The following is a 72089-nucleotide window of genomic DNA, read 5'->3' on the forward strand; positions in this document are numbered from 1 at the left end:
CTTGAATAATAGGTAGGTCTAGGGAAAATTCAATAAAATAAAAATAAGGGAGAGTTACATTTCAACTTGTAATGCATGGTTACTGTTATGCAGTAAACATTTAAATGTAACACTGGGTCTCAGATATCAAAAATTTAGTGTATATTATTTTGTGTTCAAGGCAAGGAAGTGACTGTCAATTTCAGATAATGCAGACTCCAAACTTCTGATGTGAATTAATTGTACTTTGACTAATTAACCATTATTTCACATGAAAAACACAGAAAGAAAATATAGTTAACAATATTTACCTTTATTAAATGCTTTCTCTTTTATCTTTTTTCCTTGTGGTAATTAACTCGCTTTATGGCGAATGACTAAATGTACATGTTGGGGGAAAAAAAAAAAACCAACAACACAATTCAGACAGATAATCCTAAAACCAAAGATTTGCAACAAACTATATATATGTATATCGTTTAACCCAAAAAAAGTTTTAACCCCAAAATAAAATTTACCCAGCTGGGATTTAAGTTACTTGTGGGCAGCAGTTATAAAAGTATCAAATCCAGGAAAATAGTGAAATTCACGAAAACAATAGCAATTCCTGAGACCAGATTAAATGTGCAGCAAATCCAAACGTCCTTAACGTTCATTCGCGAAAGAAGCACTTGTCAATATCCTCGCCAATCTTCTGCTCACGAAGCAACGAGGCCTGGTGCGCAAGAAAAGCCTCGGTCTCTCTTAGCCTATCGTCCCATCTTGCGTACTGTTACTCACTCAGTCTCACTGCGCGGCCAAAACTCCACAAGAAGTTTATGTACTTCGGTGAAACAAACGTGCTGTTGATCTGTAAGTTAAACAAAACAGGTTTTGTTTTTAAAACTTGAAAAAAACAAAACGCGTGTATCGCCTCTCTTCCTTAATCATCTCCTTACATCTCCCTCCACTCCTCACATAGCTCCGCCCATTCAATTTCCAGAATTATCCTGTACACTCTTATTGGTTAAACAATCATTGCTAGTTTTTAACTTTTATGCAAAACAGTTACAAGGAATTCTAGAAAAGAACATTAATTAAGTAATAATTAGCAGAAGTTAGAGAAAATACCCGTTCATGCCGCGGTCCAAATCAATAAGCTGGTCACTGACATGATGTGAATGAGGAGCTGTTCGTAATAAAAAAAAATTGTACAACAGTTGGGCTTTTCTGCGGCATTCACTTCTGTTTCTAAGACCAAGGTATGTTAGTAATATATGTTATGTTAGTAATATAAGTATAAAGTTGCGACTGACCCTTTAAACGAGAAACACCATGTTGTGAATGAGCTGATCCACGATGTTGTCTTGTCAGCGTAGGAGCGTGACAAAATGGCGGCTCACCTGGAGGATGAGCTGCAGGAGTGGAAAATGAAGAAAAGCCTGCAGGAGAAGTACCTGAAGAACAGCACACAGCTTCTCGTCTATCAGGGACAGAAACTGAACAGCCACATCGAGGGGCAGCTGGCGGCTGAGGTATAGGTGAGTGTGTGTGTGTGTGTAAATAAATAATAATTTTAATAATAAGTAATAAATAAAAATTTTTTTTTTCTGGGACAGAAATTTCTTTCTTTACATCTTCGAAGATTTGTTTTTTTTTTGTTTGTTTGTTTTTTTACTGCAACCATAATTCATCTTTCAGACGTCAGAGATCGCATACTGCCGCTTTCACCATCAGGTGAGATCCACGATGAGAAAGATCGACATCACTAAAGCAGCAGAACCAGACAGGGTGCCAGGCCGCGGCTTTGAGAAGCTGGTTCTCCCCCACATCAAGGCCAGCATCCCTACTGTTCTGGACAGCCACCAGTTTGCCTACCGTGGGAACAGATCAACAGAGGATAAAATCTCAACTGCACTCCACACAAGCCTGTCCCACCTGGAGCATCTGCACCTACGTGGGCAGTGTTGGCTCAAGTGGTTAAGGCTCTGGGTCGTTGACTGGAAGATCGGGGGGTCAAGCCCCGGCACTGCCAAGTTGCCACTGTTGGGCCCTTGAGCAAGGCCCTTAACCCTCTCTGCTCCAGGGGCACTGTATCATGGCTGACCCTGTGCTCTGATCCCAACCGCCAAGGATGGGATATGCGAAGAAAGAATTTCACTCTGCTATAATGTATATGTGACGACATAAAGGCTATTTCCATATCAGGATGTTATTTCTTGACTTTAGTTCAGCATTTAACACAATAGTGCCCCACAAACTGGTGAACAAATTTAACAATCTGGGACTAACCATCACACTCTGCTCATGGATTCTGGAGTTTCAGACCACAGAATGTCAGGGTGAGAAACCACACATCAGCCGCTACTGATATTATTATAATCTGTGTAATACTCTCCCACTGATATTATTATAATCTGTGTAATACTCCCCCACTGATATTATTATAATCTGTGTAATACTCTCCCACTGATATTATTATAATCTGTGTAATACTCCCCCACTGATATTATTATAATCTGTGTAATACTCTCCCACTGATATTATTATAATCTGTGTAATACTCCCCCACTGATATTATTATAATCTGTGTAATACTCTCCCACTGATATTATTATAATCTGTGTAATACTCTCCCACTGATATTATTATAATCTGTGTAATACTCCCCCACTGATATTATTATAATCTGTGTAATACTCTCCCACTGATATTATTATAATCTGTGTAATACTCTCCCACTGATATTATTATAATCTGTGTAATACTCTCCCACTGATATTATTATAATCTGTGTAATACTCTCCCACTGATATTATTATAATCTGTGTAATACTCTCCCACTGATATTATTATAATCTGTGTAATACTCTCCCACTGATATTATTATAATCTGTGTAATACTCTCCCACTGATATTATTATAATCTGTGTAATACTCTCCCACTGATATTATTATAATCTGTGTAATACTCTCCCACTGATATTATTATAATCTGTGTAATACTCTCCCACTGATGATATTATAATCTGTGTAATACTCTCCCACTGATGATATTATAATCTGTGTAATACTCTCCCACTGATGATATTATAATCTGTGTAATACTCTCCCACTGATATTATAATCTGTGTAATACTCTCCCACTGATATTATAATCTGTGTAATACTCTCCCACTGATATTATAATCTGTGTAATACTCTCCCACTGATATTATAATCTGTGTAATACTCTCCCACTGATATTATAATCTGTGTAATACTCTCCCACTGATATTATAATCTGTGTAATACTCTCCCACTGATGATATTATAATCTGTGTAATACTCTCCCACTGATGATATTATAATCTGTGTAATACTCTCCCACTGATGATATTATAATCTGTGTAATACTCTCCCACTGATATTATAATCTGTGTAATACTCTCCCACTGATATTATAATCTGTGTAATACTCTCCCACTGATATTATAATCTGTGTAATACTCTCCCACTGATGATATAATCTGTGTAATACTCTCCCACTGATATTATAATCTGTGTAATACTCTCCCACTGATATTATAATCTGTGTAATACTCTCCCACTGATATTATAATCTGTGTAATACTCTCCCACTGATGATATTATAATCTGTGTAATACTCTCCCACCGATGATATTATAATCTGTGTAATACTCTCCCACCGATGATATTATAATCTGTGTAATACTCTCCCACCGATGATATTATAATCTGTGTAATACTCTCCCACCGATGATATTATAATCTGTGTAATACTCTCCCACCGATGATATTATAATCTGTGTAATACTCTCCCACCGATGATATTATAATCTGTGTAATACTCTCCCACCGATGATATTATAATCTGTGTAATACTCTCCCACCGATGATATTATAATCTGTGTAATACTCTCCCACCGATGATATAATCTGTGTAATACTCTCCCACTCTATTATTATAATCTGTGTAATACTCTCCCACTGATGATATTATAATCTGTGTAATACTCTCCCACTGATGATATTATAATCTGTGTAATACTCTCCCACTGATATTATAATCTGTGTAATACTCTCCCACTGATATTATAATCTGTGTAATACTCTCCCACTGATATTATTATAATCTGTGTAATACTCTCCCACTGATATTATAATCTGTGTAATACTCTCCCACTGATGATATTATAATCTGTGTAATACTCTCCCACTGATATTATAATCTGTGTAATACTCTCCCACTGATGATATTATAATCTGTGTAATACTCTCCCACTGATATTATAATCTGTGTAATACTCTCCCACTGATATTATAATCTGTGTAATACTCTCCCACTGATGATATTATAATCTGTGTAATACTCTCCCACTGATATTATAATCTGTGTAATACTCTCCCACTGATGATATTATAATCTGTGTAATACTCTCCCACTGATATTATAATCTGTGTAATACTCTCCCACTGATATTATAATCTGTGTAATACTCTCCCACTGATGATATTATAATCTGTGTAATACTCTCCCACTGATATTATAATCTGTGTAATACTCTCCCACTGATGATGATATAATCTGTGTAATACTCTCCCACTGATATTATAATCTGTGTAATACTCTCCCACTGATATTATAATCTGTGTAATACTCTCCCACTGATATTATAATCTGTGTAATACTCTCCCACTGATATTATAATCTGTGTAATACTCTCCCACTGATATTATAATCTGTGTAATACTCTCCCACTGATGATATTATAATCTGTGTAATACTCTCCCACTGATGATATAATCTGTGTAATACTCTCCCACTGATATTATAATCTGTGTAATACTCTCCCACTGATATTATAATCTGTGTAATACTCTCCCACCGATGATATTATAATCTGTGTAATACTCTCCCACCGATGATATTATAATTTGTGTAATACTCTCCCACCGATGATATTATAATCTGTGTAATACTCTCCCACTGATATTATAATCTGTGTAATACTCTCCCACTGATGATCTTATAATCTGTGTAATACTCTCCCACCGATGATATTATAATCTGTGTAATACTCTCCCACCAATGATATAATCTGTATAATACTCTCCCACTCTATTATTATAATCTGTGTAATACTCTCCCACTGATGATATTATAATCTGTGTAATACTCTCCCACTGATGATATTATAATCTGTGTAATACTCTCCCACTGATATTATAATCTGTGTAATACTCTCCCACTGATATTATAATCTGTGTAATACTCTCCCACTGATATTATAATATCAGAGAGTATTACACAGATTATAATAATATCAGTGGGGGAGTATTACACAGATTACACTGATGATATTATAATCTGTGTAATACTCTCCCACTGATGATATTATAATCTGTGTAATACTCTCCCACTGATGATATTATAATCTGTGTAATACTCTCCCACTGATATTATAATCTGTGTAATACTCTCCCACTGATGATATAATCTGTGTAATACTCTCCCACTGATGATGATATAATCTGTGTAATACTCTCCCACTGATATTATAATCTGTGTAATACTCTCCCACTGATGATATTATAATCTGTGTAATACTCTCCCACCGATGATATTATAATTTGTGTAATACTCTCCCACCGATGATATTATAATCTGTGTAATACTCTCCCACCGATGATATTATAATCTGTGTAATACTCTCCCACCGATGATATTATAATCTGTGTAATACTCTCCCACTGATATTATAATCTGTGTAATACTCTCCCACTGATATTATAATCTGTGTAATACTCTCCCACCGATGATATTATAATCTGTGTAATACTCTCCCACCGATGATATTATAATCTGTGTAATACTCTCCCACCGATGATATTATAATCTGTGTAATACTCTCCCACTGATATTATAATCTGTGTAATACTCTCCCACTGATATTATAATCTGTGTAATACTCTCCCACTGATGATATTATAATCTGTGTAATACTCTCCCACTGATATTATAATCTGTGTAATACTCTCCCACCGATGATATTATAATCTGTGTAATACTCTCCCACTGATGATATAATCTGTGTAATACTCTCCCACTGATGATGATATAATCTGTGTAATACTCTCCCACCGATGATATTATAATCTGTGTAATACTCTCCCACTGATGATATTATAATCTGTGTAATACTCTCCCACTGATATTATAATCTGTGTAATACTCTCCCACTGATGATGATATAATCTGTGTAATACTCTCCCACTGATGATGATATAATCTGTGTAATACTCTCCCACTGATGATGATATAATCTGTGTAATACTCTCCCACTGATGATATTATAATCTGTGTAATACTCTCCCACTGATATTATAATCTGTGTAATACTCTCCCACTGATGATATTATAATCTGTGTAATACTCTCCCACTGATGATATTATAATCTGTGTAATACTCTCCCACTGATATTATAATCTGTGTAATACTCTCCCACTGATATTATAATCTGTGTAATACTCTCCCACTGATGATATTATAATCTGTGTAATACTCTCCCACTGATATTATTATAATCTGTGTAATACTCTCCCACTGATGATGATATAATCTGTGTAATACTCTCCCACTGATATTATAATCTGTGTAATACTCTCCCACTGATGATATTATAATCTGTGTAATACTCTCCCACTCTATTATTATAATCTGTGTAATACTCTCCCACCGATGATATTATAATCTGTGTAATACTCTCCCACCGATGATATTATAATCTGTGTAATACTCTCCCACCGATGATATTATAATCTGTGTAATACTCTCCCACCGATGATATTATAATCTGTGTAATACTCTCCCACTGATGATATTATAATCTGTGTAATACTCTCCCACTGATATTATAATCTGTGTAATACTCTCCCACTGATATTATAATCTGTGTAATACTCTCCCACCGATGATATTATAATCTGTGTAATACTCTCCCACCGATGATATTATAATCTGTGTAATACTCTCCCACTGATGATATTATAATCTGTGTAATACTCTCCCACTGATATTATAATCTGTGTAATACTCTCCCACCGATGATATTATAATCTGTATAATACTCTCCCACCGATGATATTATAATCTGTGTAATACTCTCCCACTGATGATATTATAATCTGTGTAATACTCTCCCACTGATATTATAATCTGTGTAATACTCTCCCACGGATATTATAATCTGTGTAATGCTCTCCCACCGATGATATTATAATCTGTGTAATACTCTCCCACTGATATTATAATCTGTGTAATACTCTCCCACCGATGATATTATAATCTGTGTAATACTCTCCCACCGATGATATTATAATCTGTGTAATACTCTCCCACTGATATTATAATCTGTGTAATACTCTCCCACCGATGATATTATAATCTGTGTAATACTCTCCCACTGATATTATAATCTGTGTAATACTCCCCCACTGATATTATAATCTGTGTAATACTCTCCCACTCTCTTTAATACCTGTTTGCACTGCCACTGTTCTTTGCACTCCGATTCATGTCGCACTGCATACATCACCCTGTATATACTGTTATATTTTATATTCTAGTTATTTATCTTCTTTATTTTCTCTGTAGATGTTTTTGTATTTTTACATTGTATATTTTTTATATTGTAGATTTTATACTTCCTTGTGCTGCTGGTCTCTGAGACCTACCAGACAAATTTCGTTGTATCACTACAATGACAAAGACTCTTTATCTTTTAAATAAAATATTACTAAAGTCATCTTGCAGACATCAAAGATCGCATACTGCCGCTTTAAATAAAATATTACTAATCATCTTACAGGCATCACAGATCACATACTGCAACTTTAAATCATCTCCAGACTTCAGAGATTGCATTCTGCAGCTTTAAATAAAATATCACTAATCACCTTACAGACTCAAGAGTCTGGAAAAAAAGCTGGACTACTGGATGGAGCGCTACCATAAAGACACAGAGGAAAACTGGTTAGTTTAGGTAACAATTCTTTAACTTTTATTTATGTTTTTTTTAAAGGTCCATCACAAACTAATTGTATCTGCCTTATCTGGAAAAATAAATATTGGCACCCCTGGAGATGATGAGCTGTAAAAGATTTTACACACAATGTGAAATTAGAAACATTTCAAGAAATAACTTTGCATATATATATATATATATATATATATATATATATATATATATATATATATATATATATATATATATATATATATACACTATATTGCCAAAAGTATTCGCTCACCTGCCTTGACTCGCATATGAACTTAAGTGACATCCCATTCCTAATCCATAGGGTTCAATATGATGTCGGTCCACCCTTTGCACCTATAACAGCTTCAACTCTTCTGGGAAGGCTGTCCACAAGGTTTAGGAGTGTGTTTATGGGAATTTTTGACCATTCTTCCAGAAGCGCATTTGTGAGGTCACACTGATGTTGGACGAGAAGGCCTGGCTCTCAGTCTCCGCTCTAATTCATCCCATCGGGTTGAGGTCAGGACTCTGCGCAGGCCAGTCAAGTTCATCCACACCAGACTCTGTCATCCATGTCTTTATGGACCTTGCTTTGTGCACTGGTGCACAGTCATGTTGGAAGAGGAAGGGGCCAGCTCCAAACTGTTCCCACAAAGTTGGGAGCATGGAATTGTCCAAAATGTCTTGGTATGTTGAAGCATTCAGAGTTCCTTTCACTGGAACTAAGGGGCCTGCATCCGACGCTTTGCATTGCACTTGGTGATGTATGGCTTGGATGCAGCTGCTCGGCCATGGAAACCCATTCCATGAAGCTCTCTGCGCACTGTTCTTGAGCTAATCTGAAGGCCACATGAAGTTTGGAGGTCTGTAGCGATTGACTCTGCAGAAAGTTGGCGACCTCTTCGCACTATGCGCCTCAGCATCCGCTGACCCCGCTCCGTCAGTTTACGTGGCCTACCACTTCGTGGCTGAGTTGCTGTCGTTCCCAAACACTTCCACGTTCTTATAATACAGCTGACAGTTGACTGTGGAATATTTAGGAGCGAGGAAATTTCACGACTGGATTTGTTGCACAGGTGGCATCCTATCACAGTTCCACGCTGGAATTCACTGAGCTCCTGAGAGCGACCCATTCTTTCACAAATGTTTGTAAAAACAGTCTGCATGCCTGCTTGATTTTATACACCTGTGGCCATGGAAGTGATTGGAACACCTGATTCTGATTATTTGGATGGGTGAGCGAATACTTTTTGCAATATAGTGTATATATATATATAATTTTATAACTGAACAATTCTAGGTATTTCTAGAGAGTTATGCACTGGATAAAATGCACAGATTATTAGACAGATTATTTGCATAATCCGGTCATCATGCTGGAAATTTATCGGAAATCATTATCAGAAATTTGAGACAAATTAGAATACTGAGATGTCAAATGAACATCAGAAATTGGAGATAATAACAGAATTTTATTTAACAAATTTCCACTACCTTCCTTAACCTGGCTTCCATTACTCTTTCCCATAGCTTCATTCTATCCATAGCTTCATTGTATGTTAAAATAACCTTTTAAATCACATAAAATGAATTATGAAGTCCTAAAGATGGCTGCTGTGTCAAATCGCATCATTGCCAGAGAGCCACAGATGGGATCTTGAGCAAGGGCCTTAATGATAAACTTGCATATTTACCTAATCTGTAAGGTGTGTTGTGTATAAGCGTCTGCCGAATGTTCAATATGAATTACTCACTCTTATTGTCCCGGTCTTCCTGTAGTCCTTCTCCTTAGTCTCCTCATAGACACAAACTAACCCCAGTCCAGATGAACAGGCGAAGCCTTTAGAATGGCGCACGATGGCACTAACAAACGTCAGCGGGGGCAGAAAGGAAGATGAGTCCAACATCTCTTCGTTTCTGTCAAGGGGAAGAGAATGCAGAACATGACGATTTGGGGGAAAAAAACACAATAAAAATTGTATTAAATCTTATTATACAGAGTAGGATGACACGAGCATTAAAAGATAAAACAGATGACCTCTCATACCCCTCATATGGATTATCCAGCTGGTGCAGGCATCCAGACTTCAACATCAGCAGTTGTCCCGCCTCGGTTCCTGCAACAATGGAGTCCCCAGACATCCAAGTGTGGCACAGGACATCATCCATCTTAAAGGAGTGCTTCTGTGTCAGGGAGTGCTCCTTCAATTCGAAGATTTTGAAGACTCCCTTTCCGCTCACGCAGACCTGTTTGTCATCCTCAGGGTTGAAGCTGACCTGGGATTGAGAAAAGAGGACACTCAGGACACGCTTGTAAAGCACAGGCATAAAAAAACAATGCAATGATCACACTAGCGATGAGCTCCTTTTCCTGCCACTGCCAGTAGAAGAGGCTCCATGTGGGTCCTCCAGCCTGGCCTAGCAGGTACTTTGAGCCGGTAGAACATACACTACTCAGTAAGGAAAAAGAGATGATGAGAGGAGATAATCTCTAACTTTGGAGCACAGTAAATCTTTATCCCCGGACAGAAAAACTGAGTTTTATAGCGGTGCTAACTGCTAAACTTTTGCACCCCGTGTCTTGTGCTCACGCGCACATGAGGTATCACGTGATTAATACGGGTTATAAATAATCATAACAATTATAACAAATAACCATAAAACCAGAACAATCCTAACAAATAACCATAATAAAATAGTATAAACTATTATCTTGGTGTGAAATCAAACATGAATGTGCACGTTTAGGTCTAATTGACATTTGGAGACTCAATAATCTAGATAAAAGGATGTCTTCATGGTGTACCAAAGATTATTCCAAACTATCACGCATAGATTTTTTCCTAATATCGTATACACTAGAGGAATATGTCCAGTTCATTTGTATAGAGCCGTCAGTTTTAACTGACCACAAGGGTATATCAATCTCTATTAATATAAATGGTCATGCTGAATCTACATTAAAAAGGGCCTATTGGAAATTGAATAAAATTATTGGACGATGGTCATTTTAAAATGATGGTAATAAAGTTGACTTATCATCACTACAAATACAGCTGGACAAAATGCACGAAGAAGCAGAGGGTGCGTTTATTAGATCAAGGTATAAATGGTTAGAACAATTTTTAATTTAGAAAAAAGAAATGGTGAATTTACCTCTTTAAGTAAATTGTTAATCAATAATATAATGACAGAGAACACAAAAGTTATTTCACAGTTTGTTACTCGTTTTTATAATGCTCTGTATACTTCAGATTTTGTATCTACTGAACTGGAGGAGTTTCTGACAAAGCCAGGGTTATTATTGATGATTTTACATTGCTTTGTGATCAAGATTTAAAACTGGAAGAAATAAAAGAATGTATTGGGAACCTTACAGATAATCGATCACCAGGTAATGATGGGCTTGTTAAAGAGTTTTATAATCCACTTGTGAGCACAAGTCCTTCACCGAGAGTTTGAAGGCACCTTCCAAAAGGCGGAGTTGTTGAAGGAAACCCTCATTTTCTGCAGCTCCAGCCAGGAGCAGCGAACGTACTTTCTTCAGCTAATGAAAAGAAAAACCCTTTGAGACTTAACATCAGAATGCTTACAGTCTCTATTAGAGGCAACAAAGAGACTTGAGACTCATCTACAGCAGCCACTCTGTGCTCCCAGTCATGTTTGTCATCTGACAAGACCTCACGTATCTTCGTCATGGAGTCTTCCAGTTCTCTACTGGAATAGATCTGTCAGGAGGATATTAGTTATGGTCTCATGGACAGTCCGAAGAAAATAAAAATAATACTTTCTTTTCATTTTATTTTTTTTTTTATGAGGACTGAAAATTATTTTCTTGCTAATTTAGTCTTGGTGAATTCCTATTCCTGAACAACTGAAGTCTGCGGCAAGGGGTCAGCGTCCTGGATGATGTCGTCCATGTAATGGTACTCCGAGTACTCTTTCTCCATCATTTCATTCTTTAGCTCCAGCACGCGCCCCATCACGCCATCCAGCACGCCGCGGATCAGCCTCCTCTTCTGCGATCCGATCGTACGCCTCCTCCAGCTGCCTGAAGATTCGGATGTAGCGCACGTACATGGTGGTGAGGCGCTGGAAGAACACCACGCGGTCTCGCTCGGGCCGTGAGGGCTCGGTGGGAAGCTCCTCGCTCGGAAGATCACCGAGTTCCTCATGAGCCTCAGTCCAGAGTTTGTTATATGTGCTGTGAGACATGGCGCGGAGTAATATCCTCACATCGCTCGCTTGCAGTTTTTATAATATTTCAAGATTCTTTAAACAATAATAAAACACTACACTTCCCTAACTCACAAACAGGTTTCATTTTTTAGAGAATTACGCAAAATCCTAACAACAAGGCGAACGGGAAAACTTGCTCTTTTCCAGGGGTCAACTCTGTGTCCACGGCAACAAGACGCCGCTGTCATTTCTGCGCCATTTTGTTGAAGCACAAATTTCCCGCGCGAAGCGATGAGGGGCGCGAAGCCAGCTTCCGCAGCTTGCAACCTGATAGCCTCACTCTGACACCAAATGTAGCGTTTACTACTAATCAACCAGTCGGTCTGTAGCTATACAGCTCCATACACAACAAACTGTGATGTGTGTGTATTCTGACACCTTTCTATCAGAACCAGAATTAACTTCTTCAGCAGTTTGAACAGTAACTCGTCTGTTGGATCAGATCACACGGGCCAGCCTTCGTTCCCCACGTGCATCAATGAGCCTTGGCCGCCCATGACCCAGTCCCCGGTTCACCACTGTTCCTTCCTAGACCACTGTAGACCGAGAACACCCCAGAGCTGCAGTTTTGGAGATGCTCTGGTCCAGTGGTCTAACCATCACAATCTTCGTCAAACTCGCTCAAATCCTTACGCTTGTCCATTTTTCCTGCTTCTAACACATCAACTTTGAGGACAAAATGTTCACTTGCTGCCTCTAATATATCCCACCCACTAACAGGTGCCATGATGAGACCATCAGTCTTATTCACTTCACCTGTCACTGGTCATAATGTTATGCCTGATCAGTGTATATTCATTGTAGTCCACCATATCTAGTATCAATCTGACATTATTACTAATGTGTCTTAATTTGGATAAATCCAGTTTGTTCGGCGCTACAGTATTGATCTCACACCCGAAATCCAGATGATGGCCAACATGTGGGGCTGGAGAAGGACCTTCATGTATTATAAAAGTATAAAATAAAGATAATGAAAATGTAATACTTTAAGACTTCTTAGTCTGACCGCTTTCTGGAGTTGAGTGACTTTAATGGTTACTGTTGTGTGTTTACAGTTAATGTGATTATTGGTGTAAGTAATAATGTAAAACCAGCGTTTTTCTCCTAAAACTTATATTTTTTCTCCATAAACAGTGCATATAGCAAGTTTCTTATTCAACCCCCCACATAGCACATTTTGTGTGTGTGTGTGTAAGTGTGTGTGTGTGTGTGTGTGAGAGAGAGAGTGAGTGTGTGAGAGAGTGTGTTTTGGTCATGTGACAGTGAGCTCTGTTTTTTTTAAAGGGCCTCAAAGCCTTTAAGCTTATAGCTGCAGTTAATAATATAAATGGAGATACGAATTTTAAAACTTATAGAGAGAAATGGGAATATTTAAAGTATAAAGTATGTCAGATCTCTGTATCTTACGATAAATTATTAAGCAGAAACAGTAAAGGAAAAGAATTGGAAATTATCAAACAGTATTTGCATTAAGTCCTCCTTAACTGAACATGATAAGCAGAAATTACTTCTCCTTCAATCCTCGTTAGACAATATTTATGGAGCATATATAAGATCGAGAGCAAAGTGGATAGAGGAGGGGGAAAGGAGTTCAGTATATTTTTGTAGACTGGAAAAAAGAGACAAGAACGTAAGTGTTTAAGCATTACTGATTAATGATCAAGAATGTGCAGATCCTGAAAAAATTTCTAAGGAAATTTATTGTTTCTACAGTAATTTATACTCCTCCTCTTATTCACATACAGATGCTGATGCTTTCTTTGATCACATAAAGGATTGGATCCCAACAGTAAATGAGAGTTTTAAAAATGTTTGTGATACAGATATTAGTATGGAGGAGGTGGAAAAGGCAGTGAATTGTTTATCATTAGACAAATCGCCTGGTTCAGATGCAGTGGCGGGCCGTGCATTTCACACCTAGGCCTTCACTGGTGTCCTTCCTGAATTAATCCACCTCTATACCATCATGATGATGCCACCATGGGTGTCGCTAGGCCATTGTCTACTCAGCCCTCCTAAAATTCTGCGATTCTCCATAAACTGTACACAAATTCGTGATCGCCTCAGTCCCCTTTAAATTTCATATGAAAACGGCGGCAGACTTCGGCTCCTCCCCGTCTTTCAGTGCATTCTTCAATCTGCAGAGCGAGGTGTGTGTGTGATCAGGAAGACTTGTATGTGGCTTGTTCAGTACTCAAATCTTATACACATCTATGCAAGACACTGGAATGCTGCAATAAGTTTACCATCCTACCCTGTTAGTTAAATCTTTATTTTATTTATTTATTTTGTACTATTATACCCTCATTGGGGCTGAACCTCCCATAAAATGAAAATTCTAGAATCGCCCCTGGACACCACGACAATAAATGCTAATCAACCGTTAAATAACAAAGTAAAAAAGAAATTAGTCTACAGTATTTCACACCTCACAAGGAATAGTCCATTTTATTACAGTTACTTTTCTCAAAAAGACATTCTTGATGCCGTATGCAACAAACTGCAATCTCCGGAGGACGCAGCATCCGAAATGAGACGCAGAGAATATAGAAACAATGTATATGGGCGGGTCGCTGCCTCTGACTACTCCAATTATCCAATCAAAGGACGGGAAATTGCTGACGTAATCGTATGCCTGCTAGATGGTCTCAGTGACGCCAACTCGAAATCTGATTGGTTAAGGTAACAATTTCATTGCCACTTATTTTAAGCTCTGGGCGCCTGCACTATTGATTCTGAAGGCTTTGGGGCAGGTTTTCACCCTGGCAACACATGATGTCAGCCACTGGCTGAAATATGATTGGATAAATACTCTTATCATAAATATACACTACTGGAAGAAAATCTATGAAATGTAGAGAATAGAGTATTGGGAATAATTTAATAACATTCATGGAAAATATATTAAAATGCAAGTCAGTGATTCAGATCACTGCTGTTTAGGCCAGCAGAGAAGGCCTTGCTGGCCCTGACAGTCCGCCAACTGCTGAAAATAAGAGTCTAAATCTTCATTAAAGTACAACAGCACACATTTTGGTCTCTAATAACTGTGTTTGTCCTTGTATCTCCCTCCCATTCACGATACAAGTTTTCTCTAATGATCGAAATTGACCCAGTCTGTTTTGATCGCTTATAAAAAATGAGGTATGTATGATCATTTTTTTTGTTTCACCTTTTTAGGTCAGCTTGTTTCCAACACATTAACATATATTTTGCACTTTTCTAAAAAAAAAATATTTGGTATGATAAACCTCATTTATATAAAATGATACCACATTTTTTAATAAAAAAAAAAGCAGAAATTCTGAATTATTTTCACTATGGTAATGATCAGAGCGACATAAGTAGATGGAATATCACAGACTGGTATATGTCAAAGTGTAGTCAGGATATTGTCTTGAAACCATTTTTTTTTTAATGGCAGCAAATAGTCACACCTGTGGTCCTCCCGGGTCAAATTGACCCGGTCTGATTGCTTATAAATTATAAAGTCTATAATGCTAAATAAAACATTCACTTGTGATACCCCTTTTGCTCAGCAGGGGGCAGCATCTGACCTACGAACATGCGGCTACACACACACACACACACACACACACACACACACACACACCAGTGGAAAAATGTTCAAAAAATGTTTGTTTTGACTGCTTATAAAGCATAAAGTGTATAATGATTACACCATTCTGTGTGATCAGCTACACATTTTTTGAACATTTTACACTTGTGATACCCCTTTTGCATCTGATCTGTCAACATGGTACTACACACACACACCACTCAAAAACATGGCATAATTTCATGTAAATAAAACTTCTTTTACACCTCTTATGCTTTTTATTATACTTAATTTGTGCTGGTTTTCGTGTCATCTGTGCAGAATTTGCACCTCCTCCTTTTGTGTTATGGTCGAGGAGAAGCAGCTCCACAGCACGAAGGAGTTGTATGCAGACACATCAAGGATGTTATAAAACACCGCCAGGGGCCAGCGGGCTGTCATTTGTTTGCAGCTGTAAACACTGGTGACCTGCAACAAAAGTAACAAACAAGAAATCAGTCAAAATTAATTTATATTTTCTTACACAAGAATGCAATGCATTGAGCTGAATGAATAAATATTACATGAAAAAGTGCAATACCTTGTCGAGGTTGTCAACTCCCCCTTTGTTTTTGTTGTAGTCCAGAATGATGAGGGCCTTTTTGTCCTCTGCTGTGCTAATTGCAGTGTCACGATGCAAAGTGCTCATTAAAAGTACATTCTTCTTCTTTTTAGTAGGAGACAAGAGCATGCGTGTCCGTGAAAGCAAACTGGGAGGAGAATTTGGCCCTGTCTTTTGTCGCCAGCAGTGCAGGGGGAAGCTCTGGTTTATTTTTCCTTACAGTTCCCACCATGGCCAGCTTCCTCTTTAGCAGCTCCTGGCCCAGGACATAGGAAGTGAAAAAATTATCAAAGGTGATGATGTGTCCCTGAAGACCCTCTGTCACCTCGAGAACCACATGCTGGGCCTGATTTTTCTCTGGCTGGCCATCTGCAGGTTTGCTGCTGTACACCTGCATGTTCCAGGCATAGCTTGTCTGGGCATCGCAGGCTACCCAGATTTTTAATCCGTACTTGGCAGGTTTACTTGGCATATATTGCTTAAACCCACAATGCCCTCTGAACGGGACCAGGCGCTCGTCCACGGTCACATTAGTGCCTGGATTGTACATCAGCTGCAGGCGTTGCACCCACTTATCCCAGACCTGTGGGATGGCAGTCAGTTTGTCTCTGGCACGGCTCGCTTGTCTGGTGCTGCGATCATCAAATCTAATAGTGCTTGAAATGAGTTGTAATTTCTTCAGTGGCGTGGTGGCACAAAAAATTGCCCTCCTCGTGTGAGAATGCCACAGGCTGGACGTAGCCTCTTTACTGGAGCGGTAGACCCCAGCAAGAATCAACAGACCCAGATATCCCTGTAGATCTATTTCATTTAATTTTTTCCAGCTGTCACCGTACACTCGACACCCCTCCTTGTTGGTCATGTCTAGCACTGTCTTTTGAATGTCCTGATAGAAACAACTCGAAAGTTGACTTTACAGTAGAAGCACGAGAAACAGCATACCTTGTTGGCCCTTGGGGGCTCCTCCCCCCAACATGTGGCAACATGTGGAACGGAGGACCAGGCTATATTTCCATCTTTTGATTTGAAAATTTCTGCAGTTTCAGGAGGCTCCTCATCATCCGATTCCTCGTCAGATGGAAGAAAATCTTCATCATTTTGATGAATCACTGTGATGTTTTCTTCCTCTGACACTTCCTCCTCTGCCATTTCGGCCTCATCTCTCCTCCTCCACAGCGTCAAAAAGCAAGTCAAGGGCCTGTAATGCTGTGTAGGTCCTCTTCATTTTGGTGTCTGGGTATGTGAAATGTGAAATGCCCCAAGGATGCTATAAATTCAGGGTTTATTTTGTTTACTGTTATCTTGTCCCCAATTGGGCAAAGGCATATCTCATAGCTTTTGTTTTGTTTGGTGGCCCAATGAAATGCAGTGCCCAATAATTTGAACAGTGTTTGTGTGTGTGTGTATAGCCCCATGGAGGTAGATCAGACGTTGCATATGAAATGTTTACAAATGTGTAGCTTTTGTTTTGTCTGGACGCCCAGTGAAATGCAATGCCCAATACTTTGAAGAGTGTGTGTGTGCGTGAGTGTGGTATGTGGGTGTGTGTGTATGTGTTAATGTTCTGGAAAGCTCAAAAGTGAGACCCATTGCACTACTAAATGTGGCCGGGTCAAATTGACCCGGGAAGGCAACAGGTGTTATAAAAATTATTCACACACGCATCATCTGTCAAAAAATTTTAATATTTAATATTAATTTTCAAAGAGTATAGTATGAACCATCCATGTCATTTTCATGCAAGTATATGAAAGAAAACCCAAGTTATGACATTTTAAACGTTTTCACCGGGTCAAATTGACCTGAAAGACTACAGGAGGGTTCTTAGCATACACACTATCCTTGTCTAATTCCAATCATCACCAGTAACTGCACATCAAAATCAGTGGCTGTTCGAAGGTGAGGTCCTAATCATTTATGGTTATTTAATACAATAGACTGCTTCAGAATTCAATGATCATTCTGTTTATTTCTAATCTCCTTGCCTCTATATTAAAAAAAGTTCTTGAAACCTTTGTTTTCCCTTTTAGATGGTGTTATGAATTTCTCGACCTGTTGTTGCAGGAATGGCAGACCCATACACTAGAGAGGTGAGTGCAAAACTGGAAAAAATAATGACTGTCATAATGCAGACCATGAAAAAAAAAACAAAATGTCACAAAAAAAAAAAAAAATCTCCTTTGCTATCTACGTTTATATGAAGTGTGTGCATTTACTCAAGTTCACCACTTTAGCTCCTCAGCCCCAGTGCTGGGGGCATTTAACTTCAGACAGTCTGTCTTATTTGTCTCATCTTGGTTGAACAGATGAGAAATGAGTCTTTCCATGAGTCTTAAATGATGAGCCAGGAGTGAGCAGTAACCATGCGTCCCTGTGGTTTCCATGGAAATATTCCCCGGAGCCCTTTTATAAAGAGGGTTGGGTTCCCACTCTCCCTTCTTTCTCTTTGGGCTCCTTTTGTTGTGAATTGGGAGTTGGAAAAGGACTGGTCCCAAGTCCAAGACATTTCTAAAGATACAGACTGCTTGTCTTTACACACGTTTTCTAGTAAAGAGAGCAGACACTACTGTGAGCTGTTTGCGCTTGCTTTGGTGTGCGTTTTAATTATGTCTCCATATTATCCTAGGCATGTTGCAGTTCTTACTCAGACCATCAAGAACGGAATTCATGATGCTGATTCAGAGGCTAGATCTATAGCCAGAAAGTAAGTCTACCTTTTTGTCTGAACATTTCATTTGGCGCTGCATTTCATTGTGTTCCAGACTGGATGGTTGATGATTTTTTGTTATATAGATGTTACTGGGGTCGACCTATCAGAAGGCCATCCAATCTAGCCTGAAGAGTTCTGACAGTATAGAGTCACTGCCTCAGTCTGACCGTTCCTCCTCCAGCTTTCCGGAGAGCCTCAAGTGAGATATTCTAAAAAAAAAAAAAAAAAAGTGTTTATTTATTGAATGTGCTGCAAAAAAGCTTTAATATAAAGAGGCACTAGTGTTTTTCCTTTGACAAACAGTTTCAATATTTAAAAGAAAGGTTTTTTACTTTACAGTGTGTGCTACTGTTGTAGCCAATCCTGTCATCAGTTCTAATATTTATTTGCTCTTCTAATATTGCACAGCCAAGGCAGACTGGGCATGTCCCGTGATTGATTGGTGTGCTGTTAGCTTAGTGATAAATGTGGAATGATGATCTCATTCTCTTTAAACAGACAACCAAACAGATGAGATGAACAAGATTACACAGCGGAGAGGCAAAGCCCTCTTTCACGGGTCCCCCTTATATAGAACTTTTAGGTGCATCCTAAACCAAATGTATACGTGACCAACGGCACGAAACTCTTGTAGAATGGTACATCCCCCTTCCATTAAAAGAGCTATAGCATATAGAAAGACAAGATATACGATGTTTCTGCATTTCACGAGTAGAGTCGCTCCTGGTACTGACAGCCACCTGGTTAACATCTTCCTTTCCACACACAAACACCCCACAAAGTTCAACAAAGTGTCATCCGTTCATACATGTTACCTGTTAAAATTTCCACTACATTTCCCTCCTTTTTGTCCTTAAGGACAAACTAAATATACGAAATTTTAATATATTTACTCTAAGCATTTCACAGGCAGCTTTAGACCAACATCAGACATCATCTTTTCCCTTGGCTTTCCAATGATGTCTTCAACTAAAACTTAAAAAAAATAGTTACTCTGCTTTTTCTTGAGAGAGGAGAAACCCCTCTAAATTTTCCTTTTTTGCAAGTCAGGGAATCAGAATCAGCATAAAAGAAAAGCATAACACAAAACATATCAAGATAAAAAAACAAAACACACTCATTCTAAGCTAAATTAATTTTTATCATTTGTCAACTCGGGATCATAGTCTGCTTGTATCAGGTCTGGGGGAAAATCAATGTCTCGAAACTGCTCTCTCCATTCATCAAATCTGTCCTCCGTTTGTTCTAAGAGTTGACACTCGACTTTCCTGTTGAGGCATCTAATTGTTGTAGAGTGGTAGACACCAACTGACAGATGCAGGGAAAACACATCAGAGCTAGAAGTCCCATCACTATTATGGGCAGCAGTGTATGAACGAACCAGTATCCCCAGCCTCCCCAAAAGGCCATGAACCAACTGAACCATGAATTGTCCGCTTGTGGTGGGGGTCTAATCGCATTCCTCATGTGGTTAAGCACCTCTGTTACATTAGCAGACATATCTGGTATGTTAAAACAACACGAGATGTCAAGCATTTTGCACACTCCTCCATTCTCTGAGGAAATGGGTTTATACACGCTGGACCACTTGGTGTGTCCAAACCATGTGCGCAGGAGTGTTGTCTTTTTGAGTTTCACCTTTTCGTGTCTCAGTAGCAGGATTCTTAGAATGTCTCTCAGATGATTCCTATGAACACCACCAAACCTTAAGTGAACCTTCACCTTTCTTGACGTATATTGGTGCTCAGAGTGCAGGCTCTGCCCTTACGCACTCGTCCCACCTCACCGAGGCTCTGGAACACTATCCGTTAGGGTTGTCTTCCTAAGTGCGGGTGTTAGAGATTTTTTCTAGATTTCATCTAGAAACCAACAATTGTACTGTACGGGGTGGTCTCGGTGAACCTTTACTCACCCCCTAGTTCCTGATCCGGCACTGGTACCCGCTTCTTAAAATATATATAGTAACAAAAGTAAACCCTATGTGTCAATAGCTAAACGTCAAAAACATACAAACAAATGTCTCATACCCAAGAGTGATGCAGGCCTCCCGAACCACTTGTGAGCACAAGCCCTTCACCGAGAGTTTGAAGGCACCTTCCAAAAGGCGGAGTTGTTGAAGGAAACCCTTGTTTTCTGCAGCTCCAGCCAGGAGCAGCGAGCGTACTTTCTTCAGCTAATGAAAAGAAAAACCTTTTGAGACTTATCACGACGAGACTTGAGAATCATCTACAGCAGCCACTCTGTGCTCCCAGTCATGTTTATCACCTGACAAGACCTCACGTATCTTCGTCATGGAGTCTTCCAGTTCTCTACTGGAATAGATCTGTCAGGAGGATATTAGTTATGGTCTCATGGACAGTCCGAAGAAAATAAAAATACATTTCTTTTCATTTTATTTTTTATAAGAACTGAAAATTAATTTCTTGCTAATTTAGTCTTGGTGAATTCCTATTCACCAATTAGCTCTCCCATCATATGACTAGCAACCTTGGAGGGTGAAAGCTAGTACTTTTTTTTTTTTTTTTTTTTAAATGCTCCTCCTGCTGCAGTACACACTTGGAGAAAAAGACTATCTGGATAGTGTTAGTGTGATTTATAGAGGAGAAAGAGTATGCCTCCCAAGTTGAGAGCAAACAATGTTTTGCTTTTTTCTCAGAAAACCTTTGGTTGTCTGTTGTTACGATTAAAAACAATAACATTAGAATTAGGACAATAAATAACCCAGTAATTTGCCTTGCAGTTGCCACTACTGTCTGCACCATGCTGACACTTAATGACTTGACATATGGTAATTAATATATAAGCACAGCTACTGTGTTAAAGCTTTGCATGTGTAGTCCTAAAACATGCCAACCCATACATGTCCACTGATGTCATATCATTTAAAAATGAATGGTCAAAATTGTACACTTAACTCTATTGTAATTGAAGTTAGACCAAGGATAAATCATATAACACATCAAACTCAGAGCCCACAAAAACATTAACCATGTATGAACATTACGTCAAAGTTCTATGCGAGTTACCTGCAGCTATAGGTGCTGAGGCAGAACTGGGTCATCTCATTGAGCCCACGCTTCCTCCTCGCCTGCTGCTGGAGAAACCTTTAGACAAAGAGGAGGACCTGCCTCCATCAACAGGGTCCTCATCAGCAAAGTTCTTATCTGCACAAGAGAGGTGCAACATTGAGCCACGTTATCACAACTTCACCATTTACAAACAATCTGCATTTTCAGGAGAGGTATTCAGATGACAAGCTGAAGAATTTCATACATGACCTGATACATTTTGTCAAGAATGACTAAAAACAAGTGTAAATAACAAACGAGGCAAAATGTTTTAAATTTGCCACACTATTTTTTTTTTCCAAGCTCTGGTTATTGATTTGAGTCACTCAAACAGAGAAAGAAATTCTTCAGGTGAATGCAACACCAAAAATCAGTAGTCCATGCAAAGTGAGAACAAAACAGGACAGGACATCCGTATACAGCTGAAGCCAAAATTATTAGCCCCCTATAAAATCTTATTATTTTTCAAATAATTCCCAAGTGCTGTTTAAAGGAGAGAAGATTTTTTCAACACATCATTTTTAAACATAATAGTTTATTTAGGAAGCTTGGAGTGTTTGTAATACAAACAGAAACAAAGTTATAACCAAGAATAAAAAAAAGTCTACAGGTCAAAATTATTAGCCCTCTGATGTTAGTAGTCAATAGAGGAGTGGCAGCCCATTCCTCCTTAGCCAATCTCTCAAGCTCCTCCAGATTTGCTGGTCTTCTGGCATGAACTCTGGACTTTAGTGTGCCCCACAGATTTTCTATTGGATTTAAGTCAGGGCTTTGTGCAGGCCAGTCAAGGACGTTCACTTTGCTCCTTTGTAGGTAGTTCATACCTCAGAAGTGAGGTATGTTTTGGGTCGTTATCATGCTGGAAGACAAAACATCGACTCAGACCAAGTTTTGTTGCAGACTGTCTGAGGTTGTCTCTCAAAATCTTCTCGTAGTCTTCCTTTATCATGGTTCCTTCAACCCTGACGAGATTCCCAGTTTCAAACGCACTGAAACATCCCCATTCAGTCTAGCTTGTAGGTGTCTCTTCTTCAGAAGTGGAGTCTTTCTTGGTCAGAAACCTCGCAGTCCATTCCTGTGCAAGGCTCTAGTGACTGTCTTCATTGATGCATCAATCCCAGACTTTGCTAAGTCATTCACTAGTGTCCTGGCAGTTGTTCTTGGGTCTTTGCTGAAAGAAGTGATACATGCAGCTTGAGAGCCTCTTCTCAATATTATTAACTCCTCGTTACATCTAGGTCATGTCCCAAAATCTCTCAAGTTAGCAGTTATTAAGCCTCTTCTTAAGAAACCGAAACTAGACCCTGATGAAATATCAAATTACAGACCGATTTCAAACCTTCCGTTTATATCAAAAATATTTGAAAAGGTGTCAGCTCAATTATGCTCCTTCCTACTGGAAAACAATATCCTTGAAGAATTTCAGTCAGGTTTTAGGCCCCATCATAGTACAGAAACTGCACTAGTTGAAATCACAAATGACTTGCTTTTTAACTTCTGCTAGAAGCTCAATGGCCATGACAAAGAGAAAGGGAGAAAGTGGGCAAGCTTCATTCATAATTGTATAGAAACTGAAGATACAGATCTCTACATCTCAGAAGGTGGCTCTCTGTAATGATAAGCAACTCATCTTCACATGATCACTCAATGATACAGTCATCAAATAAAACAGGGATTAAAACAGACTGTTATTGGGGCAGTGAGCCAAGAGATCTGATTCACTGGAAAGACACAGAATTCCAGTCACATTTTGAAGTTTGGTTAAATCCTAAATGGCTTCCTAGTAGGCGTGTCATGCAAGTGTAAAAGACATCATTTTCTCACAGCGTATAAAGTTCACTAATGTAGGGATTTGGCCTCCCCGACTTCCTGTAAAGTCTGAGGCAAGACTTTACCTGCAAGTGAGTCCTCGAACTTCATAAGTAATTGATCTAGTAAGAAACCATGAAACTCCATATTTTTAAACCATTTAACACTTCCTCTCTTGTGATGGGAGCATTGAGAAGAGACCTTTGTACATCTCTGATTATTAACAGATCAATACGAGAAAAAAAATGACTCATCACCCGTGACGCATCTTCAGTTTACTCTGAGGTGTAAAGGTTGATGTAGAATTCTTGAGTACTCACTGTTCCTCTTATGATCATACAGCTGATTTCCATCACAGTCCATAATATATTGCAAAACATCTCTTCTTAATAAGATACTTTCAGGTTTATTTTCATGCTCATAACACACCGATCCAGCATAACATTATGACCACCTGCCTAATATTGTGTCTGCCCCGTTTTTGCTGCAAAAACAGCCCTGATCTGTCGAGGCATGGACTCCACTACATCCCTGAAGGTGTGCTGTGGTATCTGTGATATCACTTATCTGGGGAACACATTGCTTTAATTTTGGCATAAAGACTAAAAGGTGTCAGAATACTCACACATCACAGTTTGTTGTGTATGGAGCTGTATAGCTGCAGACCAGTCAGGGTGCCCATACTGACCCCTGTGCACCACCAAAAGTGCCAACAATGGGCAGGTGAGCATCAGAACTGGACCACGGAGCAATGGAAGAAGGTGGCCTGGTCTGATGAATCACGTTTTCTTTTACATCACGTGGATGGTGTTTGTTCGCTTACCAGGGGAACACATGACACCAGGATGCACTATGGGAAGAAGGCGAGCCGGCAGAGGCAGTGTCATGCTTTGGGCACAACAACCAAATTCCCCAGATCTCAATCCAATCCAGCATCTGTGGGATATGCTGATCCATGGAGGCCCCATCTCGCAAATTACAGGACTTGAATGATCTGCTGCTAACATCTTGGTTCCAGATCCCACAGCACACCTTCAGGGATCTAGTGGAGTCCATGCCTCGACGGGTCAGGGCTGTTTTGGCAGCAACACAATATTAGGCAGGTGGTCATAAAGTTATGGCTGAACGGTGTATATTATATGATCTTATTTATTGATTTCTAGGAATCTGATACCACAGAACACAAAAAAATGGCGGCTAACCTTACACAGCCACAAAATACACAAGGAAAGCATAAAATAAACAAAAATGTGTTCAAAGTCAGGAAACAAAAACCTCTACACATTACTATCAACACATATAACCATATTTTAATCCTCACACACACTTCAGTGATTATAATTGTTGAACGCTTCTCTCCACCCCCCCACCCCCCCACCCCCAGAAAAGTTATTAACATTAGTTTAGCGGTTTAAAAGATTTCAAAACAAAGTGCCCGATGCTTGAGACCACAGATAATAAAGATAACTAATAAAAATATCTCTAGAAAATATTCATTTATCCGCTTATTCCGCTCCACATCCACGTCCTTCAGCCTTCAACAGATGAAGTGATCTCCCTCCCGCCTCAGTCACTGTGTCTGGAAGAAACTGTATCCTTACGCCATGGCGGGATTTCTTCTACTTCGAATATTTAACATCTTCACAGTTGTCATTTTAAATTTCCGCTTATTTTCAAGTAAGGTCACATGATACATGATATTATGATATAATGTTATAAGAAGAAATTCGTAAGGAAACATTCAAAGCAGTAGGACTACTTTGTCAAGCGGAAGGTGTTGTCAGTGAGTGAGTAGGTCTTATTGAACAGGTAGGTCCAGTGAGACCCATTTAAATGTCTTCCTTTCTGATTTCCCCTCATTCCCAATTAAATACATTTTGATGAATGCACAGGCAAGTGAACACTGTAATGCTGAACATTCAAACAAAGAAACAAAATAAAATAAAATAAAGGAAATATACAATGGAACACAATGGAAAATAATGCATTTTAATTTAAAAAGTAGCTATATCAAAAATCTGTGATATTCGTTCTTTTAAAGTGATTAGTAACCAAAGTTAATTATTTCAAAACGATTAAAGGTATAAAGATGTATTTTAGGTGTGAAATCATTTTGCCCACTTAGATCCTATGAAGGATCTAATATACCTCCCATATTATCATACCCATGTGTGACCCACATTGTGAAACCCACATGGGACCCACATAAATTGCCCATTTTCAGCCCATGCCCACTTGGAGCCCATGCTGCCTGGATACAGCCCATATGGGGCCCACATATACATGATGACTGGGATAACTACCAGAAAGTTAAACACTGTGCAAAATGCACATGAGAAATGATCTCGTTCCCGCTCGTGTGACAGGACACACAAGCACACACAAACACACACAAACACACACACAAACACACACAAACACACACACAAACACACACACAAACACACACACAAACACACACACACAAACACACATACAAACACACAAACAGACACAAACACACACACAAACACACACACAAACACACACACAAACACACACAAACACACACACAAACACACACACAAACACACACAAACACACACACAAACACACACACAAACACACACAAACACACACACAAACACACACACAAACACACACACAAACACACACAAACACACACACAAACACACACAAGCACACACAAACACACACAAACACACACACAAACACACAGACAAACACACACAAATACACACACAAACACACACACAAACACAACACACAAACACAATCTCAACACCCCACACAAACACAATCTCAACACCCCACACAAACACACAAACACAATCTCAACACCCCACACATACACATACAAACACAATCTCAACACCCCACACAAACACAACACACAAACACAATCTCAACACCCCACACAAACACAACACACAAACACAATCTCAACACCCCACACAAACACAACACACAAACACAATCTCAACACCCCACACATACACATACAAACACAATCTCAACACCCCACACAAGCACACACAAACACAACACACAAACACAATCTCAACACCCCACACAAACACAACACACAAACACAATCTCAACACCCCACACAAACACACACACAAACACAATCTCAACACCCCACACATACACATACAAACACAATCTCAACACCCCACACAAACACAACACACAAACACAATCTCAACACCCCACACAAACACAACACACAAACACAATCTCAACACCCCACACAAACACACACACAAACACAATCTCAACACCCCACACAAACACAACACACAAACACAATCTCAACACCCCACACAAACACAACACACAAACACAATCTCAACACCCCACACAAACACAACACACAAACACAATCTCAACACCCCACACAAACACAACACACAAACACAATCTCAACACCCCACACAAACACAACACACAAACACAATCTCAACACCCCACACAAACACAACACACAAACACAATCTCAACACCCCACACAAACACACACACAAACACAATCTCAACACCCCACACAAACACACACACAAACAAAATCTCAACACCCCACACAAACACACATACAAACACAATCTCAACACCCCACACAAACACAACACACAAACACAATCTCAACACCCCACACAAACACAACACACAAACACAATCTCAACACCCCACACAAACACAACACACAAACACAATCTCAACACCCCACACAAACACACACACAAACACAATCTCAACACCCCACACAAACACACACACAAACAAAATCTCAACACCCCACACAAACACACACACAAACACAATCTCAACACCCCACACAAACACACACACAAACACAATCTCAACACCCCACACAAGCACACACAAACACAACACACAAACACAATCTCAACACCCCACACAAGCACACACAAACACAACACACAAACACAATCTCAACACCCCACACAAGCACACACAAACACAACACACAAACACAATCTCAACACCCCACACAAACACAACACACAAACACAATCTCAACACTCCACACAAACACAACACACAAACACAATCTCAACACCCCACACAAACACAATCTCAACACCCCACACAAACACAACACACAAACACAATCTCAACACCCCACACAAACACACACACAAACACAATCTCAACACCCCACACAAACACAACACACAAACACAATTTCAACACCCCACACAAACACAATCTCAACACCCCACACAAACACAACACACAAACACAATCTCAACACCCCACACAAACACACACACAAACACAATCTCAACACCCCACACAAACACACACACAAACACAATCTCAACACCCCACACAAACACAACACACAAACACAATCTCAACACCCCACACAAACACAACACACAAACACAATCTCAACACCCCACACAAACACACACACAAACACAATCTCAACACCCCACACAAACACAACACACAAACACAATTTCAACACCCCACACAAACACAATCTCAACACCCCACACAAACACAACACACAAACACAATCTCAACACCCCACACAAACACACACACAAACACAATCTCAACACCCCACACAAACACACACACAAACACAATCTCAACACCCCACACAAACACAACACACAAACACAATCTCAACACCCCACACAAACACAACACACAAACACAATCTCAACACCCCACACAAACACAACACACAAACACAATCTCAACACCCCACACAAACACAACACACAAACACAATCTCAACACCCCACACAAACACACAGACAAACACAATCTCAACACCCCACACAAACACACAGACAAACACAATCTCAACACCCCACACAAACACACACACAAACACAATCTCAACACCCCACACAAACACAACACACAAACACAATCTCAACACCCCACACAAACACAACACACAAACACAATCTAAACACCCCACACAAACACAACACACAAACACAATCTCAACACCCCACACAAACACACAGACAAACACAATCTCAACACCCCACACAAACACACACACAAACACAATCTCAACACCCCACACAAACACAACACACAAACACAATCTCAACACCCCACACAAACACACACACAAACACAATCTCAACACCCCACACAAACACACACACAAACACAATCTCAACACCCCACACAAACACACACACAAACACAATCTCAACACCCCACACAAACACACACACAAACACAATCTCAACACCCCACACAAACACACACACAAACACAATCTCAACACCCCACTCAAACACACACACAAACAAAATCTCAACACCCCACACAAACACACACACAAACACAATCTCAACACCCCACACAAGCACACACACAAACACAATTTCAACACCCCACACAAACACACACAAACACAATCTCAACACCCCACACATACACACACAAACACAATCTCAACACCCCACACAAGCACACACAAACACAACACACAAACACAATCTCAACACCCCACACAAACACAACACACAAACACAATCTCAACACCCCACACAAACACACACACAAACACAATCTCAACACCCCACACATACACATACAAACACAATCTCAACACGCCACACAAACACAACACACAAACACAATCTCAACACCCCACACAAACACACACACAAACACAATCTCAACACCCCACACAAACACAACACACAAACACAATCTCAACACCCCACACAAACACAACACACAAACACAATCTCAACACCCCACACAAACACACACACAAACACAATCTCAACACCCCACACAAACACACACACAAACAAAATCTCAACACCCCACACAAACACAACACACAAACACAATCTCAACACCCCACACAAACACACACACAAACACAATCTCAACACCCCACACAAGCACACACAAACACAACATACAAACACAATCTCAACACCCCACACAAGCACACACAAACACAACACACAAACACAATCTCAACACCCCACACAAGCACACACAAACACAACACACAAACACAATCTCAACACCCCACACAAACACAACACACAAACACAATCTCAACACTCCACACAAACACAACACACAAACACAATCTCAACACCCCACACAAACACAATCTCAACACCCCACACAAACACAACACACAAACACAATCTCAACACCCCACACAAACACACACACAAACACAATCTCAACACCCCACACAAACACAACACACAAACACAATTTCAACACCCCACACAAACACAATCTCAACACCCCACACAAACACAACACACAAACACAATCTCAACACCCCACACAAACACACACACAAACACAATCTCAACACCCCACACAAACACACACACAAACACAATCTCAACACCCCACACAAACACAACACACAAACACAATCTCAACACCCCACACAAACACAACACACAAACACAATCTCAACACCCCACACAAACACAACAAACAAACACAATCTCAACACCCACACAAACACAACACACAAACACAATCTCAACACCCACACAAACACACAGACAAACACAATCTCAACACCCCACACAAACACAACACACAAACACAATCTCAACACCCCACACAAACACACAGACAAACACAATCTCAACACCCCACACAAACACAACACACAAACACAATCTCAACACCCCACACAAACACACACACAAACACAATCTCAACACCCCACACAAACACAACACACAAACACAATCTAAACACCCCACACAAACACACAGACAAACACAATCTCAACACCCCACACAAACACACACACAAACACAATCTCAACACCCCACACAAACACACAGACAAACACAATCTCAACACCCCACACAAACACAACACACAAACACAATCTCAACACCCCACACAAACACACACACAAACACAATCTCAACACCCCACACAAACACAACACACAAACACAATCTAAACACCCCACACAAACACAACACACAAACACAATCTCAACACCCCACACAAACACACACACAAACAGAATCTCAACACCCCACACAAACACAACACACAAACACAATTCTCAACACCCCACACAAACACACAGACAACACACACATCTCATCTCAACACACACAAACACAACACACAAACACAATCTCAACACCCACACAAACACACACACAACACACAATCTCAACACCCACACAAACACACACACAAACACAATCTCAACACCCCACACAAACACAACACACAAACACAATCTCAACACCCCACACAAACACACACACACAAACACAATCTCAACACCCCACACAAACACACACACAAACACAATCTCAACACCCACACAACACACACACAAACACAATCTCAACACCCACACAACACACACAAACACAATCTCAACACCCACACACAAACACACACACACACACACACACAATCTCAACACCCACACAAAACACACACACAAACACAATCTCAACACCCACACAAACACACACACAAACACAATCTCAACACCCCACACAAACACACACACAAACACAACACACAAACACACACACAAACACAATCTCAACACCCCCACAAACACACACACAAACACAATCTCAACACCCACACACACACAAACACAATCTCAACACCCCACACACACACACACACTCAACACACACAACACACAATCTCAACACCCCACACAAACACAACACACAAACACAATCTCAACACCCCACACAAACACAACACACAAACACAATCTCAACACCCCACACAAACACACACACAAACACAATCTCAACACCCCACACACAAACACAACACACAAACACAATCTCAACACCCACACAAACACAACACACAAACACAATCTCAACACCCCACACAAACACACACACAAACACAATCTCAACACACACAAACACAACACAAACACAATCTCAACACCCCACACAAACACAACACACAAACACAATCTCAACACCCCACACAAACACACACACAAACACAATCTCAACACCCCTACACAAACACACACACAAACACAATCTCAACACCCCACACAAACACAACACACAAACACAATCTCAACACCCCACACAAACACACACACAAACACAATCTCAACACCCCACACAAGCACACACAACACAACACACAAACACAATCTCAACACCCCACACAAGCACACACAAACACAACACACAAACACAATCTCAACACCCACACAAGCACACACAAACACAACACACAAACACAATCTCAACACCCCACACAAACACAACACACAAACACAATCTCAACACTCCACACAAACACAACACACAAACACAATCTCAACACACACACAAACACAATCTCAACACCCCACACAAACACAACACACAAACACAATCTCAACACCCCCACACAAACACACACACAAACACAATCTCAACACCCCACACAAACACAACACACAAACACAATTTCAACACCCACACAAACACAATCTCAACACTTACACAAACACAACACACACACAAACACAATCTCAACACCCCACACAAACACACACACAAACACAATCTCAACACCCACACAAACACACACACAAACACAATCTCAACACCCCACACTAACACAACACACAAACACAATCTCAACACCCCACACAATCACAACACACAAACACAATCTCAACACCCCACACAAACACAACACACAAACACAAACTCAACACCCCACACAAACACAACACACAAACACAATCTCAACACCCTACACAAACACACAGACAAACACAATCTCAACACCCCACACAAACACAACACACAAACACAATCTCAACACCCACACAAACACACAGACAAACACAATCTCAACACCCCACACAAACACAACACACAAACACAATCTCAACACCCCACACAAACACAACACACAAACACAATCTCAACACCCCACACAAACACAACACACAAACACAATCTAAACACCCCACACAAACACACAGACAAACACAATCTCAACACCCCACACAAACACAACACACAAACACAATCTCAACACCCCACACAAACACACAGACAAACACAATCTCAACACCCCACACAAACACAACACACAAACACAATCTCAACACCCCACACAAACACACACACAAACACAATCTCAACACCCCACACAAACACAACACACAAACACAATCTAAACACCCCACACAAACACAACACACAAACACAATCTCAACACCCCACACAAACACAACACACAAACACAATCTCAACACCCCACACAAACACAACACACAAACACAATCTCAACACCCCACACAAACACACAGACAAACACAATCTCAACACCCCACACAAACACAACACACAAACACAATCTCAACACCCCACACAAACACAACACACAAACACAATCTCAACACCCCACACAAACACAACACACAAACACAATCTCAACACCCCACACAAACACACAGACAAACACAATCTCAACACCCCACACAAACACAACACACAAACACAATCTCAACACCCACACAAACACACAGACAAACACAATCTCAACACCCCACACAAACACAACACACAAACACAATCTCAACACCCCACACAAGCACACACACAAACACAATCTCAACACCCCACATAAACACACAGACAAACACAATCTCAACACCCCACACAAACACAACACACAAACACAATCTCAACACCCCACACAAACACAACACACAAACACAATCTCAACACCCCACACAAACACACACACAAACACAATCTCAACACCCCACACAAACACACACACAAACACAATCTCAACACCCCACACAAACACAACACACAAACACAATCTCAACACCCCACACAAACACAATCTCAACACCCCACACAAACACAACACACAAACACAATCTCAACACCCCACACAAGCACACACACAAACACAATCTCAACACCCCACACAAACACACACACAAACACAATCTCAACACCCCACACAAACACACACACAAACACAATCTCAACACCCCACACAAACACAACACACAAACACAATTTCAACACCCACACAAACACAATCTCAACACACACAAACACAATCTCAACACCCCACACAAACACAACACACAAACACAATCTCAACACCCCACACAAGCACACACACACAAACACAATCTCAACACCCCACACAAACACACACACAAACACAATCTCAACACCCACACAAACACAACACACAAACACAATCTCAACACCCCACACAAACACAACACACAAACACAATCTCAACACCCCACACAAACATAACACACAAACACAATCTCAACACCCACACAAACACAACACACAAACACAATCTCAACACCCCACACAAGCACACACACAAACACAATCTCAACACCCCACACAAACACACACACACAAACACAATCTCAACACCCCACACAAACACAACACACAAACACAATCTCAACACCCCACACAAACACAACACACAAACACAATCTCAACACCCCACACAAACACAACACACAAACACAATCTCAACACCCCACACAAACACACACACAAACACAATCTCAACACCCCACACAAACACACACACAAACACAATCTCAACACCCCACACAAACACACACACAAACACAATCTCAACACCCCACACAAACACACACACAAACACAATCTCAACACCCCACACAAACACACACACAAAGACAATCTCAACACCCCACACAAGCACACACAAACACACACACAAACACAATCTCAACACCCCACACAAGCACACACAAACACAACACACAAACACAATCTCAACACCCCACACAAGCACACACAAACACAACACACAAACACAATCTCAACACCCCACACAAACACAACACACAAACACAATCTCAACACTCCACACAAACACAACACACAAACACAATCTCAACACCCCACACAAACACAACACACAAACACAATCTCAACACCCACACAAACACACACACAAACACAATCTCAACACCCCACACAAACACACACACAAACACAATCTCAACACCCCACACAAACACACACACAAACACAATCTCAACACCCACACAAACACAACACACAAACACAATTTCAACACACACACAAACACAATCTCAACACCCCACACAAACACAACACACAAACACAATCTCAACACCCCACACAAACACACACACAAACACAATCTCAACACCCCACACAAACACACACACAAACACAATCTCAACACCCCACACAAACACAACACACAAACACAATCTCAACACCCCACACAAACACAACACACAAACACAATCTCAACACCCCACACAAACACAACACACAAACACAATCTCAACACCCCACACAAACACACAGACAAACACAATCTCAACACCCCACACAAACACAACACACAAACACAATCTCAACACCCCACACAAACACACACACAAACACAATCTCAACACCCCACACAAACACAACACACAAACACAATCTAAACACCCCACACAAACACACAGACAAACACAATCTCAACACCCCACACAAACACAACACACAAACACAATCTCAACACCCCACACACACACAACACACAAACACAATCTCAACACCCCACACAAACACAACACACAAACACAATCTCAACACCCACACAAACACACACACAAACACAATCTCAACACCCCACACAAACACACACACAAACACAATCTCAACACCCCACACAAACACACACACAAACACAATCACAACACCCCACACAAACACAACACACAAACACAATTTCAACACCCCACACAAACACAATCTCAACACCCCACACAAACACAACACACAAACACAATCTCAACACCCCACACAAACACACACACAAACACAATCTCAACACCCCACACAAACACACACACAAACACAATCTCAACACCCCACACAAACACAACACACAAACACAATCTCAACACCCCACACAAACACAACACACAAACACAATCTCAACACCCCACACAAACACAACACACAAACACAATCTCAACACCCCACACAAACACACAGACAAACACAATCTCAACACCCCACACAAACACAACACACAAACACAATCTCAACACCCCACACAAACACACACACAAACACAATCTCAACACCCCACACAAACACAACACACAAACACAATCTAAACACCCCACACAAACACACAGACAAACACAATCTCAACACCCCACACAAACACAACACACAAACACAATCTCAACACCCCACACAAACACAACACACAAACACAATCTCAACACCCCACACAAACACAACACACAAACACAATCTCAACACCCCACACAAACACACACACAAACACAATCTCAACACCCCACACAAACACACACACAAACACAATCTCAACACCCCACACAAACACAACACACAAACACAATCTCAACACCCCACACAAACACAATCTCAACACCCCACACAAACACAACACACAAACACAATCTCAACACCCCACACAAGCACACACACAAACACAATCTCAACACCCCACACAAACACAACACACAAACACAATCTCAACACCCCACACAAGCACACACACAAACACAATCTCAACACCCCACACAAACACACACACAAACACAATCTCAACACCCCACACAAACACACACACAAACACAATCTCAACACCCACACAAACACAACACACAAACACAATTTCAACACCCCACACAAACACACACACAAACACAATCTCAACACCCACACAAACACACAGACAAACACAATCTCAACACCCACACAAACACAACACACAAACACAATCTCAACACCCCACACAAACACACACACAAACACAATCTCAACACCCCACACAAACACAACACACAAACACAATCTAAACACCCCACACAAACACACAGACAAACACAATCTCAACACCCCACACAAACACAACACACAAACACAATCTCAACACCCCACACAAACACAACACACAAACACAATCTCACCACCCCACACAAACACAACACACAAACACAATCTCAACACCCCACACAAACACACACACAAACACAATCTCAACACCCCACACAAACACACACACAAACACAATCTCAACACCCCACACACAAACACAACACACAAACACAATCTCAACACCCCACACAAACACAATCTCAACACCCCACACAAACACAACACACAAACACAATCTCAACACCCCACACAAGCACACACACAAACACAATCTCAACACCCCACACAAACACAACACACAAACACAATCTCAACACCCCACACAAGCACACACACAAACACAATCTCAACACCCCACACAAACACACACACAAACACAATCTCAACACCCCACACAAACACACACACAAACACAATCTCAACACCCCACACAAACACAACACACAAACACAATTTCAACACCCCACACAAACACAATCTCAACACCCCACACAAACACAATCTCAACACCCCACACAAACACAACACACAAACACAATCTCAACACCCCACACAAGCACACACACAAACACAATCTCAACACCCCACACAAACACACACACAAACACAATCTCAACACCCCACACAAACACAACACACAAACACAATCTCAACACCCCACACAAACACAACACACAAACACAATCTCAACACCCCACACAAACACAACACACAAACACAATCTCAACACCCCACACAAACACAACACACAAACACAATCTCAACACCCCACACAAACACAACACACAAACACAATCTCAACACCCCACACAAACACACAGACAAACACAATCTCACCACCCCACACAAACACAACACACAAACACAATCTCAACACCCCACACAAACACACACACAAACACAATCTCAACACCCCACACAAACACAACACACAAACACAATCTCAACACCCCACACAAGCACACACACAAACACAATCTCAACACCCCACACAAACACACACACAAACACAATCTCAACACCCACACAAACACAACACACAAACACAATCTCAACACCCCACACAAACACAACACACAAACACAATCTCAACACCCCACACAAACACAACACACAAACACAATCTCAACACCCCACACAAACACACACACAAACACAATCTCAACACCCCACACAAGCACACACACAAACACACAAAAAATGAACTGATTGTCGTTAGTTATTCTCCACAAATAACATGATCTGAACCCTAAACACGTTTTTTTCAAAAAGGCGGTATTGTCCACTTTCAAGGCATCATGAGTTCACGTTTTACTGCAGAAGCTGACAAGCGCCCATGTTGTTCAGAATGACTGTAGCTGGTTGGGAAGCACAAATATTTTGGGCTGAATTTGGGAACAAATTTCTCAGCGTAGGGTGGTCATATGTAAGTAAAGTTTGCCACTATAGAAACTGTATTCATCCGCGCATTTCATGAACGTCACCTCATGAATATTCAATATGGTTGCTACTTAAAATAACAAAAATATGAGTGGTTAAAATCAGTGATTATTTTCCAGACTTAAAAAAGACTGAAAGAATAAAGCAATTAATGAGTGAAGGGTGCTTCGAAGATAAGGAAGTGTACCGCTTAAAAATTGTGATAAACATAAACAACCTACTGAACAACATATCTAAATAAAACTGTTTTGTGCAAACCTTTTTAATTTTAAAATGAAGTAAATCTAACAAAACATTTTTTCAGTGTATGTGAATGTTTTTCATCACAAAACAAGAGGGTGGGTAACAGTAGCAGAGTGTAAAGCCAAGGAGGACTGAAAGAATTACTCCATTTCATCAGATCTATTTTTTATGTTGACTGTACTTGATGTTTTTGAGTAATATCAAATTCATTATTTTAAGCAGTTGTTGTTGTAGTTGTGTTTTCTTAGTATTTCTAACTAAGCTGTTAACATACTAAAATACTTTGTGTACTTCATACAAAATGTGTTATTGTTGATTCAGAACAATTAAAATGTATATTTATTTTAATTTAAATTAAAACTAATAATATATTTAACCCTTTGATGCATGGAATATGAACGCCTGAGTCATGATCCCCCCCCCAAAATATGATTTTGTTCAGAAAGTTGCAGAAATGTCCAATCCAGTGGACTACATGAGCCTGAGCACTCAACATAAAACTGTATTCTGTAGGCCTATCATTTAGTTTACCTGTCAGCTCTGCTTGTAGCCTATACAATAGCTAAAGGCCAGAAAAACACAAGTACTGTCAGAATACTAAGTTTTAGATATGTAAATAAAACAGCACAGCTGTACATAAATGATAATAATGTGCACCATCAGTTTTATTTAGTATTTGCGGCAAAGCACACCATCACAGAATGTGAGCTGGATTAGAATAATAACAATAATATTTGTGACTCACAAAACTGTATATTTTTAAATGAATACCAAATAAACATAGCAAATATACCAAAACAGTCACAAGAAAAGGTGAAGTAATTACATGACTTGTGTTGGAAAAATACTTGATGACACATGATGTCTACTTCATTGGATACATGGTTAATCATAATCATTACTACTTATATGAAATTAAATTTTCAAAAATAAAAGAATAATATTATGACATAGATATTACTGTATATCATCATATATATATATATATATATATATATATATATATATATATATATATATATATATATATATATATATATATATATATATAATGATGATTAGGGTTCTTCTAATTAGGAATAAGTGGGTATAGACAATGGATGGATGGATGGGTTCTTCTGGAATAGAAAGATTGACAGAATATGCCAGCAGTAGTCAACAAGTGTGGCTGTCTGCCATCTTAGATTCAGAGGAAATTTACTTGCAGTTACACCGACTGACCACTGAATAAACCTCAATGGAGTGGAGCAGCAGAGAGCACTGAAGAGGTTGATAAACAGGTCCACTATAGAAAGCACTGCATTTAAGAGGAAAAGTTTTGTAATTAGCTGTCCACTGCAGTGACCGCTATGTGTCAGAGGGTTAATTGTCTCAACAAATGCCTGTTTTGAGAAAGTCGTTTGTTAAATTACAGACAATATCTTTTACAGTTTTTTTTTATATCATATCCAAATTACAGTGCACTGAAAACAATGCACATCTCTCTAGAAATTCATACTACAGAAGCTGATGACTTTGTGCATTTGTCTTTCCTAGGTGTTTTGTCCATGGTTTTCTCCTGTGTGAATGCGCTGATGTTTTTTGAGTGCCCCTGATCTGGTAAAAGACTTCTCGCACTGTGAGCAGTGACAGGGCTTTTCTCCTGTGTGCATGCGCTGATGTTGTTTGAGTGTGCCTAAATGGGTAAAAGACTTCTCACACTGTGAGCAGTGATAGGGCCTTTCTCCTGTGTGAATGCGCTGATGTATATTGAGATCGTTTAATTGAGAAAAAAACTTGGAACACAGTGAACAGTTATATGGCTTTTGTCCTGTGTGAATGTACTGATGATGTTTGAGATGACTCAGCTCCCTAAAACTCATCCCGCACTGTGAGCAGTGATAAGGCTTCTCTCCGGTGTGAATTCGGTGGTGTCGTTTGAGATAACTCAGCTGCCTAAAACTCATCCCGCACTGTGAGCAGTGATGAGGCTTCTCTCCAGTATGAATTCGGTGGTGTCGTTTGAGATGACTCAGCTCCCTAAAACTCATCCCGCACTGTGAGCAGTGATAAGGCTTCTCTCCGGTGTGAATTCGGTGGTGTCGTTTGAGATGACTCGGCTGCCTAAAACTCATCCCGCACTGTGAGCAGTGATAAGGCTTCTCTCCGGTGTGAATTCGGTGGTGTTGTTTGAGATGACTCGGCTGCCTAAAACTCATCCCGCACTGTGAGCAGTGATGAGGCTTCTCTCCGGTGTGAATTCGGTGGTGTTGTTTGTTTGTTTTGACTTGACTCTGTTGGGTAAAGCAGCATGACATTTTAATATGTAAAGCTTGTTCCTTAATTTGTGAAAGTAAAACTGGTCTCTGTCTACTGGCTTTTAGAAAGAAGTAAATCAATACAGAAATGTCATATTTCACACACCAGGTATCCAGTGATTTTCCTTAAAAAAAAAATATTACGTTCATTTTTTCAGCTTCTTTGGGGGCATCTAAACTTTATGGAATCTGACAAACTGCTAGAGACCATGTATACCAAAAATTAATGAAAGCATTTTCAAAAGATACACCATATCACTTAATATTCACTTTTGTTTCCCAAAAATATGATTTTGTTCAGAAAGTTACAAAGAAATTAATGAAAAATTAATTAAATTGTGTTTTATGGTGAATCCATGAACAATTATTTCATTTCATGCTTTGAAAAACACTTGAACATATTGCAACACATTTTAACGCTGTATAGGTCTATTGTTTAGTTTACCTGTCAACTCCAGCTGTAGTCTATACAATAACTAAAGGCCAGAAAAACTCAAGTACTGTCAGAATTTTACTATAAGTTTTATTATACTAAGTTTGAAATATGTTGGTATTTCAGCATTGTCCATTTAAGCCTAACATTTTCTTAAAAAAATATGCTAACAAAGATGTAAAATTAATAGGTAATGATTCCCACTGGAAATGACTGATCATAACCTGTACCCTAAAGATCACCATTTACGGTTATATCAATAAAACCACAATTATTAAAAATTAAAAAAAAAAAACAACCTCAGGAGAGAAGGGACTTGTGCTAGTCTCTCCTTCATTAAACACTCCCAGGCCTGCATCAGGAGTACCAGGATTCGAAACGTCTGGCCCTGGCTGTCCGGCTGAGCTATCAGGAATGATGACACCTGGAGATGACTCCATCTTGGGTCTGTTGATGAAGACGTATCCACAAGAGAGACTGTCTGAAATGAGAGGACATAACATGGAGAAAATAACTAATAAATGCTGATAAATATAATGTACAGCTATGAAAAAGCCTACTTCTGAATGCTACTTTTGTATTCGTTTTCTTTTGGCTATTTTTATTTTGACTGCTGCAGTTAATTAAAGGCTAACAAGGCGTGTCTTCGCCCATTACTAATATGATTCATATGAATGATTTTATCATTCAAAATGATGGATTTATTATTTATATTTATTATTTATTTATACTTAAATAGAGTGTTGAGTCTATTATCCCTTCTCCATAACCTTTCCAAGGTATGACAAACTGATAGATTTTATGGCTTCAAAAGCTAAAAAATGTCTACAGAAATGCAGACTTTGATTGATTGATTTTAAAGTACAATGGTGAGGAGTCAGTCTGATACTGATCTTTGTTTGCTGTACTATCCATCTTATTATTACACCAAGAATATCAGTTTAACACAGTGTTTCCCATACTGTGGAGCGGGACTCGCATGTGGCGACACGGGCATCATTTTTTGGAGTGTAAGGCCAATTTTATTATATGGCAGCGAAATCTGGGCTCCCAAATATCAACTCAATTATGATTCCTGGGAAAAAAGCCCATCTGAAATCTTCCACAGTGAATTCTGCAAAAATATCCTGGGAATCCACAGAAACATCCCGAATCTGGGCTGCAGGGTGAAGCTCGCTCAGGTTCCCTCTACTAGCTGATATTCAGAAAAGAACGGCTAAATTCTGGTTCCAGCTGTCAGACTCACCCCCTGGGCACTACCACCACTGGGCCTTTACACACAGAGCATGACACCCAGAGAGTGACCTTTTATCTTATATAGCAGAGAAACACCACTTAAACCCATCTGTCCAGCTCAGACAGGCCAAATTAAAACAAACAAACACACTGCACACAGTGAGCGGTAGAGGACGAACTGCACTTCCTTACTGAGTGCAGCAAATACACTATGCAATAGACATACACTATATTGCGAAAAGTATTCGCTCACCTGCCTTGACTCGCATATGAACTTAAGTGACATCCCATTCCTAATCCATAGGGTTCAATATGACGTCGGTCCACCCTTTGCAGCTATAACAGCTTCAACTCTTCTGGGAAGGCGGTCCACAAGGTTTAGGAGTGTGTTTATGGGAATTTTTGGCCATTCTTCCAGAAGCGCATTTGTGAGGTCACACACTGATGTTGGACGAGAAGGCCTGGCTCTCAGTCTCCGCTCTAATTCATCCCAAAGGTGTTCTATCAGGTTGAGGTCAGGACTCTGTGCAGGCCAGTCAAGTTCCTCCACACCAGACTCTGTCATCCATGTCTTTATGGACCTTGCTTTGGTCACTGGTGCACAGTCATGTTGGAAGAGGAAGGGGCCAGCTCCAAACTGTTCCCACAAAGTTGGGGGCATGGAATTGTCCAAAATGTCTTGGTATGCTGAAGCATTCAGAGTTCCTTTCACTGGAACTAAGGGGCCAAGCCCAGCTCCTGAAAAACAACCCCACACCATAATCTCCCCTCCACCAGACTTTACACTTGGCACAATGCAGTCAGACAAGTACCGTTCTCCTGGCAACCGCCAAACCCAGACTCGTCCATCAGATTGCCAGATGGAGAAGCACGATTTGTCACTCCAGAGAACGCGTCTCCACTGCTCTAGAGTCCAGTGGCGGCGTGCTTTACACCACTGCATCCGACGCTTTGCATTGCACTTGGTGATGTATGGCTTGGATGCAGCTGCTCGGCCATGGAAACCCATTCCATGAAGCTCTCTGCGCACTGTTCTTGAGCTAATCTGAAGGCCACATGAAGTTTGGAGGTCTGTAGCGATTGACTCTGCAGAAAGTTGGCGACCTCTTCGCACTATGCGCCTCAGCATCCGCTGACCCCGCTCCGTCAGTTTACGTGGCCTACCACTTCGTGGCTGAGTTGCTGTTGTTCCCAAACACTTCCACGTTCTTATAATACAGCTGACAGTTGACTGTGGAATATTTAGGAGCGAGGAAATTTCACGACTGGATTTGTTGCACAGGTGGCATCCTATCACAGTTCCACGCTGGAATTCACTGAGCTCCTGAGAGCGACCCATTCTTTCACAAATGTTTGTAAAAACAGTCTGCATGCCTAGGTGCTTGATTTTATACACCTGTGGCCATGGAAGTGATTGGAACACCTGATTCTGTTTATTTGGATGGGTGAGCGAATACTTTTGGCAATATAGTGTATATATCTCTCACACAGGGCAAATTCTACCTGAATTCTACCTGAATGTGTTCACAAACTCTTCTTCTAATGTGACAAAATATATACTTCTTTGAATTTTTTTTTTTTCATTATTATTATTTTTATTATTATTATTATTTTATTATTTTTTCTCTCTACTTCCCACTTTAAATGTGATTTAAAAATGAACTGAATGTATAATTGTCAATGCTTTGGCAACACTGTCCTATAACAGTCATGTCAATAAAGCTCATTTGAATTTGAATTTGAGATGAGAGATGAGAGAGAGAGAGAGAGAGAGATGATGATGATGATGATGATGAAAGAGAGAGAGAGATGAGAAATAGGGAGAGAGAGAGAGAGAGAGAGAGAGAGAGAGAGAGAGAGAGAGATGAGAAAGAGGGAGAGAGAGATGATGATGAAAGAGAGAGAGAGAGAGAGAGAGAGAGAGAGAGAGAGAGATATGATGAAAGAGAGAGAGAGATGATGATGAGAGAGAGAGAGAGATGATGATGAAAGAGAGAGAGATGAGAAAGAGAGAGAGAGAGAGAGAGAGAGAGAGAGTGATGATGAAAGAGAGAGAGAGATGAGAAAGAGGGAGAGAGAGAGAGAGAGAGATGATGAAAGAGAGAGAGAGATGATGATGATGAGAGAGAGAGAGGGAGAGAGAGAGAGAGAGAGATGATGATGAAAGAGAGAGAGATGAGAAAGAGGGAGAGAGAGAGAGAGAGAGAGAGATGATGAAAGAGAGAGAGAGAGATGATGATGATGAGAGAGAGAGAGGGAGAGAGAGAGAGAGAGAGAGAGAGATGAGAAAGAGGGAGAGGGAGAGAGATGATGAAAGAGAGAGAGAGAGATGAGAGAGAGAGAGAGAGAGAGAGAGATGATGATGAAAGAGAGACAGAGATGATGATGAAAGAGAGAGATGAGAAAGAGGGAGAGAGAGAGAGAGAGAGATCATGAGAGAGAGAGAGAGAGAGAGAGAGAGATGATGATGAAAGAGAGAGAGAGATGATGATGAGAGAGAGAGAGAGAGAGAGAGAGAGAGAGAGAGAGAGATGATGATGAAAGAGAGAGAGGAGAGGAGTCATGTTTCTCTGAAGCTCCAAATATTTGTACAAATAAGATAGTTGTAAGAGGAGATAAACCAATGTAAAACAGCAAAAATACAGCAATAATATAAGAATATAAACAGAGGATTATCTTTTTGGACACCAACTTTTATTTCCAGAAGAAAAGTGAAATATTTTAAATTTGACCATTGGCTAACTGAAGAGGAGCGGGTGGAGCCAGAGTGAGAGGTCAGACAAAACAGAGAAAATAAAACAAGTGACTGAATACTTTAGAGACACTTTCTGTTCATATCTTCTACAGAAGTCAGAAGATATGGACAGAAAGCAAACTAAACAAATTTGGATTTTTCCATATATTATATTTTGCTTCTTCTCTGCTACACCGCTAACTAAGCTAACAACAAAGTGTGAGCCATGGCTGATGCAACACTAAGTAAGCTCCGCCCCCTCGCCATATCCTACCCAAATGACTTAAAAAATGCACAGGCTAAAAAAACCTACAAACACAAAATCCTAAAAGAAACCCCAGAATCACTTACAGCTGATTTTATTCAATCAGGAGCCAAAATCACCATTACAAATCTCCTGCTCTACACTGACCACACGGAGGTGTGGCACAAGGCTCTCTGTGCCCACTACATACACCATAAAAAGAGAGGAATATGTAATGGCCGGCAGATTATTATACAGGAAAAGGACAGACTTGCAAGTCACTGAATGACCTAATAAAATACAAAACCAAGTTTTAGGTGGATTCTTTCTGGTTATTCTTTTCTCCTGATTATACACAAAACATCTCTCAATAGGTCAATAGTCAATTTTGGCTTTGTATGAGGCTCACAAGAGATGTTTCCAAACGATGGATTTCTCAAACTGTACATACACACAGCTCTCTCCCACGATTGTTCTGGGCAAAAATCCTCTCCTCCTTAGGGAGTTCTTCACACTCACACACACATCGTGGCACACACACACACTTCTCCAGCAGCCTGGAAAGCACCCAATTTTCCCCACACACTCCTCAGTCTAATTCTTTGTTATCACTTGTGGGTCAACTGCCAAATTCGCTACAATGAAACGTCTCCACAGCCTGCGATCCCGTCCCAACTGCCACACACTAATCCAAGCTTCTATATATTGGGGATCTCTTGGAGTTGTGGGCCACGCTAAGTTAACCCTTACCAGACGTTTTCTTTGTTCCTTTCTCAATAATTCTAGGGTTGCTTCTGCAAACTGTCGCTCAAATCTATTTGGAAACTTGTATCCAATTCGCTGGAAGGGCTGTGGACTACAGTGATGTAATCTCAACCCACGTGTCTCTGCTTTTTCAGTAATGATGTTTGGGATTTCCTCACCTAGCTCTTCTGGAATGGTAAAGTAAGCACTCGCACGATGCCTTCCCGTACATGCAGATACAAACACCTCCACCATTCAGAAACAGTAACGTTCTAAAAATAGATAATATCTACATATGGACCCCATGGATGTCAAACCACACGTTTTCTAAGCAAAAAGCACTATCATACAAGCACAAATATACATATAGCAGGTACACGTATTTTTCAAGTAGTTTAACACACAGTAATTTTAAATGTATGCTCGCACCAGGCACTGGTCTTTTTCTTCTGTATGTGGATGGCCGTTTCAATACAAGATTTATTCTAATTATAAGCTGGACCCATGCTAAGGTTACTCTTGGTTTGTCTTCATCATTTCCACTTCATCATTACACTCAAAATCACACAGTTTTTCCATTCATTCCCACAAACAACAAAGAGAGACAACAGTGACAAACAACAGACAGTAAGGACAGACAACAGGGCCCTCTTTTCTCTTTTTATACACTTACTCTTCCCCTTTTTACTAACACCTGGATCCAGGAATTTTTCTACTCAGCGCTTATTTCTTCATCACTTTTCTCTTTATTTCTCACACCTGGACCCGGGAATTTTACTATGTTTTCTCTTTTATCTCTTATTCTCTTGTTTCTCTTTAATTCCTTTCACTAACACCCGGATCCAGGAATTTTTACTTGTCTTTTTTCCACACCTGTTACTTAACCTTGTTCTTCTTCGTCCAGTGACAGGGATCTCATTCACAGAATTCACTTTCTGCTACTGACCGCTCTGTTTGCTTCCAAATAAGGGATTTTTCACAGGAATTTCTCTCATACCACCTGGAACTCATCAGGACTTTCGATCATACAGGCCTTTACTCATTCACACATCTGACATCATCCAGTCTTTATCATGCATTTTATCATATAATTTTATATAACTTCAACTTACTCTTACTCTATCTAGACAAGACAGAGCTCCTCCGTTCCTGGCCCTGGCACCTCCACCTCCCCCGGACCACGCACAACTAATGCAGAATTTTGATTACACAGGCTTCTGCCTTACCTTTGCCCTAGATGGATCCAGTGTCTGGTCCGTGGGTGGTGGCCGTAACCACAGTCCCAGGTCCGGGGCTCCGCTGTTCTTTGCTCAAATCACGTATATGCCAATCACGTCGGGGTCACCAAAACAATTCTTGGTCCACACGAAAAACTCACTATCTGACACTTACTTTGTAATTATCTGACTCCAATTCCACATTGACCCAACAGCTCAGTTTGAGCAAGACTCTAACTAAAGAAGGCGAATCATGCAGACTGGATGAATGCAGCTACAAGGTTTTATTTGCAATCAGCTGGTTACAAGAATTGAGATGCTCACGCATGAACGTCCCAACAACCTCTCTCCTGGCATCTCCAAACACCGTCTTTTTATTCATTTTTCCTTATCTCTGCAAATGTAACACGTCACCAGCTTTCTGCTGAGAAAGTCCCACCTATTTTCTTTTTGGAGCATTAGGTTCTTTTTTGACACCATTATCCTTGGATTTATAACTTTTCGAATACCATTATAATTAAACTTCTGAGAATCATTATATTAAAAATGTGGGCGTCTCCGCCCCCACCAGTGGGATTTTCTTCAGCTCCACTTCCTCAGGTGATTTATTCAACCACAGTGGACAGCATGGGTAAGTTCTCAGCTTTACAGGGGTCTACTCCCAACTTTCTTCCTTATTACTGCGTTTTACATTTCACTGCTTTTTTCATCTATCTTTCTTTCCTGCATGTTTTATCTAGACATTTCACCTGGTACTACCATTGCTGTTCAACATGCTCTGCGTTTGCTCCATGATGAGATCATTGCCTCTCAAGGTATCAGCATGGTGAAGAATGGTCGTGATGACCTGGAGTACAGCTCCAATATTGACTGGTCCAAATTTGGCATGCCTGCTACCGCTGGGAAAGCCAGCCAGACTGACATCACCGATACGGCTGCTCATTCTCTAAAGCCCTTGCAGACTACATGCAAGGCCAGCGACCGAGCCACATCTCGCGTTAAACCCTATATTGTTCTTAGAATCTTAAGAAGTTCTTAGAAACGACCTAATGAATAAACTTTACCTGATAACTTAATCATGCTGTCCCCTGGTTATTTTATACGACACCAAACAAGAATTCCACACATATACACTCCAAACTATAAAATTATTTCCCACACTACCTACCCCGGACCCAATACAGGACAAAATAAAAATATATATATATTTAACATATTTTTTGTACTTTAATTGGAAGATAATCAGGTTATTTTATTTTTCAATGTTAAGAGAGAGGCAGGGAGAGAGAGAGAGAGAGAGGCAGGGAGAGAGATATGAGAGAGATGAGAAAGAGAAGGAGAGAGAGAGGCAGGGAGAGAGATATGAGAGAGATGAGAAAGAGAAGGAGAGAGAGAGAGGCAGAGAGAGAGAGAGTCAGACAGTTATGTACTTTAAGTCACCTTTTTTGGGTAAAAGAGTGAGGACTGCTCTTCTACAACTTAACGGCAGCAGTCCTTTAACAAACAAACAAACAAACAAACAAACAAACAAAGCATCCAATTATACAGTACTTAGAGAACCAAAGAAAACCAAAGAAAAAAGAAAAGAAGCAATTTGCGATCAAAAAGTTTGACTCGTTGCCAAAAAACTCAGTCCATCTGCTGGCTGGAACTCCCATCAAGGACTGTGCATGAAACACCTCCACACAGAGAGTGTAGGGAGCTTTCCTCCCAGCCATCTCAAAGGTGCTCAATACTGGAGATAAGAGTAACCTCTCCTCCTCTCTCCACTCCTCCACAGCAGCCCTGAAGCGTAGAAGTCATAACAGCCTCCCTCTCTCCACTGAACCATGGCCTATGCTCCATCCAGGAACTCTTGATGCTCTGGAGGAAGTGACCTTATCTCTGCTCTTAGTTGGCCCAGAAGAGGGTTGTTGAACAAAGAAGCCACCAGAAGCCACATTCCAGCAACATTTATCACTGCTCTTAGATGTAAATTATCAAATCATTTAGTTTATCTGTTCAACTTGTTTATGAACTATGTGTGGTTGTAAAATATTAAAATGACATGCGATATGCAAAAACAGTAACTGAATGTTAAATGTAGATCTACTGATTGCTAATTATGTGAAGATGTTTTTGTAGTTTTAGTTTTAATAATAATAATAATAATAATAATAATAATAATGTCATATTTGTTTAAAATATTCACCGTAATAGACTGCCAAACATAATAGTATAATATTATAATACAAATATTATATACAATACAAAATTGTTGGTACCCTTTCATTAAAGACAGAAACACCCACAATGGCCACAGCTGTGTGTACATATATGTGTATTTTGATGTGAGCATTTTATTTGTTTTTGGATAAAATGATCTGCTTTGGATAAAGGTGTCTGTAAATGCAGTGCAATTGTAAATAATTACTGAAAGCTTAAATACATGTGTAGTATATAATATAGAACTATATTTATTACCATCTTTCTCCTTCAGTTCTAATTTTTGGTCAAATTGTTGAAGAACTCTTCAAGAGTTCCCATTTTCTGAAATGTCCTCCTCTGCCTCTCCACCTGGCACAGCCACAGCAGCCAGTATTCTGTGCTGCATACAGAGGAGGTCTTGCTGGGTCTCGATATATTTGTGCGATATAGAGCCTATAGAAACAAATGAAACATGGATTCAGTTCCTTAAACATGTATGCGTCATTGTGTCAAAGAGCTGCTGTTGTAGCTTACTCTTGGTGGCTTCCTCTGATGAGGTCTGTGCCTGCGGTTCATTCAAGAGGAACATCCAACACTGCTGTGGATAAAAATATAATAAAAATACTTATGTTTCAAAATATTACACACATTTTATTGAATATAACAATGAAACTATGTTACAGACATTGATGGGGGGGGTGCACATTTGTCACTGAAGAGTCTAGTAATGAGTGCGAAAAAAAAAGATATAACGAGGTAGGTATAAATAAACATTAAAAATGCTTATTACATTATTAATAATATGGTCATTCAGTAGTGTATTCGATGAGGATTTAGACCGATGGCCATCCAGAAGAAAGAAATCTTGGTGTGAAATCAAACATGAATGTGCACGTTTAGGTCTAATTGACATTTGGAGACTCAATAATCTAGATAAAAGGATGTATTCATGGTGTAACAAAGATTATTCCAAACTATCACGCATAGATTTTTTCCTAATATCGTATACACTAGAGGAATATGTCCAGTTCATTTGTATAGAGCCGTCAGTTTTAACTGACCACAAGGGTATATCAGTCTCTATTAATATAAATGGTCATGATGAATCTACATTAAAAAGGGGGCTATTGGAAATTGAATAAAATTATTGGATGATGATCATTTTAAAATAATGGTAATAAAGTTGACTTATCATCACTACAAATACAGCTGGACAATGTTGGGCTTGCTAAAGAGTTTTATAAGACTCTTCGAGACAAGTTAGCTCCCTTTTTTGTCATTCCTTTATTACCGGGGGCAAACGAAAACATTATATATTTAGAGAACTGGAGACACATCAATCTATTAAATAATCATGCCAAATTATTTGCTTTAATTTTGGCATAAAGACTAAAAGGTGTCAGAATACTCACACATCACAGTTTGTTGTGTATGGAGCTGTATAGCTGCAGACCAGTCAGGGTGCCCATACTGACCCCTGTGCACCACCAAAAGTGCCAACAATGGGCAGGTGAGCATCAGAACTGGACCACAGAGCAATGGAAGAAGGTGGCCTGGTCTGATGAATCACGTTTTCTTTTACATCACGTGGATGGTGTTTGTTCGCTTACCAGGGGAACACATGGCACCAGGAGGCACTATGGGAAGAAGGCGAGCCGACGGAGGCAGTGTCATGCTTTGGACAATGTTCTGCTGGGAAACCTTGGGTCCTGCCGTCCATGTGGATGTTACTTTGACCTGTACCACCTACCTAAGCATTGTTCCAGACCATCTACACCCTTTCATGGAAACAGTATTCCCTGATGGCTGTGGCCTCTTTCAGAAGGATAAGGCGCCGTGCAACAAAGCAAAAAAGTTTCAGGAATGGTTTGATGAGTACAACAATGAGTTTGAGGTGTTGACTTGGTCTCCAAATTCCCCAGATCTCAGTCCAATCCAGCATCTGTGGGATGTCCTGGACAAACAAGTCTGATCCATGGAGGCCTCACCCCACCAAATTACAGGACTTGAATGATCTGCTGCTAACATCTTGGTTCCAGATCCCACAGCACACCTTCAGTGGAGTCCATGCCTCGACGGGTCAGGGCTGTTTTGGCAGCAAAAGGGGGAGCGGCACAATATTAGGCAGGTGGTCATAATGTTATGGCTGAACGGTGTATATTATATGATCTTATTTGTTGATTTCTAGGAATTTGATACCACAGAACACAAGTTTTTTATTTAAAGCTATTGAAGTTTTTGGGTTTGACAGGTATTTTCTAAAAGCTGGTAAAACTCAAAGGTTGCACTAGTTGGATTTACAATACAGAGAGGGAACAGACAAGGTGCTTCATGTTAAAAATGACATTTTAAGGGCATTACTGCCTTAGGTAAAGAGTTTAAATTAAATCAGTTTACAGATGACACTACATTATTTGTGAAAGACAGGAATGAAATCATTAAAGCAGTAAATTGTGTAAAAGAATTTCCAGATGTTTCAGGGCTAAGAATGAATAAGAATAAATCAGTTCTGTTTCCTCTTAAAGAATGTTATTTAACCAGTTTGTGGAATATTCCAGTCAAAAACCAAGTCACATATCTTGGAGTAGTCATATGTAAAGATGAATATCTGCGTCATGACTTACATTTCAGCTCAGTTATTGACAAGTTTAATATGTGCTTGCAAAGAGATTCAGGGCAGCTTTACAAAACATGAGAAACAGAGAAAGGAGAGAATTATTAAATTAAATTATTAAACTATTTCATCCCTATTGAGCAGGGCTGAGGTGACGGTGGCGAGGAAAAACTCCCTGAGATGATATGAGGAAGAAACCTTGAGAGGAACCAGGCTCAGAAGGGAACCTCGTCCTCATTTGGGTGACACTGGACAGTAAATAATGTAACTGTAACTGATTAATGTCCTTTCTACAACAGCAATCAAGGGCCCATGAGGAACTGTTAGGTCAGTGTAGATTCTGAGTTCATTATAGGCACTAATTCCTTGCTGTCACAACCTGGACCTGTCCTGTACTGGTTTGGGTCTTGCACAACTGTTTGCAAGGACAGCTTACTTTCTTTTGGTCCTTAGCTCTGTGTCGTTTTATTGTTTTATGAAGCACCAGGGTCCTGGAGAAACGCTGTCTGATCTCACTGTGTACTGCGTCAGCTGTACATGATTGATATGACAATAATGACTTGACTTCCAGAGAGTTAAGAGTTAAGGTTTTGTGTCACACCATATTAAATAATACTCCCAAACTGTTTAGAGTTTTCATAATGCACTTATAAATGCTTTATATACATTTGAGATATATTTTATTTAGATAAATACAGTAACATTGGATTTAGGATTTAATCTTCTTCTTCTTCGTTCATCCATAATGAGACACACTCCGGTCCAGTAGGTGGCGCAAAACGCCCCTTTGTCATCCTCCATTAAAAGCAAAGAAGAAGAAGAAGACGCTTCCTAAAAAACGAAGTAGGAGGCGTTGGTGTTTTTGTTAGCAGTCATGGCGTCGTATTTGGGAATATCTGTATTAATTATCGCGTCTCTTTTGGTCTGTGCTTCGACAGAGACGCGACATTTTGGCACGGTAAGTGTTTGGGAACGGTTGAAACCGCCTGCGCGAGACAACCGTGCTTTCTGGATCAGCTCGCGAGCGTTGCTAGGTGTTTATTAGCATCACGGGTTGAACAGGATTCACGTCGCGAGCGCGCTAGCTAAATATGTCAGTGGTCAATGGGGAGTTTTTATAAGAAACATTTACATGTTTCATTTCAGTAAGAGTGACTGTGTTAGTTATAAGAGCTGGCTCACTTTGTATGTTTTTATTGAATGCCACACCCACATTTCGACAAGTCCCGCCTCCTTGTGTTGTGATTGGCTGGTTGCTGTACACAGCTCATGCATATGCAATTGAACAACAATGCAATTCAATTTGCGATTGCAATTATTTTGCTGTTAACAATGGACATTGGTCTCAGAGCAGCTTTACAGAAACATATAACATTACTGTTTATGCCTAATCATCAGGCCTGTGGCAAGGGAATAACTCCTTGAGATGATGTGAGGAAGAATCCTTGAGGCTCAGAAGGGGTCCTCGTTTGGGTGACACTGGACAGTACCTAACGTCCTTTCATCCACAGTTTATGGTCCTGCATCTAAGAGCTCCATGAGGGTCTAATAGGTCCGTGTAGATTCTGAGGCTTGTGTGAAACTTTCCTGAATCTGTAAGCTCACATTATAAAGGAAACTGCTTCCTTTTCGTATGACCAACTGAACCGGACAAATAGAAGATGCAGAACATGTTAATGTTAAATATTAATTTCTGCTTTCTGATTTGGTGCAGAATCATATTGGGTGTCATATCAGGAGTCTTACTGGGAATTGTGTTAGGAAACTATTTTAGGAGTTGTATCGGGTTTCCTACCGGGAATCCTATTCAGAATGAGTCCTGGATGTCGTATCAAACTGGAAGTCTCATCACGACCCCTACTGGGAATCATAACAGGGATCTGCTCTGGGTTTCATAAGCAATCATACTAGGAGACGTATTACTCATACTGTAAGACTGATTCTACTGCTGTGTGTGTCTAATTCCACAGGAAAATGTGATTAACGTGACTGCGGTTAGTGAAAATGAAGAGTCCACCTACAACGTGCAGGTAAACAGCACATACGTTACATCGGAATGATTTTAGACATCCAGCTTAAAATCCACTGCAAAGTCAGTTGCCCCGGCGGGTGGGGTGATGGTTGTAATCCTGCCCACAAACATTTTGATTTTCTATGTTAAACCCTCTGTTAGACGGTTAGTAGAAAGTAAGTTAACTAGGTGAATGTTTACCAGCTTAAATGTATTTGTACGTTATCAGAGCAACATCAAATAAATAATATTTACCAATGTCAATAATCAGTTTGTGTTTTTTCTCTTGCTACACATCTATATTCCCACATTACAAGTTAGGATACAGTTAGGAAATGATGATGTTTGTGGGAATGATGGCGTCCTTTTCCATTTCAGATAAGCTTGAACGTCACCCTGGTGGACAATAAAACGACCGTCAACGGGGTTCCACTCAAGCCGTCAGAGGTGATGAGGATGCCGTGCCAGGCTCTGCTGTGTGAGTACGGCTCTGAACGGCTTAATCTGGGCAGTGTAGTGTATTTCACATTAATATGGTAGAAGAAGAAGCCTTTATTATCGCCACGTATACATTACAGCACACAGGAATTCACGCATCCCAACTGAGGAAGTTGGGGTCAGAGAGCAGGGGCAGATATGATACAGTACCCCTGGAGTAGGTTAAGGGCCTTTAACTGTCCAAAAAATTGTCTTGATATACTGAAACATAAGAGCTTCACTGGAACTAACCCCTGAAAAACAGCACCTGAAATCGGTGATTTGGAGGGGTGTCCCAAAACTTTTGGCAATCTGGTTTATTTCATGGTGGGAAAACACCACTGAACACTGTTTTTAAATCATCAGTCCACAAGAGGGCGCTAGAAATAAATACAAACCAAACTGCACTGCATTATTGTTGTTGTTTATTGCAAAGAACAAAAAAATGCATTTATTATAAAATTAAAATTACTCTCAGGCTGTTTTTTGTCTTTTAAATCTTTTTATCTTTTAAATTTTATTCACATTTTTGCCATGTCCTGTTTATTAATTTTAGTCATGTTTACTGACAGAAATGGAACTGAATATCAGTCCATGGTGTTGTAGTTGACGCAAAACCTAAAACAAATATTTGTTTTAAACAAAGCAACAAAAACATGTGAAGTCCTGAAGTTACAACATTACAGTGAAGATGCTGTTGGGAAGCAGTGATTGCTTTATGCTTTAGTCTTTTGTTAATGGTGGTTTAGTGTGTTGTTTTTTGGGATTGTGAAGAGATAATTGAGGGCAGTGAAGAGAGTATCTTATTTTTTCCAGTTTACGATACTGCGTGATCTCTTTAATCCAGTGAAGGAAAGTAGGAGTCTTTCCTTTTAAGCAGTGGCAAGTAGAGTGTGCAAAAGACCAATATTTTACAATCATAGCAATAAAAGGTGATGGGTCTATTGGCAAACCTGTTATTTCTGCATCAAAAATGCATCAGAAATCAATTTCCAGAAGTTCTATAAACATGTCCAGAACACACATAAGAAGTCACAAATAGGGTCAAGCACTGGTCGGAATTTAGATAACCTAACCTTCAACCAGTTGAGCCAGTGTACTACCTTAAATTGCACACGTCGTTGATGTACACCGATCAGGCATAACATTATGACCACCTGCTTAATATGGTGTTGCCGCCGTAACATCCCTGACCCGTCGAAGCATGGACTCCGCTAGATCCCTGAAGGTGTGCTGTGGTATCTGGCACCAAGATGTTAGCAGCAGATCCTTTATGTCCTGAAACTTACAGATAGATACTGACCACTGCAGACCGGAATCACCTCCACAAGAGCTGCAGTTTTGGAGATGCTCTGATCCAGTGGTCTAGCCATCACAATTCATCCCTTCATCAAACTCACTCAAATCCTTACACTTGCCCATTTTTCCTGCTTCTAACATCAACTTTGAGGACAAAATGTTGACTTGCTGCCTAATATATCCCACCCACTAACAGGTGCCATGATGAGGAGATCATCCGTGTTATTCACTTCACCTGGCGCTGGTCATAATGTTATGCCTGATCGGTGTAGATGTGGAATAGATCTGTTTAATCATTCCCCTGACAAATGTACAGGTTTCGCATTCACTTAAATTTGACAAATGCTCACGAAGGTCACATTTTAATTCATCAGCCCAAAGCAGACGAGTGGACAGAGGCAGAGTGAACGGAAAACATGGCCTTTTCTAAATGATGAACAGAAGAATCATTCTATAATCTAACCCTGTGTTCATGAACCATCTACAGTCGTTAATGAACTGTAAATGTATTTAAATCGCACATATATATATTTTAAATAAGAACTGTTTGAAATACGTGAGAGTTTTTTAACGTGTCTGAAGTTTAACTCTGTTGTCGGTGTTTGAATCTCTGCGGCTCTGAGTAAACTCTCTCTTCTCCCTCCACAGTAGACGACAGTAACGTGAGCCTGAGCGACGGCGCCGGGATGCTGATCAGCAGCGTGTTGAGGCTGATGCTGGATCACTCGTATCTGCAGAGCGACGCCGGGGACGAGGTGCTGCTGCTGACACTGGGTCAGGAGATGATCCAGCTGGGTGAAGAGAAGGTCTGTCCTCCTGTTTAAAACTCATAATCTACTAGAACAGTATTAACTTCCTCCACATGCCATCGATCAGACCAGACCTACTCTCCCTACACAGTGAGACTATAGACTATAAACTCCACCAGCTGTCTCTGACACCATATATTTTTTAAAAATTCCAGACTCTGAAGGGAGAATTGTAGCAGAAAGCTTGATTATTAAATGTTGCTTCATTATGAAGCTTGCTTCTTGAATTTCAATGTGATTTAAGATTTAAAACATACTAAACATTTGTATTCATTAAGTAAGGAATAAATATACTGCCATGATGTTACAGAAAATGACAGAGTTCGTCTCATCGTCCCAAATGTTTTATAACGGAGCTTCTAACAGAAACGTGGTCACCATGGTGATTGTTCACCATATCACCTATTTATCCTTTATGTGAAGCATACACCATACTCGTCCCTGTGAATGAGCCGTTACCGTTGAATCGATGAAATGAATTTTGTTGTGTGATGTGGTAACGTGCAGGTCTGGCAACCCGACGTGTGGGAAGTGAAAATGCTGCTGAACCAGACCTCCGAGGAGGTCACCCAGGAACACAACATCTACCCAGCAAGGTCCAGCAAGATCGTCGCCATGCCGCGAGAGAACGACATCATCATGACCGAGGAGTACATCGCTAAAACAGGTTGGTGTTTCCCCGTGATCCGTTTCATTTTACATATTAAGTTATCGTTTGCATCAATCACACGAATGATTGATTAATTCTGTTCCTTGAGGAGTAGTCGAGGACCAGGTTCTCCACACGACCAGTCACTACCCACTGAGGCAGGCCGAAACCACGCAGGAGGAGACGGCCGCTCCGGGGAAGCTTCCTGAGACACCACTGCGTATGGAGCCCAGCGTCCTGTACGAGGACGCACCGGAGGAGAAAGTTAATCCCGATGACCTGCTGCCGGACGTCCCTCTCCGACAGCCGCACTCGTCTTATAACGTCAGGACTTTTAGATTTTATTTCACGTTTCTTTATTGTGATTAGAGCTGATTCAGGCTGCTTACACACTTATGTTTAACCTCCAGCTCATATTTTGTGCGAAGCTCCTGGACACACACAGGGGAGTGAGAGAGAAACAAACAGAGGAATAATCTTGTAATTGAGCGAACATATGGATTTATATTAAATCCTATTAGTATTTAATAGGAAATATTTTATTCAGTGTGATGCCACTTTATCAAATTCTTGGTTTTTTTGGCTTCTGCTTGGTTGGAATCAAACCCTGCATCCACGCCCTTTAGATCAGACGACCCTGGAGGATGTGATGCTCTGAGTGATGTGTGTATTCTCTCTCTCTCGCTGCAGGTGGTGTGTCGGTGGGTGGAGGAGCTCAGGGACAAACTGAGGCGCTTCTGCTCCGAGTCTCTGCCTCTCTTCTTCCTCATCATGTGGGTGGTGGTCGTGGGCGTTGTCGGCTCTGCGGTCATCATCAAGATCCTCGACCTTTTGTTTCCCACGTGTGAACACAAGTACGTCTCCGTTACTTCCCCGAGCCGGAGTTTTGTGTGAGCCCTTATTCTACATGATGCGAAGTTTAGACAGCTGGTCTAGAGTGGAAAGTATATACAGATGTTATTCGTTTCAGATTGAAGGACAGGTCTCTCTTACAGCATCACGCCCTTAAAGTATGTAGGGATGTGATAGCTTAGTGGTTGAGAAGGTTGTGAGTTTGAATCCCAGGTCCACCAAGCTGCCGCTGATCAAGCTCCTTAATCCTCAATTGCTCAGTTGTGTAAAAAGATGAGAGAAAATATAAGTCGCTCTGGATAAAGGTGTCTGCTGAATGTCAGAAATGTAAATGTTCTTATTAAAAATTAAATCATTGCTCCTCATATGTAATTACAGCAACTATTATAACACTCACACTATATTGCCAAAAGTTTTGGGACACGCCTCCAAATCATTGAATGCAGGGGTTGGACTCGGCCCCTTAGCTCCAGTGAAAGGAACTCTTAATGCTTCAGCTTCATACCAAGACAATTTCATGAAAGTGTGTTCATCTAGTTCAATCATTTCCCTACATCAGCACACCCTCACATATCCCTTATTAAAGACGCCTCATAATGTTTGTGGTGTTTGTTTGTTTATTTATTTATCCATCCAGGGGTTTCTTCCATCTGAACCCTGAGACCCTGATGCCGGAGGAGGAGAAGCAGAGCCTGATAGAGAACGTGGAGCTGGAGGTGGAGGAACAAGAGAAGAGTCAAGTGAAGGGAGAGCAGTACTGAGTTTTCTCCTCCTCCTCCTCTTCCTCTCTTGCCCGCTTTTGGCATTCCTGTGAGTGTTTTCCTTTCCAAATGTAGCACTTTACCAGTCTCCGTTTCTTTATTCGGAAAAGAGCGAGCGATGTTTGTTTCTCACCGAGGGCGTTATCCGGATTTAATTAAATATTTACTATTTGGTTTGTATTTTTCCCCCCAAGTTGCTGTTGCATTGTGTCTATGGGAGAGAGAAAAAAGAAACAACCCTATCCTGTCGTGTATGACCATGTATTTATGCACTTAAGACGTGATGAAGTAGGGCGCGGTGTAGTTACGGGACCAAGCTCTGTATCGTCGGTCTGTGTTTCAAATTTTTGTGTGTATAGCTCGAAAGCGGTGAACGGTCACACACATTTCCGGTGAGAAGGAACGTACTGTACACTGAATGAATCCCTGTTGATTTAAGTGATTGCACCTTTTTTTTCCCCCTGGATATTATTTCTCAGTGGCGTGGAAGCAAATCCAAATGTTATCAAGAGCATGTACTGTTAACACTACTGTTAAATGATTCATGAAATTAGTTTCCTTCCTGTATATTCCCACATTCATGCGTTTAAATAATGACTACGAGGCTCGAGAACGCGACAAATCTGCAGCTCTGACGTAAACAAGAATGTGTATTTATTCCACATCCAGCTATCAATCACTGCTTTACATAAACACACACACACACGCTCTAATGCATTATCCCGGCTGTCTTCAAGAGAGAAAGTGTAACATCCTTAGTGTTGCCCAATTAGGAGTCGTGGCAATCAACTTCATGGTGTGTTTTATTCCTTATGTAAAGCTGGACTTGTGAAACACCACACACACACACACACTGTAGTCAGGATTAGAGGTGTGTGTGTTGTGTATCTAGTGGAGCACGAGCGCATGCTTCAGGACACACTGTACGTTTATTTCACTTTTATTATCATCTTCATAATCACAAAAAGAAAAGACATACAGGTAATCTGGAGGGAAATCTGTGTTTTAAGAAAACAAATGTAAAAAAAAAAATAGACACTTGTTCGTGAGGAAAAAGGGCCTCTGATTGGCTGAAATGAAATGAATCAATGCGGCACCTTGAATGAATGTCAGTGTAATGTAAAAAAAAATAAAATAAAAAGAAGTGTTCTTGTGCATTGTAAAATATTTGGTATGTGAAGACGATGACAATAAATCACAGACTGACTTTAACAGACATGCTTATTGCTCGTGTTTTGTCTCGTCTTTCCGGCGCACCTTCCTGTGTGTACGGCGTATAACGGATCCTTTCCTGTGCCAAGAGGCACACTAATCGCTACTGAAGTGTTTCCTTATCAGTGTTTTAAAGTGCTGAAATGATATAAAGGTGGTTTGTTATTCCTAGGGAAGACAAGGAGCTAGTTAGATCTGTTGCCATGCAATATCACCATGATATTGCTATGTAACAGATCTAACTAGTTTCTTTCTGGCCCAGAAATAAGCTCCGCCCCCCCACTCAGGAAGCGCTCTAACCCAGTTCAATATATGAGTTGGTGGTGGGAAAGACTGATAAATTCCCCTCGGAGGAAGCAGAAGGTGTTACAAACTGCCCCTATTAAAGGACTTTTTTTTTTTTTTTTTACACCCCGGGTGCTGGCATTAGGACCGGTCAACAGGATCCGAACTCGGCGATCCACTTCTCGTATTTCTCCAGGTCAGCGGCAGAGACAGATTTAGACACCTTCTTCAGGGCCGTCTCGAAGTCCTCCATGGTCGTGGGCATGTGCATCTCGTCTCGGGAAATGTTCCGGATCTCCTCCGGAGTCAAACCCTCGATCCGTCGCCTCATAGCCATCAGGGAAGCGTCTCTGCCGCAGATAGATTATTATTGAAAGTGTGCGAGTCTAGGCTAAGGCTGCATTCATTTCACCAGTTAGAAATGAAAATTATTTTCAGATCAGACTTGACAGAAACTTGCGTCGCAAAACAACGGATGGAGAAACAGATAGTTTGGTGAAGTATTTGATGAGTTTGCACAACACCAACTCCTGTGGTCAAGGAAAAAGGATTTAACCGTACCTGCAGACGTTAGTGATGTCAGCACCTGAATATCCCTCCATCTGCTCAGCGATCTTATCCAGCTCCACATCACTAGCCAGCTCCAGCTCCTTCAGGTTTATCTTCAGCAGGTCGGCCCGGCCCTTAGCTTCGGATCAGAACGCACAGGTTTATTTAGATTTTTCTTGTTGTAATGCTGTATAATAAACACGTGTTTTGTTCTTTTAGCATGCCTGTAGGCAGTGGAATGTAGATCCTTTTCTCTAGTCGGCGCCTCAGGGCTTCATCGATGTCCCAGGGAAAATTAGTGGCTGCCAGGACCATCACCATTTTAGAAGGGTCGTTATCAGACGGTCCTCCAACACCTGAACACAAAATCTATCATGAGCAAGGCTCTTAACCCTCAAATGCTCAGTTGTGTAAAATGAGAAGTCGCCAGAAATGTAAGCCTGACTTTAATCCCTTTTGTGTTTATAGCAAAGAGGAATAATATGATTTTTGCACTAAGCGTACCATCCATTTGCACCAGGAGTTCTGCTTTGACTCGTCTGCTGGCTTCATGCTCCTCTGAAGTTCCCCTGCGGCTGCACATGGAGTCGATCTCGTCGATGAAGATGGTTGTGGGAGCGTAGAACCTCGCCTACGCACACATACCGAACGTACCCGAGCAGAGCGTTTTGGGTGTCGTACATAATGCTTTACCGAATGAAGTGAAAAAGAAAAAGAAAAAAAACAACAGAGGAAAGCGAGCGTGTATGTAGGTGGACGATGTGTGGACTCACCATCTCGAACAGCAGGCGGACGAGTTTCTCCGACTCTCCTCTGTATTTGGAGGTGAGTGTAGAGGAGGAGACGTTGAAGAAGGTGGTCCGGCATTCTGTGGCTACAGCCTTCGCAAGCAGAGTTTTGCCTGTACCGGGAGGGCCGACCATCAGCACGCCCTGTGATGAACAGAAACAGGAAATGAGGAAAAAAATGAAACATATATTATTCTATATATTACAGATTTACGCCACGGTAAACCCTCGAGTCTAATGTCCCTTGAGGAAACTGCCACATTTTTTCAGCTTGTCTGTGTTGACAAACCCATCAGAGATCCAACAAAAGAGAACATTTCCCCTTGCTTCCCTGACCAAAGATCACTAAATGGGGGTGGGGCTTCTGATGGGGTGCTGCACAATTCAGTTCAAAACAATAATACACCAATCAGCCATAACATTATGACCACCTGCCTAGTCCCTCTCTTGCTGCTAAAACATGATAGATACTGACCACTGCAGACCGGGAACACCCCACAAGAGCTGCAGTTTTGGAGATGCTCTGATCCAGTGGTCTTGCCATCACAATTTGGCTCTTCGTCAAACTCGCTCAAATCCTTATGCTTGTCCATTTTTCCTGCTTCTAACATCAACTTAGAGGACAAAATGTTGACTTGCTGCCTAATACACTATATTGCCAAAAGTATTCGCTCACCTGCCTTGACTCGCATATGAACTTAAGTGACATCCCATTCCTAATCCATAGGGTTCAATATGACGTCGGTCCACCCTTTGCAGCTATAACAGCTTCAACTCTTCTGGGAAGGCTGTCCACAAGGTTTAGGAGTGTGTTTATGGGAATTTTGGCCTGGCTCTCAGTCTCCGCTCTAATTCATCCCAAAGGTGTTCTATCAGGTTGAGGTCAGGACTCTGTGCAGGCCAGTCAAGTTCATCCACACCAGACTCTGTCATCCATGTCTTTATGGACCTTGCTTTGGTCACTGGTGCACAGTCATGTTGGAAGAGGAAGGGGCCAGCTCCAAACTGTTCCCACAAAGTTGGGAGCATGGAATTGTCCAAAATGTCTTGGTATGCTGAAGCATTCAGAGTTCCTTTCACTGGAACTAAGGGGCCAAGCCCAGCTCCTGAAAAACAACCCCACACCATAATCCCCCCTCCACCAAACTTTACACTTGGCACAATGCAGTCAGACAAGTACCGTTCTCCTGGCAACCGCCAAACCCAGACTCGTCCATCAGATTGCCAGATGGAGAAGCGTGATTCGTCACTCCAGAGAACGTGTCTCCACTGCTCTAGAGTCCAGTGGCGGCGTGCTTTACACCACTGCATCCGACGCTTTGCATTGCACTTGGTGATGTATGGCTTGGATGCAGCTGCTCGGCCATGGAAACCCATTCCATGAAGCTCTCTGCGCACTGTTCTTGAGCTAATCTGAAGGCCACATGAAGTTTGGAGGTCTGTAGCGATTGACTCTGCAGAAAGTTGGTGACCTCTTCGCACTATGCGCCTCAGCATCCGCTGACCCCGCTCCGTCAGTTTACGTGGCCTACCACTTCGTGGCTGAGTTGCTGTCGTTCCCAAACACTTCCACGTTCTTATAATACAGCTGACAGTTGACTGTGGAATATTTAGGAGCGAGGAAATTTCACGACTGGATTTGTTGCACAGGTGGCATCCTATCACAGTTCCACGCTGGAATTCACTGAGCTCCTGAGAGCGACCCATTCTTTCACAAATGTTTGTAAAAACAGTCTGCATGCCTAGGTGCTTGATTTTATACACCTGTGGCCATGGAAGTGATTGGAACACCTGATTCTGATTATTTGGATGGGTGAGCAAATACTTTTGGCAATATAGTGTATATCCCACCCACTAACAGGTGCCATGATGAGGAGATCATCAGTGTTATTCACGTCACCTCTCAGTGGTCATAATGTTATGGCTGATCAGTGTATCTAGCTTCAAATGTCAACTTGCGACAGAAACTCAATCTTACTACAGAAAGCGTAAGCTGTACCTTCCACGGTCGCCTGATTCCTTTAAAGAACTCGGGCATCCACATGGGCAGAACCACTGCCTCCTTCAGGAGCTTCTTCGCTTCCTCCAGATCAGCAATGTCATCCCTGGGAAAGTAAGAGCTTTGTGAGCAACACGACGAGCCTGAGAAAATCTTTCCTTTAAACACTTCACTCATTGTTGACATTTGGAGAAACATATTCTAGGTAAGTTTTAAAAAAAACTTGTTTTTTGGGTGAAATATTCAGCAGGTTATTCCTCATGTACTGCAGCTGTGTTTGATCTACATTCACAGCTGTACTAATATTTTAGTTTCACTAAAACTATAATAATTGGCCACGCAGATGTTTGAAAAAGGTTAAGCTGAAGTAGGAAGTGAGTTATCTAGGAAATAGTAACATGATGCCGACATGAGACACAAACAGGATGTGGATAAAGGAGAGAGAGTGATGAACGAACCACTTCACGTTAGGGTTCTGGGAGATGATATCTCGCTCCAACGCCTCAATCAGGTCTTTATCTTCTCCTCCTCTGTCGAACCTCTTCACCTCCGGCTCAGACACCTCGGGTTTGTTCTGGAGGAATCGTTAAAGATGCGGCAGTGAGTTCAGGATGAGGACAAAAAACAAACGAAACTCGCAGATGAAAAATAAAGCAGTGATGCAGGACTGTGCTGCTATTATTACTCTATTTACTCTGACACAGAAAACCGGTATCTCAGGTTAAGTAAATACAGGCACAAGGATATCAAATACAGCGTGTCGGGTTACAGCGAGGCTCAGTGTTTAGACTGCAGAGTGAAAAGTGATCCAGCGTATTTTACCTAGCTGTCTATATATCTATGCAAAAAATAAAGAAATAAACATCACTGAAGCCTTTGTTGTTTATGTGCCACTGTTACGTACATCTGAACATTTCTGTATACACCAATCAGGCATAACATTATGCCCTCTTTCTATCTGACCCAGCAATTTGAGCAACAGTAGCTCGTCTGTTGGATCGGATCACACGGGCCAGTCTTCACTCCCCACGTGCACCAATGAGCCTTGGCCGTCCATGACCCTGTCACCGGTTCACCACTGTTCCTTCCTTGGACCATTTTTGATAGATACTGACCACTGCAGACCGGGAACACCCTACAAGAGCTGCAGTTTTGGAGATGCTCTGATCCAGTGGTCTAGCCATCACAATTTGGCCCTTCGTCAAACTCGCTCAAATTCTTACACTTGTCCATTTTTCCTGCTTCTAACACATCAACTTTGAGGACAAAATGTTGACTTGCTGCCTCTAATATATCCCACCCACTAACAGGTGCCATGATGAGGAGATCATCAGTGTTATTCACTGCTCAGAATGTTATGGCTGATCGGTGTTAAAGCGGTCATGTCATTCTGTAGTGAACAAAGAGTTATGATGAATCAAGAGGAATAAAACACTGTGGTGCGTCATCATTAAAAACAACCCACCTTGTCGTCTTTCTGCTTTGGTGGGTTTTCTTTCTTTTCTTTACCCTTCAGTGGTTTTCCTCGATCGCCGTTGGCGAGGCGTGGGGATTGTCGGTGTTGGGAGCGCGGCCCAGCGCTCAGTCTGCTGCCGTGAGCTTTGCCGTCTTTATACGGCGCCGGGGCTTTGCGTACTGCACACGGAGACGACCTGCATACGATCACGCAAAAACACACACACGCACACACTTAACCAGGGTTCTTCTATATTATACATACTATTACTATTCAACAAAATAGAAAAATTGAGCATCCTCCAGTGACCTACAGTGTGTTAGGAAGGTGAAGATAAACACAGGAGTGCACAATTCGTTTTGTCCCGTATTGTGCTCCTGAGCTGAGATACTTAATAATATACACGTTTGAGATGCACAAATTTCTAAAGCTGAATAGCTGATAACTAACAGACACATGTTGGGAATAAGTCTATTGTATCTGCTATAGTATAGTAATGTACACGCTCAGCCATAACATTATGACCACCTGTCTAATATTGTGTTGCTCCCCCTTTTTGCTGCCAAAACAGCCCTGACCCGTCGAGGCATGGACTCCACTAGATCCCTGAAGGTGTGCTGTGGGATCTGGTACCAAGATGTTAGCAGCAGATCCTTTAAGTCCTGTAAGTTGTGAGGTGAGGCCTCCATGGATCGGACTTGTTTGTCCAGCACATCCCACAGATGCTGGATTGGACTGAGATCTGGGGAATTTGGAGACCAAGTCAACACCTCAAACTCATTGTTGTACTCATCAAACCATTCCTGATCCATTTTTGCTTTGTGGCACGGCGCATTATCCTGCTGAAAGAGGCCACAGCCATCAGGGAATACTGTTTCCATGAAAGGATGTAGATGGTCTGGAACAATGCTTAGGTAGGTGGTACGTGTCAAAGTAACATCCACATGGATGGCAGGACACAAGGTTTCCCAGCAGAACATTGTCCAAAGCATGACACTGCCTCCGTCGGCTCGCCTTCTTCCCATAGTGCCTCCTGGTGCCATGTGTTCCCCTGGTAAGCGACACACACTCACCATCCATGTGATGTAAAAGAAAACATGATTCATCAGACCAGGCCACCTTCTTCCATTGCTCCGTGGTCCAGTTCTGATGCTCATGTGCCCATTGTTGGTACTTTCGGTGGTGCACAGGGGTCAGCATGAGCGCCCTGACTGGTCTTCGGCTATGCAGACCCATACGTAACAAACCGTTATTTACCGTGTATTCTGACACCTTTCTATCAGAACCAGCAGTAACTTCTTTAGTGGTCATAATGTTATGCCTGATCAGTGTAGATTACGCCATTCATTCATTAAATTCATGCAGTATATATAACCTGAAGCTGAACAAGTCAAGGTTTATATGAGTCAGTCTTCTTAGAGCATGAGTAAGATGTAAATGTAAAATCCATCCATCCATCTAGATATCTCACTCACTCTCTCTCTCTCTCATGGACCTTAAACCTGTTTACTTTTCACCGATTTGATATTCAATTCAAACCCGTTGTTCTCGTGAGGTCAAATGTCTTTATTATTCTGGTATTTGTTAATATTTAATGTAATCATTCTCAGATTTTCCATCACATCCATTAAAAAAGTCTCTTCATTGTTTTTATTACTAAAATGCAGACACATGCGTCTGTACAGAGATGAGAACATGATCACTGAAGTTACATGTGGAAATTCTGCTTCTGTTTCACTTTATTCAATTCTCTCATTGTCCATCTCACATGAGGGGAATTTAATCTCTCTCTCTCCCTCCATGTGTGTCTGTCGCTTTCTCTCACTGTCTCTCTGTCTGTCACTTTCTCTCTCTGTCTGTGCTTGTCTCAGACTCTGTCTCTGTCTGTCTCTCTCTCTCTCACACACATCTGTTTGTTTATATCCCTCTGTCTGATGCTTTCTCTCTGTCTACCTATCTATCTCTCTGTCTGTCTGTCTTTCTCTGTGTCACTTTCTCTCTCTGTCTCTCTGTCTGTTTGTCTATCTATCTCTCTGTCTGTCCGTCTCTCTCTCTCTGTCTGTCACTTTCTCTCTCTGTCTGTTTGTCTATCTATCTCTCTGTCTGTCTCTCTCTCTGTGTCTGTGTCACTTTCTCTCTCTGTCTCTCTGCCTGTCTGTGTCTCACTCTCTCTCTCTCTGTCTGTGTTTGTCTCACGCTCTGTGTCTGTCTCTCTCTCTGTCTGTCTCTCTCTGTCACTTTCTCTCTCTCTGTGTCTGTCTGTCTCCCACTCTGTGTCTGTCTCTCTCTCCCTCTCGCACCCACACACACCCAGCATACCTATGTTCGACCTGAACAGGCATGATGTCGCTCTCTTGGCTGAAACCGCCGGGCTTGGACGGGGCGTTGTCCAGCTGGAAGCTCTCCAGCGTGGTCATGATGTCCCTCACATGCTTATTCTCCTCATTTATCTCCTGCCAAACCTGTGCACAAGATTTCAGATAAACACTAAAAGGTCCTACCTCGGCCATTTTCTCACTCCAACACAACAATCTCACTCTGGATTTAAAAAGTAGACGCTGGTTACCTGCTGCCATTTCTGCTGCACGAACGAGTCTCTCACAGAGAGGAGGTACTTCTTGATCTGCTCCAGAACCCCCTGGTAGCAGACTACAGCTGAGCTGTAATTCCCCAGCAAGGCGTACTCTCTGGCCAGCTTCACGTTCTCACTGATTTCCAACAAACTCATTACTGTAAGAGGAGAAGAGACAGGACACTATGAAGAGACCTTTGTGGTACATTTCAGACCGAGTCTCCAGGGTCAGCGCTTTCTAACGCCGTCACGGTAAAGTACTGTTTCTCTGTATGACAAGTCACACCTTTTTTTTCTTATCAACTTCGAGAGAGAGAGAGAGAGAGAGAGAAAGAGAAAGAGAGAGAGGCTGATCCAACAACCTCTATATCTCTGTTCAGGAGACCCTGTAGATGCTCGAAATGTCACCTGATGAGGTCACTGATGGATAATTAGCAGATTCATGGATTCACCGTGCTCATTTGCATATCAGTTTATGACTTAGGTTACACGAAGGAACAAACAATATTTTTGTAAAAAAAAATAAAAAATAGAGAATATATAATTACATATATAGTTATAATAATGTAGTTTTTTTTAAATAGGTTTATTAATATATTTTATGGCTAAAAAGGAACTGACTTTTGTTCCCAAAGGAATGAATCTGACGGTCATAACGAGTCATAAAAGTACGGACACCTGATAATATCGGACATCGTGATTTTGGATGAAGATATCGCGATATCGATAACGTCATATCACATAGCCCTTACAGCTTACTCCTGGTGTTCTTTGGTGCCACTTATACTCAGTATTATACACACACTGAAATAAAATCCAGCTCGTTTATAGTAATATATCGGATCTACAGCTGTGGAAATTATGTTAAATAAAAGTTATAAGAATGAAGACAATGAGAGCACGAGCTAAAGTCGCCTGCTTCACGAGCCGTGTCCATTAACACACACGTTAATACCGCTGTCAACTTTGAACACAAATACGAATTATCACGACTTACTTGTCGCGTAGTTGCTGAAAACATCCAAAAATCTAAGTATTACCTCGGGTTCAGTCTGTAAAAAAATATATAAACAACTCTAATTTACTTAAATCTTAATTCCCTCCAGCTAGTCGGTCAACAACGCTGAAGTTTTCTAAAGACGTCGGAAGTCAAACGCGCATGCGTGAGGAAAATACAAAAGTGCGCATGAGCAGTACCAAGCAATGGCTGTATCCCAAATCGTTCAAGGCAGCCTATTTTGGTGCACTTATAAGTGTACAGAATAACGGTTTCTACGCCGTATATAGTGGACCCTAGGATATAAAAATGAGTCGTTTGGAATTCGGCCAAACACAGGCGAAGTAGCTAGCAGAACCGTTAACGTGGAAACGCCTTTCGAGTTTTCTTTTTCTTTTTTCTTATCCTCGTGTTGCAGAGCTGATTAGTAAATAAATAAACTAGTATTATATAAAGTATATAAATAAACCTAACCTTTATCTGATTTGAAGCATCTGATATAACTAGCTGTACTTCCTGGGGACGTGTGACGATGCATTCAATTTAGTTTAACACAATCATTATCATATAGATGATGACGTCAACGCGCTCATTTGCATATTAAATGACGCAGTAAATATAAGGTATATAAAGTACAACGAGTTCCTTAGATAACAGAGAATGAAAGAGAGAAGGGTTTTATCCGGAACAGAAAAATTAGAAAGCAGTAGAAAGTTTTTTTTATTTAAGAAAGAAACAAGAAAAGAAGTGGTTTTTGGGGTTTTTTTTTTGGTCAAACCTTTTATGAAGATATGAAGAAAACAGACCAAATGAAGCAAAAGTTTTTTTTTCTTCTGAAATAGACATTAAAGAAACTGTTACAAACTGGCTTTTTATTACTTGTAAACATGTCCAAGGAGAGATTTGGGACAAACCAGGTGATCTGTGATTGGTTGTCAGGAACAGAGGTGATCTATGATTGGGTGTCAGGAACAGAGGTGATGTGTGATTGGTTGTTGGAAACATAGGAGATCTGTGATTGGTTATCAGGAACAGAGGTGATCTGTGATTGGTTGTTAGGAACAGAGGTGATCTGTGATTGGTTGTCAGGAACAGACGAGATCTGTGATTGGTTGTCTGGGAGCAGAGGTGATCTTTGGTTGGTTGCTAGGTCCTACAGAGTGCAGGCTAAATATTGTGTCATGTTTACAAGTTTGTAATGTCTTCATTTTGGCTGACTTTAAACAATAATGTGAAATATTCCACATAAAAAATAAATATATAAAGAACTCCAAAGGTTTTATTACTTCAAACAAAATTGGTTTGACGAGGTCCTCAAAAGATGTCTTTATTGAGTATTTTGGCTAACTGTTTATTGAATAATCCCCTCAGAAGAGCTTAAGGAAGTTCTGGCTGACCTGAAAATTGTCTTCCGTGATTGTTTTTTTTGTTTTGTTTTTTTTTAGCATGATGACTGAATAAAGTTTAGTAAAAACATATAACCGTCAGCTTGTTCTGTAACACGAGATCTTCCTGTTTCGATGAAATCACAGAGAACACACTAAAATGCGTTTCTTTTCAGTCCACAATCAGAAATGAATCCTCGTTGACGTTAAAGAACCAAATCGTACGAGTTTCGGCTCGAATTCGATTCGTCTATGTGAAGAAATGTTTATTTATTTGACCAGCTTGAATGCAGAATTCACACAATAAAAGTCCTAAAAAGTATTAACGACAGTATCATGTGTTGGAATTCATGAAGTCTGCTCGGTGTGAGATCCGGCAAAGGTCCATGCATGGAGCTCAGATAAACATGTACCGTACTGTAGCCAGGATCCTAGTGTGTGTGCACGAGCGAGGAGTTTCCGGCGCGTTCTGTCCAGAGACCGACGCTGGGTTCTTCGAAAGGCACATTTCTTCGCTGGATTCCTGCAAATGTGTCATGAGAGAAAAAAAAAATCGTCCAGCATGCACTTCTGATTTCTGGGAGGTCGTTTTGGACAGTGCCATTCACAGTCGTCACGTTTCAGAACTGGGTGTGTACAAGGAAGAAAAATACTCGATTAAGTTTTTGCTCGAAATGGAAGTGAGAAATGTGGGAAAGAAATACTGTTAGAATCCAAAGCTCTTCATGTTGAAGAATACTAAGAGCAGCAGCTTCTATCAAACTACAGTTGAATAAAAGAACACCAAAAAACAAAAGAAAAGGCACATGTACAGCAGCCGGTCTGACGTTTGTGTACGTGTGTGTGTGTGTGGGGGGGTCCTTCTGTGTACATCTCCATGTCCTAGCAGCACTGGGAAGATCTGTGGTGTTGTGGCTTCCTGGCGGTTTGTTACCGGTCAGTGGCGGTGACCAGCTCAAACCACTGCCTCAGAGCATCACTCAGCGTCTCGGGCAGGGCGTTGACGTCACGCAGGATCACATAAAACGGAAACGGGAACTCGTCCATGTAGGAGCGGATCTCTGGAAGCTCACCCGGTCCTTTAAAGATGGGCACTTTGATATCCAGTATCGAGTCCTGGAACAGGGACATGTGAGAATGATGAGTATTTATTAAAAATCAATCTATAAATAAATAAATAAAATTTCTAATTTTATATGAGAGGGAGTGAAGTGAAAGCCTCATTTTTTCATTATTTAATTTATCCTTTTTTAAAATGTTCTACTATTTACATTTTTCTGCTTTCTAATTTTGTTTTGGAAAAAAAAAAAGATTTAAGATATCTAGTATTAATTTAAATTATTTATTTATTTAAAAAAAGAATCAGGTTAAAATAATTCGGGTATTAAAAATTCAAGTTTATAAAGTAATCAGCTGGCAAATTTTATTTCAAAATAAAATAATGTATTTTAATAAATAAAAATAAAATAAATACATAAATAATAAATACAAAATAAATAAATAAATAAATAATAATAATAATACATAAAATAAATAAAAATAAAATGAATAAAATTAAATTTAAGCTCTCAAAATTTCAGATTGAATATATAAAAAAATTCATCTTATTTTTTTTTACTGGAGTCT

General features: G+C 40.6%; 3 protein-coding genes and 1 pseudogene across 4 annotated transcripts in view; 1 reads left to right on the forward strand and 3 right to left on the reverse strand.

Annotated features, from left to right (window-relative positions):
* Nucleotides 1–11739: 11739 nt before the first annotated feature.
* LOC131354931 (piggyBac transposable element-derived protein 4-like) lies at nt 11740–41826 on the reverse strand (annotated as a pseudogene).
* An 11337-nt stretch (nt 41827–53163) lies between these two features.
* ginm1 (glycoprotein integral membrane 1) lies at nt 53164–60436 on the forward strand. Of its 2 annotated transcripts, none has more exons than XM_058392246.1 (8): nt 53164–53320; nt 54333–54392; nt 54752–54851; nt 56798–56955; nt 57466–57625; nt 57717–57931; nt 58298–58461; nt 59097–60436. In XM_058392246.1, exons 1-8 carry the CDS (start codon nt 53237–53239, stop codon nt 59218–59220), a joined length of 1065 nt encoding a protein of 354 aa, XP_058248229.1. In that variant the 5' UTR covers nt 53164–53236; the 3' UTR covers nt 59221–60436. The 2 variants fall into 2 exon arrangements, with proteins under 2 accessions (XP_058248229.1, XP_058248230.1); XM_058392247.1 differs by having other exon boundaries at nt 57723–57931.
* Nucleotides 60145–69231, reverse strand: katna1 (katanin p60 (ATPase containing) subunit A 1). Its single transcript, XM_058392245.1, has 11 exons — nt 69079–69231; nt 68076–68239; nt 67829–67971; nt 65519–65705; nt 64512–64627; nt 64054–64159; nt 62040–62198; nt 61771–61897; nt 61491–61622; nt 61279–61405; nt 60145–61067 (listed from the first exon to the last, which is right to left on the reverse strand). Exons 2-11 carry the CDS (start codon nt 68235–68237, stop codon nt 60869–60871), a joined length of 1458 nt encoding a protein of 485 aa, XP_058248228.1. The 5' UTR covers nt 68238–68239; nt 69079–69231; the 3' UTR covers nt 60145–60868.
* Nucleotides 69232–69782: 551 nt separating this feature from the next.
* Nucleotides 69783–72089, reverse strand: part of mdn1 (midasin AAA ATPase 1) — a 40027-nt gene continuing 37720 nt past the window's right edge. Inside the window, exon 101 of the mRNA XM_058391474.1 lies at nt 69783–71579. Within this exon, the coding sequence (XP_058247457.1) occupies nt 71394–71579 (186 nt within the window). The 3' untranslated portion in view covers nt 69783–71393. The remainder of the gene's footprint in view (nt 71580–72089) is intronic.

This window comes from Hemibagrus wyckioides, linkage group LG06 (genome assembly GCF_019097595.1).
Source record: "Hemibagrus wyckioides isolate EC202008001 linkage group LG06, SWU_Hwy_1.0, whole genome shotgun sequence".
Lineage (NCBI taxonomy): Eukaryota > Metazoa > Chordata > Actinopteri > Siluriformes > Bagridae > Hemibagrus > Hemibagrus wyckioides.

Bases quoted from the DNA above. Each gene is read 5' to 3' on its own strand.
- ginm1 (XM_058392246.1), top strand. From the start codon at position 53,237: ATGGCGTCGTATTTGGGAATATCTGTATTAATTATCGCGTCTCTTTTG. The intron at 54,393-54,751 runs GTAAACAGCACA...TTTCCATTTCAG, and splicing joins AGTCCACCTACAACGTGCAG to ATAAGCTTGAACGTCACCCT. The intron at 57,932-58,297 runs GTCAGGACTTTT...CTCTCGCTGCAG, and splicing joins AGCCGCACTCGTCTTATAAC to GTGGTGTGTCGGTGGGTGGA.
- katna1 (XM_058392245.1), bottom strand. From the start codon at position 68,237: ATGAGTTTGTTGGAAATCAGTGAGAACGTGAAGCTGGCCAGAGAGTAC. The intron at 67,972-68,075 runs GTAACCAGCGTC...TCTTGTGCACAG, and splicing joins TGCAGCAGAAATGGCAGCAG to GTTTGGCAGGAGATAAATGA. The intron at 64,628-65,518 runs GTGGGTTGTTTT...CGATTCCTCCAG, and splicing joins CAAAGCAGAAAGACGACAAG to AACAAACCCGAGGTGTCTGA.